This window comes from Triticum urartu, chromosome 5A, assembly GCF_056163025.1.
Source record: "Triticum urartu cultivar PI428250 chromosome 5A, HENAU_Tu73, whole genome shotgun sequence".
NCBI lineage: Eukaryota > Viridiplantae > Streptophyta > Magnoliopsida > Poales > Poaceae > Triticum > Triticum urartu.
The window spans coordinates 127,794,753-127,866,841 of record NC_141877.1 but is presented as its reverse complement, the minus strand read 5'-3'; the positions used below and the strand labels follow the sequence as shown (position 1 = coordinate 127,866,841).

General features: G+C 45.4%; 3 protein-coding genes, 1 non-coding gene and 1 pseudogene across 4 annotated transcripts; 3 read left to right on the top strand and 2 right to left on the bottom strand.

The window, feature by feature from the left end:
* The first annotated feature begins 21,361 nt into the window (after positions 1 to 21,361).
* On the top strand, positions 21,362 to 22,224 carry LOC147970555 (uncharacterized; annotated as a pseudogene).
* A 918-nt stretch (positions 22,225 to 23,142) lies between these two features.
* Positions 23,143 to 24,589, top strand: LOC125508143 (DNA-directed RNA polymerases II, IV and V subunit 9B). The gene is made up of 4 exons (XM_048672746.2): positions 23,143 to 23,461; positions 23,556 to 23,631; positions 24,016 to 24,174; positions 24,268 to 24,589. Exons 1-4 carry the CDS (start codon positions 23,433 to 23,435, stop codon positions 24,346 to 24,348), a joined length of 345 nt encoding a protein of 114 aa, XP_048528703.1. The 5' UTR covers positions 23,143 to 23,432; the 3' UTR covers positions 24,349 to 24,589.
* An 844-nt stretch (positions 24,590 to 25,433) lies between these two features.
* On the bottom strand, positions 25,434 to 32,319 carry LOC125508141 (Pseudouridine synthase family protein). The gene is made up of 2 exons (XM_048672744.2): positions 31,914 to 32,319; positions 25,434 to 26,404 (listed from the first exon to the last, which is right to left on the bottom strand). The coding sequence occupies exons 1-2, from the start codon at positions 32,269 to 32,271 to the stop codon at positions 25,722 to 25,724; spliced, it is 1,041 nt and encodes a 346-aa protein (XP_048528701.1). The 5' UTR covers positions 32,272 to 32,319; the 3' UTR covers positions 25,434 to 25,721.
* LOC125508142 (antigenic heat-stable protein) lies at positions 32,309 to 43,441 on the top strand. Its single transcript, XM_048672745.2, has 4 exons — positions 32,309 to 32,641; positions 33,198 to 33,313; positions 34,052 to 34,396; positions 42,982 to 43,441. Exons 1-3 carry the CDS (start codon positions 32,531 to 32,533, stop codon positions 34,386 to 34,388), a joined length of 564 nt encoding a protein of 187 aa, XP_048528702.2. The 5' UTR covers positions 32,309 to 32,530; the 3' UTR covers positions 34,389 to 34,396; positions 42,982 to 43,441.
* Positions 43,442 to 43,896: 455 nt separating this feature from the next.
* LOC125511702 (U6 spliceosomal RNA) lies at positions 43,897 to 43,999 on the bottom strand. The gene has a single exon (XR_007285064.1). It is a non-coding gene; the product is annotated as a U6 spliceosomal RNA (small nuclear RNA).
* Positions 44,000 to 72,089: the final 28,090 nt, after the last annotated feature.

Genomic DNA, 72,089 nt, shown 5'->3' with positions numbered 1-72,089 from the left:
AGGTGTGATCATGTTTTGCTTGTGAGGGAAGTTTAGTCAACGGGTCTGCCACATTCAGATCCGTAAGTATTTTGCAAATTTCTATGTCAACAATGCTCTACACAGAGCTACTCTAGCTAATTGCTCCTACTTTCAATATGTATCCATATTGAGATTTAGAGTCATCTGGATCAGTGTCAAAATTTGCATCGACGTAACCCTTTACGACGAACCTTTTTGTCACCTCCATAATCGAGAAACATATCCTTATTCCACTAAGGATAATTTTGACTAATGTCCAGTGATCTACTCCTAGATCACTATTGTACTACCTTGCCAAAAACAGTGTAGGGTATACAATAGATCTGGTACACAGCATGGCATATTTTATAGAACCTATGGCCAAGGCATAGGGAATGACTTTCATTCTCTTTCTATCTTCTGCCGTGGTCGGGCTTTGAGTCTTACTCAGTTTCACACCTTGTAACACATGCAAGTACTCTTTCTTTGACTGTTCCATTTTGAATTACTTCAAAATCTTGTCAAGGTATGTACTCATTGAAAAAACTTATCAAGCATCTTGATCTATCTCTATAGATCTTGATGCTCAATATGTAAGAAGCTTCACCGAGGTCTTTCTTTGAAAAACTTCTTTCAAACACTCCTTTATGCTTTGCAGAATAATTCTACATTATCTCCGATCAACAATATGTCATTCACATATACATGTCAGAAATGTTGTAGTGCTCCCACTCACTTTCTTGTAAATACAGGCTTCACCGCAAGTATGTATAAAACTATATGCTTTGATCAACTTATCAAAGTGTATATTCCAACTCCGAGATGCTTGCACCAGTCCATAGATGGATCGCTGGAGCTTGCATATTTTGTTAGCACCTTTAGGATTGACAAAACTTTCTTGTTGCATCATATACAACTCTTCTTTAATAAATCCATTAAGGAATGTAGTTTTGTTTATCCATGTGCCAGATTTCATAAAATGTGGCAATTGCTAACATGATTCGGACAGACTTAAGCATAGATACGAGTGAGAAACTCTCATTGTAGTCAACACCTTGAACTTGTCGAAAACCTTTTGCGACAATTCTAGCTTTGTAGATAGTAACACTACTATCAGCATCCGTCTTCCTCTTGAATATCCATTTAATCTCAATGGCTCGCCGATCTTTGGGCAAGTCAATCAAATTCCATACTTTGTTCTTATACATGGATCTCATCTCAGATTTCATGGCCTCAAGCCATTTCGCGGAATCTGGGCTCATCATCGCTTCCTCATAGTTCGTAGGTTCGTCATGGTCAAGTAACATGACCTCCAGAACAGGATTACCGTACCACTCTGGTGCGGATCTCACTCTGGTTTACCTACGAGGTTCGGTAGTAACTTGATCTGAAGTTACATGATCATCATCATTAGCTTCCTCACTAATTGGTGTAGTAGTCACATGAACAGATTTCTGTGATGAACTACTTTCCAATAAGGGAGTAGGTACAGTTACCTCATCAAGTTCTACTTTTCTCCCACTCACTTCTTTTGAGAGAAACTCTTTCTCTAGAAAGGATCCATTCTCAGCAATGAATATCTTGCCTTCGGATCTGTGATAGAAGGTGTACCCAACATTTTCTTTTTGGGTATCCTATGAAGACGCACTTTTCTGATTTGGGTTTGAGCTTATCAGTTTTCACATAAGCATTGCAACCTCAAACTTTAAGAAACGACAGCTTAGGTTTCTTGCCAAACCATAGTTCATACGGTGTCGTCTCAACGGATTTAAATGGTGCCCTATTTAATGTGAATGTAGCTATGTCTAATGCATAACCCCAAAACGATAGTGGTAAATTGGTAAGAGACATCATAGATCGCACCATATCTAATAAAGTACGGTTACGACATTCGGACACACCATTACACTGTGGTGTTCCAGGTGGCGTGAGTAGTGAAACTATTTCACATTATTTTAACTGAAGGCCAAACTCATAGCTCAAATATTTTACTTCTGCGATCATATCGTAGAAACTTTTATTTTGTTACGATGATTCTCCACTTCACTCTAAAATTCTTTGAACTTTTCAAATGTTTCAGACTCGTGTTTCATCAAGTAGATATACTCATAACTGCTCAAATCATCTATGAAGATCAGAAAATAATGATACCTGCCGTGAGCCTCAATATTCATCGGACCACATACATCAGTATGTATGGTTTCCAACAAATCTGTTGCTCGCTCCATTGTTCCGGAGAACGGAGTCTTAGTCATCTTGCCCATGAGGCATGGTTCGCAAGCATCAACTGATTCATAATCAAGTGATTCCAAAAGCCCATCAGTATGGATTTTCTTCATGCGCTTTACACCAATATGACCTAAACAGCAGTGCCACAAATAAGTTGCACTATCATTATTAACTTTGCATCTTTTGGCTTCAATATTATGAAAATGTGTATCACCATGATCGAGATCCAACAAACCATTTTCGTTGGGTGTATGACCATAGAAGGTTTTATTCATGTAAACAGAACAACAATTATTCTCTAACTTACATGAATAACCGTATTGCAATAAACATGATCCAATCATATTCATGCTCAACGCAAACACTAAATAACATTTATTTTAGGTTTAACACTAATCCCGAAAGTATAGGGAGTGTGCGATGATGATCATATCAATCTTGGAACCATTTCCAATACACATCGTCACTTCACCCTTAACTAGTCTTTGTTCATTCTGCAACTCCCGTTTCGAGTTACTATTCTTAGCAACTGAAATAGTATCAAATACTAAGGGGTTGCTATAAACTTTAGTAAAGTACACATCAATAACATGTATATCAAATATACCTATTTTCACTTTGCCATCCTTCTTATCCGCCAATTACTTGGGGTAGTTCCGCTTCCAATGACCAGTCCCTTGCAGTAGAAGCACTCAGTTTCAGGCTTAGGTCCAGACTTGGGTTTTTTCACTTGAGCAGCAACTTGTTTGCCGTTCTTCTTGAAGTTCCCCTTTCTTACCTTTGTCCCTGTACTTGAAACTAGTGGTTTTACCATCAACACTTGATGCTTTTCTTGATTTCTACCTTCGTCGATTTCAGCATCACAAAGAGCTTGGGAATCGTTTCCGTTATCCCTTGCATATTATAGTTCATCATGAAGTTCTACTAACTTGGTGATGGTGACTAGAGAATTCTGTCAATCACTATTTTATTTGGAAGATTAACTCCCACTTGATTCAAGCGATTATAGTACCCAGACAATCTGAGCACATGCTCACTGCTTGAGCTATTCTACTCCATCTTTTAGCTATAGAACTTGTTGGAGACTTCATATCTCTCAACTCGAGTATTTACTTGAAATATTAACTTCAACTCCTAGAACATCTCATATGGTCCATGACGTTCCAAACGTCTTTGAAGTCCCGATTCTAAGCCGTTTAAGCATGGTGCACTAAACTATCAAGTAGTCATCATATTGAGCTAGCCAAATGTTCATAACATCTGCATCTGCTCCTGCAATAGGTTTGTCACCTAGCGGTGCATCAAGGACATAATTCTTCTGTGCAGCAATGAGGATAAACCTCAGATCACGGATTCAATCCGCATCATTGCTACTAACATCTTTCAACTTAGTTTTCTCTAGGAACATATCAAAAATAAAACAGGGGAGCTAAATGCAAGCTATTGATCTACAACATAGATATGCTAATACTACCAGAACTAAGTTCATGATAAATTTAAGTTCAATTAATCATATTACTTAAGACATCCCTCTAATCTTCTAAGTGATCTCGTGATCCAAATCAACTAAACCATAACCGATCATCACGTGAAATGGAGTAGTTTTCAATGGTGAACATCACTATGTTGATCATATCTACTATATGATTCACGCTCGACCTTTCGGTCTCAGTGTTCCGAGGCCATATCTGCATATGCTAGGCTCGTCAAGTTTAACCTGAGTATTCTGCATGTGCAAAACCGGCTTGCACCCGTTGTAGATGGACGTAGAGCTTATCACACCCGATCATCACGTGGTGTCTGGGCACGACGAACTTTGGCAATGGTGCAGACTCAGGGAGAATACTTTTTATCTTGAAATTTAGTGAGAGATCATCTTATAATGCTACCATCAATCAAAGCAAGATAAGATGCATAAAAGATAAACATCACATGCAATCAATATAAGTGATATGATATGGCCATCATCATCTTGTGCTTGTGATCTCCATCTCCGAAGCACCATCATGATCACCATCGTCACCGGTGCGACACCTTGATCTCCATCGTAGCATCGTTGTCGTCTCGCCAAACTTATGCTTCCACGACTATCGCTACCGCTTAGTGATAAAGTAAAGCATTACAAGGCGATTGCATTACATACAATAAAGCGACAACCATATGGCTCCAGCCAGTTGTCGATAACTCGGTTACAAAACATGATCATCTCATACAATAAAATTTAGCATCATGTCTTGACCATATCACATCACAACATGCCCTACAAAAACAAGTTAGACGTCCTCTACTTTGTTGTTGCAAGTTTTACGTGGCTGCTACGGGCTAAGCAAGAACCGTTCTTACCTACGCATCAAAACCACAACGATAGTTTGTCAAGTTGGTGCTGTTTTAACCTTCCCAAGGACCGGGCGTAGCCACACTCGGTTCAACTAAAGTTGGAGAAACTGACACCCGCCAGCCACCTGTGTGCAAAGCACGTCGGTAGAACCAGTCTCGGGTAAGCGTACGCGTAATGTCGGTCCGGGCCGCTTCATCCAACAATACCGCCGAACCAAAGTATGACATGTTGGTAAGCAGTATGACTTATATCGCCCATAACTCACTTGTGTTCTACTCGTGCATATGACATCTACGCATAAAACCTGGCTCGGATGCCACTGTTGGAAAATGTAGTAATTACAAAAAAATTCCTACGCACACGCAAGATCATGGTGATGCACAGCAACGAGAGGGGAGAGTGTTGTCCACGTACCCTCGTAGACCGAAAGCGGAAGCGTTAGCACAACACGGTTGATGTAGTCGTACGTCTTCATGATCCGACCGATCAAGTACCGAACGCGCAGCACCTCCGAGTTCTGCACACGTTCAACTCGATGACGTCCCTCAAACTCCGATCCAGCCGAGTGTTGAGGGAGAGTTTCGTCAGCACGACGGCGTGGTGACGATGATGATGTTCTACCGATGCAGGGCTTCGCCTAAGCACTGGTATGATATGATTGAGGTGGATTATGGTGGAGGGGGACACCGCACACGGCTAAGAGATCAAGAGATCAATTGTTGTATCTTTGGGGTGCCCCCTGCCCCCATATATAAAGGAGTGGAGGAGGGGGAGGGCCGACCCTCTCTATGGCGCGCCCTAGGGGAGTCCTACTCCCACCGGGAGTAGGATTCCCCTTTTCCTAGTAGAACTAGGAGCCCTTCCATGTAGTAGGAGTAGGAGGGAAGGAAAGGGAAGGGAAAAGGAGAAGGAAGGAAGGGGGCGCCCCCCTCCCTAGTCCAATTCGGACCAGCCCATGGGGAGGGGTGCGACCACCCTTTGAGGCCTTTCTCTCCTTTCCCGTATGGCCCATTAAGGCCCAATACGAATTCCGGTAACTCCCCGGTACTCCCGAAAATACTCGAATCACTCGGAACCTTTCTGATGTCCGAATATAGTCGTCCAATATATTGATCTTTACGTCTTGACCATTTCGAGACTCCTCGTCATGTCCCCGATCTCATCTGGGGCTCTGAACTCCTTCGATACATCAAAATACATAAACTCATAATATAGCCGTCATCGAACTTTAAGCGTGTGGACCCTACGGGTTCGAGAACTATGTAGACATGATCGAGACACGTCTCCGGTCAATAACCAATAGCGGAACCTGGATGCTCATATTGGCTCCTACATATTCTACGAAGATCTTTATCGGTCAAACCGCATAACAACATACGTTGTTCCCTTTGTCATCGGTATGCTACTTGCGCGAGATTCGATCGTCGGTATCTCAATACCTAGTTCGATCTCGTTACCGGCAAGTCTCTTTACTCGTTCCATAATACATCATCCTGCAACTAACTCATCAGTTGCAATGCTTGCAAGGCTTAAGTGATGTGCATTACCGAGTGGGCCCAGAGATACCTCTCCGACAATCGGAGTGAAAAATCCTAATCTCGAAATACGCCAACCCAACAAGTACCTTCGGAGACACCTGTAGAGCACCTTTATAATCACCCAGTTACGTTGTGACGTTTGGTGGCACACAAAGTGTTCCTACGGTAAACGGGAGTTGCATAATCTCATAGTCGTAGGAACATGTATAAGTCATGAAGAAAGCAATAGCAACAAACTAAACAATCAAGTGCTAAGCTAACGGAATGGGTCAAGTCAATCACATCATTCTCCTAATGATGTGATCACGTTAATCAAATGACAACTCATATCTATGGTTAGGAAACATAACCATCTTTGATCAACGAGCTAGTCAAGTAGAGGCATACTAGTGACACTCTGTTTTTGTCTACGTATTCACACATGTATTATGTTTCCGGTTAATACAATTCTAGCATGAATAATAAACATTTATCATGATATAAGGAAATAAATAATAACTTTATTATTGCCTCTAGGGCATATTTCCTTCACCCACTTAGTTTCTTGTTGAGCTTTCATATACTTATAGCTCTAGTGCATCCGTTGCATGGCAATCCCTACTCACTCACATTGATATCTATTAATGGGCATCTCGATAGCCCGTTGATACGCCTAGTTGATGTGAGACTATCTTCTCCTTTTTGTCTTCTCCACAATCACCATTCTATTCCACCTATAGTGTTATATCCATGGCTCACGCTCATGTATTGCGTGAAGATTGAAAAAGTTTGAGAACATCAAAAGTATGAAACAATTGCTTGGCTTATCATCGGGGTTGTGCATGATTTAAATATTTTGGGTGGTGAAGATGGAGCATAGCCAGACTATATGATTTTGTAGGGATAGCTTTCTTTGGCCATGTTATTTTGAGAAGACATAATTACTTTGTTAGTATGCTTGAAGTATTATTATTTTTATGTCAATATTAAACTTTTGTCTTGAATCTTATGGATCTGAAATATTCTTGCCACAATAAAGAAGAATTACTTAGAGAAATATGTCAGGTAGCATTCCACATCAAAAATTCTGTTTTTATCATTTACCTACTCGAGGACGAGCAGGATTTAAGCTTGGGGATGCTGATACGTCTCCAACGTATCTACAATTTTTGATTGTTTCATGTCATTATATTATCAACCTTGGATGTTTTATATGCATTTATATGATATTTTATATGATTTTTGGGACTAACCTATTAACCCAGAGCCCAGTGCCAGTTTCTGTTTTTTCCTTGTTTTAGAATATCGCAGAAAAGGAAAATCAAACGGAGTCCAATTGACCTGAAACTTCATGGAACTTATTTTTGGATCAGAAGAAGCCCAGAAGACTTGGAGTCTATGTAAGGGAAGCTTCGAGGAGGCCACGAGGTAGGGGGGCGCGCCCACCCCCCTGGGCGTGCCCTCCACCCTCGTGGGCCCCTCGTGGCTCCCCTGACATACTCTTCCGCCTATATATCTCCATATACCCTAAAAACATTAGGGAGCATAATAGATCGGGAGTTCCGCCGCCAGAAGCCTCCGTAGCCACCGAAAGCCAATCTAGACCCATTCCAGCACCCTGCCGGAGGGGGCAATCCCTCTCCGGTGGCCATCTTCATCATCCCGGTGCTCTCCATGACGAGGAGGGAGTAGTTCTCCCTCGGGGATGAGGGTATGTACCAGTAGCTATGTGTTTGATCTCTCTCTCTCTCGTGTTCTTGAGGTGGTACGATCTTGATGTATCGCGAGCTTTGCTATTATATTTGGATCCTATGATGTTTCTTCCCCCCTGTACTCTCTTGTAATGAATTGAGTTTCCCCTTTGAAGTTATCTTATCAGATTGAGTCTTTAAAGATTTGAGAACACTTGATGTATGTCTTACCGTGCGTATCTGTGGTGACAATGGGATACCACGTGATTCACTTGATGTATGTTTTGGTGATCAACTTGCGGGTTCCGCCCTTGAACCTATGCATAGGGGTTGGCACATGTTTTCGTCGTGATTCTCCGGTAGAAACTTTGGGGCACTCTTTGAGGTTCTATGTGTTGGTTGAATAGATGAATCTGAGATTGTGTGACGCATATCATATAATCATACCCACGGATACTTGAGGTGACATTGGAGTATCTAGGTGACATTAGGGTTTTGGTTGATTTGTGTCTTAAGGTGTTATTCTAGTACGAACTCTAGGGCTGTTTGTGACACCTATAGGAATAGCCCAACGGATTGATTGGAAATAATAACTTTGAGGTGGTTTCGTACCCTACCATAATCTCTTCATTCGTTCTCCGCTATTAGTGACTTTGGAGTGACTCTTTGTTGCATGTTGAGGGATAGTTATGTGATCCAATTATGTTAGTATTGTTGAGGGAACTTGCACTAGTGAAAGTATGAACCCTAGGCCTTATTTCCTAGCATTGCAATACCGTTTATGCTCACTTTTACCATTAGTTACCTTGCTGTTTTTATATTTTCAGATTACAAATACCCATATCTACTATCCATATACCACTTGTATCACCATCTCTTCGCCGAACTAGTGCGCCTATACAATTTACCATTGTATTGGGTGTGTTGGGGACACAAGAGACTCTTTGTTATTTGGTTGCAGGTTTGCTTGAGAGAGACCATCTTCATCCTACGCCTCCTATGGATTGATAAACCTTAGGTCATCCACTTGAGGGAAATTTGCTACTGTCCTACAAATTTGAATATCCATGATACTAATGATGATTGCACTAGTTATGATGAAAATGTCTCCTATAAACATGTCAATTTTTTGTGGAGTGCATTGGGTTTGTAAGTACACACCAAATAGGGAAGATAGATATTGCAAGAGGCATAAGTACTTAGAAACTAAATTGTTGCAAGAAAGGCTAGATGTTTGTGCTGAAGATTTAAATTTTCTTGGACATACTTGTGATCTTTGTAATGAACGTGGTCATTTAACTATCCGATGCAAATTGTTTCATGATCTAATCGTGTACAAAAATTGTGATGACTTGATTCCCCTTGCACATTATAATGAACTAAGTTTGCTTATGGGCTACGAAGAAATGAAACGTATAACTAAGGATATTCCAAAATTTGCCCTTGATAGAGTTCTTCATTTTTATCTAGAGGAAATTTATACGTATTGTGCGGTGAATTGCATTGAAAATTCTTATATTGCCAATTACATAAAGAAAAGAAAACAAATAGAAGATGAAGAGAATACTAATGAAAGGGAAGAGACTTCCCAATATCCTCATATTATTTCTTATGATGAATCAGGTAACGAGGAGGAGCCTCCTATTCAACCAATCTCATTAATAAGGAGCTCCAAAAAGAGGATTGAACCCACACATGATGTAGTGAAGAAGAAGAGGAGAAAAAGGAAGAGAGGTAAAAAGATATCTCCCCCAAATAATGCTGCTCCTATTACTATTGTGCCTCATGAAAATATAATTGTGGAAGATAATGACACTTCTTATGATCTTGAAAATCTTTTTGGCACTTGCTTGGAAGAATATGGTAATTGCTATACTATTTGTGCTATCTATACTATTAATGATGAGAGTGATTATGCTTATGATATGAAAAGGCCCAAGCTTGGGGATGCTATGTTTGATGAAGATGATGTTTTTGAGAATATATTTGCTGCAATTGATGTTTGTCCCAAACTTGGGGATGCTACGCTTAATGAAGATGATATTTTTAGTCTCCCAAGTTTTGATATGCAAATTTATAATGATGATAACATGCCTCCTACCTATGATGATTATTGTGATGATACTTATGCTATAAAAAGCAGTGACCGTTGGATTGTTAACATCCAACGGGCGTCCTTCTTCTTCAACCTTTGATTTTTTTGCTCCAGCTATCCAAACCACCACGTGCTCCTGACTCCCGTGGCCGGCTGTGCTGCCGTGCAGGCCTCACCGCCCCCTACTACTCCCACCGCTGGCCAGGCCATCCCTCTACTCACCCACACCCCTGTTATTCTGCGGCGACGACAGCCTCACACCGCAGCCGAACCAGTCAACCCTCGTACTACCCTCCGCATGTTCCCACGCTCCGCGTCGTTCCCTACTTCACCGTCGTACACCGCCTGGTGATATCCGCACGGCATGGTCAACGAATGATAGCCATCGGAAGAGGACTGTACGCGGTGAGGCTGACAGATGGACCCACCAGCTACATCTTCGCACGCAAGGAAGTGCCTCCTTATTACGCGCAAAAAAAAGAATCCTCCCCCTGTCAGCTCGAACCCACCATCAATATCTTCTCACGCAAGGAAGTGCCTCCTCATCCTCCCTGACAGTCGGGACACACCCGGTCGAAGCGTATGTAGCATTATCATTCTAGCCGCAAACGTGTACGTACATACTGGTCCATCGGTCTTTCTGCCATGATCAATCGTGGCCCAGTAAGGAGCGGTAGCTGTTCAGGTAGTCCCGTCTATATCGTGTACACGTACGTACAACCACACTGCAAAAAGGTAAATATGGCCATGTACGTACATACAGGCGGGGTCTCGAACGCGTACAGCGATGATGTCATGTTCATCGGCAGCCAACCGACTGGGTCGGAACGGAGAAACAATGTCATGTTCATCGGGAGGCAACAGACTGGGTCGGACACGTCGTGTTCATCGGTAGCCAACCGGCTTGGACGAAATAGCCGAAACGGGGTCTGGCGTACCGCAAAACGGAGGAAACGGACTTGTGTTCGAGTGCCTACGGTCGAAACGGAATGCTGTTGATCGGGAGGGGTGTGGCGTACCACAAAACGGGGAAAACTGACTTGTGTTGGAGCGCCTACGATCGAAACGGGGTCTTGTTCATCGGGAGGGGTGTGGCGCACCGCAAAATGGGACTCCACGGGCTACTGTTCATCCATCATCTACTGCCTCGCTCCAGCCTCCACGGGCTACTGTCCATCCACATTCGACTTCCTCCAGCCTCCACCTGCTACTGTTAATCCATCGTCGACTTCCTCCAGCCTCCACCAGCTACTGTTCACGACAAGGTCCTGTTCATCCATCCTCCACTAGCTATTGTTCAACCAGCCCTCCGCACGAGGTCCTGTTCAACTAGCCCTCCACGGGGTCCTGTTCATCCACCCCAACCGGCTTGGATGTGTGGCGGTCTCCTCTCGATCGAGGTCATGTTCATCCAGCGGCAACGACCTCTACTACCACGGGGTCCTGTTCATCCAGCCTTCACTGGGAACTGTTCATCCAACCCCCAGCAACGCTCACTGTTCATCAAGAGGCAGCAGGTTCGATCGGCTTCAGTTAGCACCAGTAGCGAAGGAATGGCTCGACCGGGTTCAGTTAACAGCTAGGGATCGATCGATCGCTCGGGTTCAGTAATGCGTAGCCGGTGCAATCGCTCGGGTTCAGTAAGCGAACACCTCGCTCGGGTTCAATTAGAGCCCAATGCCTCGCACCCACGCACGTACGTGTATGAGATAAACGTGCAATCCCTCTGTGCATCGCTCGGCCTCGACCACCCAGCATAACCGGGAACTCCCTGAAATTTTCCTCGCCCTCACTTCTACCACGATTTTTTCCGTCATGGACGGCCCAAAGAATGTCATGCAGGTGCGTCTCTGGCCCGCCCAGGACGAAAAACCCATTTTTCTGTCATGATTTTTTGTCATAGAAATAGGAGCCCACCACATCTATGATGATACCAGGTTTTGTCACAATTATCGTCATAGAAGTGTCATAAGCATGCCAACTTTTTTCGTTCGACCCAAAATGTCACGGATGTCTTTTTTTTGTAGTGACTCTTGTGGTCATTATTAGAAGCGTTGTTGTGGCAACAGCAAAGCTTGACGCACCCGCTTGATACATCTTATGTATAATTTTTTTTATTGTTCCATACTATTATATTATCAATCTTGGATGCTTTATATGCTATTTTATATCATTTTTTGGACTAACCTATTAACCTATACTACAAAAAAACATTTCTGTGATGATACGTGTTTGTCACAATAGGTCGCGTTTTCTGTCATGCATGTACACATCCGTGACGATTTTATGACAGAATCAAGATAGTTATACCTATGCTGTCGTAGAAGTGTTCCATGACAATACTCAAATTATCATCACGAAAGTGTTCACTTCCATGACAATAAATGACGCGTCATGGAAGTGCTTTCGTCAAGGGTAACCAACACGTGGCATCCACCGTAACGGGTCGCGGTTAAGCTATCGGGTTCCAGTTTGGATCCGATTGAAGGAAATATGCCCTAGAGGCAATAATAAAGTTATTATTTATTTCCTTATATCATGATAAATGTTTATTATTCATGCTAGAATTGTATTAACCGGAAACATAGTACATGTGTGAATACATAGACAAACAGAGTGTCACTAGTATGCCTGAACTTGACTAGCTCGTTAATCAAAGATGGTTATGTTTCCTAACCATGGACAAAGAGTTGTTATTTGATTAACGGGATCACATCATTAGGTGAATGATCTGATTGACATGACCCATTCCATTAGCTTAGCACCCGATCGTTTAGTATGTTGCTATTGCTTTCTTCATGACTTATACATGTTTCTATGACTATGAGATTATGCAACTCCCGTTTGCCGGAGGAACACTTTGTGTGCTACCAAACGTCACAACGTAAATGGGTGATTATAAAGGTGCTCTACAGGTGTTTCCAAAGGTACATGTTGGGTTGGCGTATTTCGAGATTAGGATTTATCACTCCGAATGTCGGAGAGGTATCTCTGGGCCCTCTCGGTAATGCACATCACATAAGCCTTGCAAGCATTGCAACTAATGAGTTAGTTGCGAGATGATGTATTACGAAATGAGTAAAGAGACTTGCCGGTAACAAGATTGAACTAGGTATTGAGATACTGACGGTCGAATCTCGGGCAAGTAACATACCGATGACAAAGGGAACAACGTATGTTGTTATGCGGTCTGACCGATAAAGATCTTCGTAGAATATGTGGGAGCCAATATGAGCATCCAGGTTCCGCTATTGGTTATTGACTGGAGACGTGTCTCGGTCATGTCTACATTATTCTCGAACCCGTAGGGTCCGCACGCTTAAGGTTTTGATGACAGTTATATTATGAGTTTATGCATTTTGATGTACCGAAGTTTGTTCGGAGTCCCGGATGTGATCACGGACATGACGAGGAGTCTCGAAATGGTCGAGACATAAAGATTGATATATTGGAAGCCTATATTTGGATATCGGAAGTGTTCCGGGTGAAATCGGGATTTTACCGGAGTACCGGGAGGTTACCGGAACCCCTCGGGAGGTATATGGGCCTTAGTGGGCCTTAGTGGAAGAGAGGAGAGGTGGCCGGGGCTGGGCCGCATGCTCCTCCCCCCCTAGTCCGAATAGGACAAGGAGAGGGGGGCGGCGCCCCCCCCTCCTTCTCTCTCTCCTCTTTCCCACTTCACGAATCCTATTCCAACAAGGAAAGGGGGAATCCTACTCCCGGTGGGAGTAGGACTCCTCCTGGCGCGCCCTCTCCTGGCCGGCCGCACCCCCCCTTTGATCCTTTATATACGGAGGCAGGGACACCCCATAGACACAAGTTGATCCACGTGATCATATTCTTAGCCGTGTGCGGTGCCCCCTTCCACCATAGTCCTCGATAATATTGTAGCGGTACTTAGGCGAAGCCCTGCGACGGTAGTACATCAAGATCGTCACCACGCCGTCGTGCTGACGGAACTCTTCCCCGACACTTTGCTGGATCGGAGTCCGGGGATCGTCATCGAGCTTAACGTGTGCTAAAACTCGAAGGTGCCGTAGTTTCGGTGCTTGATCGGTCGGGCCGTGAAGACGTACGACTACATCAACCGCGTTGTGCTAACGCTTCCGCTGTCGGTCTACAAGGGTACGTAGATCACACTCTCCCCTCTCGTTGCTATGCATCACCATGATCTTGCGTGTGCGTAGGAAATTTTTTGAAATTACTACGTTCCCCAACAGTGCTATCAGAGCCTCGGTTTTATATGTTGATGTTATATGCACGAGTAGAACACAAGTGAGTTGTGTGCGATATAAGTCATACTGCTTACCAGCATGTCATACTTTGGTTCGGCGGTATTGTTGGATGAAGCGGCCCGGACCGACATTACGCGTACGCTTACGCGAGACCGGTTCTCCCGACGTGCTTTGCACATAGGTGGCTTGCGGGTGACAGTTTCTCCAACTTTAGTTGAACCGAGTGTGGCTACGCCCAGTCCTTGCGAAGGTTAAAACAGCACCAACTTGACAAACTATCATTGTGGTTTTGATGCGTAGGTAAGATTGGTTCTTGCTTAAGCCCGTAGCAGCCACGTAAAACTTGCAACAACAAAGTAGAGGACGTCTAACTTGTTTTTGCAGGGCATGTTGTGATGTGATATGGTCAAGACATGATGCTAAATTTTATTGTATGAGATGATCATGTTTTGTAACCGAGTTATCGGCAACTGGCAGGAGCCATATGGTTGTCGCTTTATTGTATGCAATGCAATCGCGCTGTAATGCTTTACTTTATCACTAAGTGGTAGCGATAGTCGTGGAAGCATAAGATTGGCGAGACGACAACGATGCTATGATGGAGATCAAGGTGTCGCGCCGGTGACGATGGTGATCATGACGGTGCTTCGAAGATGGAGATCACAAGCACAAGATGATGGTGGCCATATCATATCACTTATATTGATTGCATGTGATGTTTATCTTTTATGCATCTTATCTTGCTTTGATTGACGGTAGCATTATAAGATGATCTCTCACTAATTATCAAGAAGTGTTCTCCCTGAGTATGCACCGTTGTGAAAGTTCTTCGTGCTGAGACACCACGTGATGATCGGGTGTGATAGGCTCTATGTTCAAATACAACGGGTGCAAAACAGTTGCACACGCAGAATACTCAGGTTATACTTGACGAGCCAAGCATATACAGATATGGCCTCGGAACACGGAGACCGAAAGGTCGAGCGTGAATCATATAGCAGATATGATCAACATAGCGATGTTCACCAATGAAACTACTCCATCTCACGTGATGATCGGACATGGTTTAGTTGATTTGGATCACGTAATCACTTAGAGGATTAGAGGGATGTCTATCTAAGTGGGAGTTCTTCAGTAATATGATTAATTGAACTTAAATTTATCATGAACTTAGTCCTGGTAGTATTTTGCAAATTATGTTGTAGATCAATAGCTCGCGTTGTTGCTTCCATGTGTTTATTTTGATATGTTCCTAGAGAAAATTGTGTTGAAATATGTTAGTAGCAATGATGCGGATTGGATCCGTGATCTGAGGTTTATCCTCATTGCTGCACAGAAGAATTATGTCCTTGATGCACCGCTAGGTGACGGACCTATTGCAGGAGCAGATGCAGACGTTATGAACGTTTGGCTAGCTCAATATGATGACTACTTGATAGTTTAGTGCACCATGCTTAATGGCTTAGAATCGGGACTTCAAAGACGTTTTGAACGTCATGGAGCATATGAGATGTTCCAGGAGTTGAAGTTAATATTTCAAGCAAATACCCGAGTTGAGAGATATGAAGTCTCCAACAAGTTCTATAGCTAAAAGATGGAGGAGAATCGCTCAACTAGTGAGCATGTGCTCAGATTGTCTGAGTACTACGATCGCTTGAATCAAGTGGGAGTTAATCTTCCAGATAAGATAGTGATTGACAGAATTCTCTAGTCACCATCACCAAGTTAGTAGAACTTCGTGATGAACTATGATATGCAAGGGATAACAGAAACGATTCCCAAGCTCTTCGTAATGTGGAAATTGACGAAGGTAGAAATCGAGAAAAACATCAAGTGTTGATGGTAGACAAGACCACTAGTTTCAAGAAAAGGGCAGAGGGAAGAAGGGGAACTTCAAGAAGAACAGCAAGCAAGTTGCTGCTCAAGTGAAGAAGCCCAAGTCTGGTCCTAAGCCTGAGACTAAGTGTTTCTACTGCAAAGGGACTGGTCACTGGAAGTGGAACTACCCCAAGTGATTGGCAGATAAGAAGGATGGCAAAGTGAACATAAGTATATTTGATATACATGTTATTGATGTGTACTTTACTAGTGTTTATAGCAACCCCTCAGTATTTGATACTAGTTCAGTTGCTAAGATTAGTAACTCGAAACGAGAGTTGCAGAATAAACAGAGACTAGTTAAGGGTGAAGTGACGATGTGTGTTGGAAGTGGTTCCAAGATTGATATGATCATCATCGCACACTCCCTATACTTTCGGGATTAGTGTTGAACCTGAATAAGTGTTATTTGGTGTTTGCGTTGAGCATGAATATGATTTGATCATGTTTATTGTAATACGGTTATTCATTTAAGTAAGAGAATAAATTGTTGTTCTGTTTACATGAATAAAACCTTATATGGTTACACACCCAATGAAAATAGTTCATTGGATCTCGATCGTAGTGATACACATAATCATAATATTGAAACCAAAAGATGCAAAGTTAATAATGATAGTGCAACTTATTTGTGGCACTGCCGTTTAGGTCATATTGGTGTAAAGCGCATGAAGAAACTCCATGCTAATGGGTTTTTGGAATCACTTGATTATGAATCAGATTCATAATGCGAACCATGCCTCATGGGCAAGATGATTAAAACGCCGTTCTCCGGAACTATGGAGCGAGCAACTGACTTATTGGAAATAATACATACTGATGTATGAGATCCGATGAGTGTTAAGGCTCGTGGCGGGTATCATTATTTTCTGACCTTCACAGATGATTTGAGCAGATATGGGTATATCTACTTAATGAAACACAAGTCTGAAATATTTGAAAAGTTCAAAGAATTTCAGAGTGAAGTGGAGAATCATCGTAACAAGAAAATAAAAGTTTCTATGATATGATCGCAGAGGTAAAATATTGGAGTTACGAGTCTGGCCTTCAGTTAAAACAATGTGAAATAGTTTCACTACTCATGCCACCTGGAACACCACAGCATAATGGTGTGTCCGAACATCATAACCGTACTTTATTAGATATGGTGCGATCTATGATGTCTCTTACCGATCTACCACTATCGTTTTGGGGTTATGCATTAAAGACAGCTGCATTCACGTTTAAAAGGGCACCATCTAAGTCCGTTGAGACGACACAATCTGAACTGTGGTTTGGCAAGAAACCAAAGTTGTCATTTCTTAAAGTTTTGGATTGTGATGCTTATATGAAAAAGTTTCATCCTGATAAGCTCAAACCCAAATCGGAGAAATATGTCTTCATAGGATACCCAAATGAGACTATTAGGTACACCTTCTATCACAGATCCGAAGGCAAGACATTCGTTGCTAAGAATGGATCCTTTCTAGAGAAGGAGTTTCTCTTGAAAGAAGTGAGTGGGAGGAAAGTAGAACTTGATAAGGTAATTGTACCTTCTCCCTTATTGAAAAGTAGTTCATCACAAGAAATTTGTTCCTGTGACTACTACACCAATTAGTGAGGAAGACTAATGATGATGATCATGTAACTTCAGATCAAGTTAATACCGAATCTCGTAGGTAAACCAGAGTGAGATCTGCACCAAAGTGGTACGGTAATCCTGTTCTGGAAGTCATGTTACTAGACCATGACGAACTTGCAAACTATGAGGAAGTGATGATGAGCCTGGATTCCGCGAAATGGCTTGAGGCCATGAAATCTGAGATGAGATCCATGTATGAGAACAAAGTATGGACTTTGATTGACTTGCCCAATGATCGGCGAGCCATTGAGATTAAATGGATCTTCAAGAGGAAGACAGACTCTGATAGTAGTGTTACTATCTACAAAGCTAGAATTGTCGCAAAAAGGTTTTCGACAAGTTCAAGGTGATTGACTATGATGAGAGTTTCTCACTCGTATCTATGCTTAAGTCTATCCGAATCATGTTAGCAATTGCCGCATTTTATGAATCTAGCAAATGGATGTCAAAACTGCATTCCTGAATGGATTTCTGGAAGAAGAGTTGTATATGATGCAGCCGGAAGGTTTTGTCGATCCAAAAGGAGCTAACAAAGTGTGCAAGCTCCAGCGATCCATTTATGGACTGGTGCAAGCCTCTCGGAGTTGGAATAAACGCTTTGATAGTATGATCAAAGCATATAGTTTTATACAGACTTGCGGTGAAGCCTGTATTTACAAGAAAGTGAGTGGGAGCACTACAGCATTTCTGATAATTATATGTGAATGACATATTGTTGATCGGAAATAATGTAGAATTATTCTGCAAAGCATAAAAGAGTATTTTTAAAGAAGTTTTTCAAAGAAAGACCTCGGTGAAGCTGCTTACATATTAAGCATCAAAATCTATAGAGATAGATCAAGACGCTTGATAAGTTTTTTCAATGAGTACATACCTTGACAATATTTTGAAGTAGTTCAAAAATGGAACAGTCAAAGAAAGAGTTCTTGGCTGTGTTACAAGGTATGAAATTGAGTAAGACTCAAAGCCCGACCATGGCAGAAGATAGAAAGAGAATGAAAGTCATTCCCTATGCCTCAGCCATAGGTTCTATAAAGTATGCCATGATGTGTACCAGATCTATTGTATACCCTACACTGTGTTAAGCAAGGGAGTACAATAGTGATCTAAGAGTAGATCACTGGACATTGGTCAAAATTATCCTTAGTGGAATAAGGAAATATTTCTCGATTATGGAGGTGACAAAAGGTTCGTCGTAAAAAGTTACGTCGATGCAAGTTTTGACACAGATCTGGATGACTCTAAGTCTCGATCTAGATACATATTGAAAGTGGGAGCAATTATCTAGAGTAGCTCCGTGCAAGCATTGTAGACATAGAATTCGCAAAATACTTACGGATCTGTATGTGACAGACCCGTTGACTAAAATTATCTCACAAGCAAAACATGATCACACCTTAGTACTCTTTGGGTGTTAATCACATAAATGATGTGAACTAGATTATTGACTCTAGTAAACCCTTTGGGTATAGGTCACATGACGATGTGAACTATGGGTGTTAATCACATGGTGATGTGAACTCTTAGTGTTAAATCACATGGCGATGTGAACTAGATTATTGACTCTAGTGCAAGTGGGAGACTGAAGGAAATATGCCCTAGAGGCAATAATAAAGTTATTATTTATTTCCTTATATCATGATAAATGTTTATTATTCATGCTAGAATTGTATTAACCGGAAACATAATACATGTGTGAATACATAGACAAACAGAGTGTCACTAGTATGCCTCTACTTGACTAGCTCGTTAATCAAAGATGGTTATGTTTCCTAACCATGGACAAAGAGTTGTTATTTGATTAACGGGATCACATCATTAGGTGAATGATCTGATTGACATGACCCATTCCATTAGCTTAGCACCCGATCGTTTAGTATGTTGCTATTGCTTTCTTCATGACTTATACATGTTCCTATGACTATGAGATTATGCAACTCCCGTTTACCGGAGGAACACTTTGTGTGCTACCAAACGTCACAACGTAACTGGGTGATTATAAAGGTGCTCTACAGGTGTCTCCAAAGGTACATGTTGGGTTGGCGTATTTCGAGATTAGGATTTGTCGCTCCGATTGTCGGAGAGGTATCTCTGGGCCCTCTCGGTAATACACATCACTTAAGCCTTGCAAGCAATGCAACTAATAAGTTAGTTGCAAGATGATGTATTACGGAATGAGTAAAGAGACTTGCCGGTAACGAGATTGAACTAGGTATTGAGATGCCAACGATCGAATCTCGGGCAAGTAACATACCGATGACAAAGGGAACAACGTATGTTGTTATGCGGTCTGATCGATAAAGATCTTCATAGAATATGTAGGAGCCAATATGAGCATCCAGGTTTCGCTATTGGTTATTGACCGGAGACGTGTCTCGGTCATGTCTACATTGTTCTCGAACCCGTAGGGTCCACACGCTTAACGTTACGATGACAGTTTCATTATGAGTTTATATATTTTGATGTACCGAAGGTTGTTCGGAGTCCCGGATGTGATCACGGACTTGACGAGGAGTCTCGAAATGGTCGAGACATAAAGATCGATATATTGGACGACTATATTTAGACACCGGAAAGGTTCCGGGTAAGATTGGGACAATACCGGATCACCGAGAGGTTATCGGAACCCCCCGGGAGGTATATGGGCCTTAGTGGAAGAGAGGAGAGGTGGCCAGGGCTGGGCCGCGCGCCCCTCCCCCCCTAGTCTGAATAGGACAAGGAGAGGGGGGCGGCGCCCCCCTTCCTTCTCTCTCTCCTCTTTCCCACTTCACGAATCCTATTCCAACAAGGAAAGGGGGAATCCTACTCCCGGTGGGAGTAGGACTCCTCCTGGCGCGCCCTCTCCTGGCCGGCCGCACCCCCCCTTTGATCCTTTATATACGGAGGCAGGGACACCCCATAGACACAAGTTGATCCACGTGATCATATTCTTAGCCGTGTGCGGTGCCCCCTTCCACCATAGTCCTCGATAATATTGTAGCGGTGCTTAGGCGAAGCCCTGTGACGGTAGTACATCAAGATCGTCATCACGCCGTCGTGCTGACGGAACTCTTCCCCGACACTTTGCTGGATCGGAGTCCGGAGATCGTCATCGAGCTGAACGTGTGCTAAAACTCGGAGGTGCCGTAGTTTCGGTGCTTGATCGGTCGGGCCATGAAGACGTACGACTACATCAACCGCGTTGTGCTAACGCTTCCTCTGTCGGTCTACAAGGGTACGTAGATCACACTCTCCCCTCTCGTTGCTATGCATCACCATGATCTTGCGTGTGCGTAGGAATTTTTTTGAAATTACTACGTTCCCCAACACCGATAATCCGTTTAAAGCCCAGACCAATGTGGATTTTCCACGTGTAAAATTGTCACTGGCCAGAGGAACCACGTGTCAGCTCGATGTCACAACATATGTCATTCATCAAATGGACGAGACGGGCGTCCCTATGATGCCGCTTGCTGCCAAGGCATCGATCCCGGCCCCCGCTCATCCGTTAGTGGGGGGTGTGGCGGAGGCGAGCGGGGTATGGCAGGAGGTGTTACCCCGGCGTGGTCCGCATCGCCCGACGTCGCCAGCCCCAATAATGGCTCCTCGTCACATCCCTACTTGGATGCACGGTAGATGTTGCATATGCCTCACACTTGGGCACCGTGCGGCTAGCTGCAGAGATCTTCTTTGGTACTCCCATTTCTTGGAGAACGGTCATCTCGTGTGTGAATGCCGCAAACCATGGCATCCTCTAAGCTCTTTGACATGCCTTGTCATGCCGCTAGTCCTCGGTACTGTTCATCGTCCTGCTCCAGCTTCATGTGAAGGTCCGATAAAATTTTCACTCCCCTCCAAGGCGCTTTGCCATGGGTCTTTGGGGGTCTGTCGTCTCTACTACCTTTGGTCGGCAGCTTCATCCAATGTGATGTTGTAGTCCTCTCTGGCTGATCAGACAATGTTGTTGCAGGGATTGGCTAGCGTGGGTTGGGAGTTTTCTGGAGTAGGCGGAAGCTACTATGAGCAGTCTCTCCCTTGCGTCGGCTATGTCGCAGACCACTCTGGTGTCAGGCCCTCCTAGTGTGGCCGATGTTAGCTCCACAGAGGAAGAGGGGAAATAGCTATATGGATGTTTCTCCCCTCGTGTTGGGGACAACCCATCGTCATTGCCGACAATGTCTCCTGTGTTGCCTGCCACTGAGGGAGAGTCCATCGTCGTGTTCAAGGCTCCGGTGCTACAGGTCATGCCTGAGTTACGGGAGCTTTGTCTGAACCCTCCCTGCCTCACCTTTGTCCGCGGAGCATTTGGAGGTGAACTCACCGGTAACCTCATGTGAGGGACATGTTTCGCTTATGTGATGTGCGCATCTGAAGGTGTCTGAGTCCATCGGGTCGGTGGTTCATGTGGTCGATGATGTTGTGTTGGTGGTTCCCGTGGTTGATGATGTCGTGTCGGTGGATCCTCTAGTTGTGTATGTCGATGCGGCCAGTATGTTGATGTTGGCTCATAGGAGCCTCTTGGTTGACTACATCGACACAAAGAAATTCAATGGGTTTTATGATTTCCCTGAGAAATGGGTGGCTGATCAGCCTGGATCTGGCAAGACAAGAAGAGTTGCAACATTCGAAAGGTGTCCATGATTTCATGATGGAGGGTACCCAGTTTTTGCAGTTGTTTGGTGTGCTCGTCGGGAGTTTCATTGTGTTGTGCAAGTGTCGTGCATTGCGGTTGTTGTTTTGTTTGAAGGGCCGTTTGAGTGGTGTTGGTGTTTTGTAATTTGTGAGTAGTCCGTGCGAGTTATCTGTAACGGTTTTCGTTCGATTTTCTGTATATTAACTTTTTTCTTCTTAATTAATTGCCTCTGTTTCAATACATTCTAACAATTGCAGACTAAGGTATAGCCTAGTGGTGGGAAGGGGTTGATGTCTTCCCACCCACCCAGGTTTAAGGCATGGTACTTGCAATTTGAATTTGTTGCACCAATTATACTTTAGGGGCCTCTCTTACAGTTTTTCTGTCAAAAAATACATTATAATAAATAAATAGCATTGTGTATGGCCCCGCTCATGCACAGGCAACCACAGCCATCTCGTAAGAGGGAGAAGAACTTTCTTGAGGCGGTTGGTTAACTTGTTTCTGAAATTTCTAAGGGATTGACAAATCTTTGACGAGCCGCCTTTCTAGGCATCCACACCACACGCTTTGGTTTCAAACCTTGTGGATCCTTCCATTCCGTGTGCACGCAGACGCACTGCCTCTCCTGGCCAGCCCGGACGGACCCTTCCAGCTCGCTGGAAACGGGAATTCTTCTCCGTTTCCTCCAGCTGGTACAGCTCTGGAAAGACCGAGCAAAGTTTTGGTTTCTTGGCCTTTAGCCAGCTGCAGCAGGTGTACAAAACCAGCAAAATTTAGCCAAAAAACAAATTGGCCAGGAAGCGCGCCGTTGGCTTTCTCTATCATCATGAAATCTCTGCCTCTCCATGCGTTGTGTGCGGTGTCCCCACAGACAGGCGGCATCGCAAAAGCATGAGAAACAAACAAAGCAGTGCGGCATCGGAAAAGGACATTCTCCCCCGGCACGCTGTGTTTGACTTCACTCCAGCTCCAGCTCCACCCCAGCCAGTCCCCGAAGAGTGAAAGGCCGTCTTCGTCTCGACTTGCTTCCCCTCCGAGAGACCGACCTGCCCCCATCCAATCCATCCACTTTCCTGCAAAGGGTTAGGGGAGAGGCAGGGATTCGGCTCCGCTCCACGCCAAGAGTAGCAAGGATCTCTGATTCTGATTTGAGAGCGGCAAGCATCGAATCAGCCGACAGGAGGAGGTCTCGTTCACCGACCCAGCAGCAGCCATGAGTGCCATGAAGTTTTGCCGTGAATGGTAAGCCCAAGCTGCTTTCCTCGTTGTTGCCTTGTTTGGGCCATGGATTTGACCGGCAGATCCGTTCCATTCTCTCTTTTTTGGGGGGCCGCAGCAACAACATCTTGTATCCCAAGGAGGACAGGGACCAGAAGGTGCTCCTCTTCGCCTGCAGGAACTGCGACCACCAGGTCACCACCACTTCTTCTTCTTCTTCCCCACTCTGTTCATCCAAAGATTTCCCTATTTCTTCACCTCATACTACCTCGTCCCTACAAGTTACTTCATACTGTAAGCCTCGGCAACAAGAGGAAAACTGAAGAAAAGAGCATAGCCATTCCAGTAAAAGAGGAAAGACTGAATTAATGTGGCATGTAAAATTGTACAGTCTGTCGGTAGAGTAAGGGCTGCTGTGCTGTTATCAGTCTCAGGAAAAAACTGAGCTTGAGCACATTGAACTGAAAGAGAAGTGCATAGCATAGGCTGTCAACTTGTGACAAAAGTAGAGCTTGTTCCGTGCATTGCCAATTGCTGCCAGGTTCTTGTTTTGACCTTGAAATGCTATGAAACTGCAGGAGGTCGCAGACAACAACTGTGTCTACCGGAACGTGGTGCACCACAGCGCTGGAGAGTTCACCCAGGTGCTCCAGGACGTCGCAGGTGACCCAACCCTTCCCCGCACCAAGGAAGTCCGCTGCGCCGTCTGTGGCCATGGCGAAGCTGTCTTCTTCCAGGTAAAATAGGTTCAAGCCCAACGCAAACTGTTGACATTATTCAGAGGTTTATTCCTGAACAAAACCTCACCTTGATTTGGTTGTGTTCTATAGGCCACCGCCAGAGGGGAGGAGGGGATGACGCTCTTCTTCGTCTGCTGCAACCCGAGCTGCGGCCATCGATGGAGAGAATGATGTGTCCATCAGCCAAACGATGATGAATTCCTCTGATGCAACAGTCTGAGAGAGATGTTTTTTCTTTCTTCCCAAGAGATATTTTCCCCAGTAGCATGAATTGGCTGTATGTTTCAGATGTATTGAGGCGGCATATCATTTTCATAACTCAATGAGGAAAAAACAACCGAGCCCACCGGGGTAAAAATATCCCTGTGGTCCATTGCATTAATCAAAGGATGCTATGAGGACATTTTTCTCTTGGTGGTTTGTTCCCTTCTGCACTTCTGCAGTAGCTTGAGCAGTAAATTTCAAGAAAACATGTTTCCTTTTTCAAATAAAAAAACGAAGAAAGGAACATGTTCTGAATATTTTCATTCATGCCAGCAAACGATGAGCTGAGGAACTTCAAGTATGTTTTATTTACATCGGCTGTTGTGTTTTAGTTCATCATGGCACTCTTATGTAAATAGTTTTCCAGTGATGACTGAATCAGCTATGTACTAGAACCAATGTTACAACAACTATGAACAGACAGGAAGTGTTGATTCAGCTATGTACTAGAACCAATGTTACAACTATGAACAGACAGGAAGTGCAGATATCCACCAGAAAGGTAATGATCATTTTAACATCTCCAGGAGGAAAACAATCGAGCACACAAGAGTGAATATCCCTGTGTTCCACTACGTTTATCAGAGAGCGGGATGTGGACATTTTAACAGGTGACATGTTTCCTTCAGCAGTTTATCTAGGAAATGTGTTCTCTGTAAAAGAATACCTATGTATAGAAAAAAAAACTGTTTGGATGGATACATTTCTGAAACTTCACACGGGAGTAGATTGGGTACCCAAATTTGATATCTCAAGCTTCTAGATTTCTTAATATTCATATAAGGGGGTGGAGCACCCAGGAGCTCCTGTGTATTTCCCTCTACTCTAGTTCCTTTTCTAGTATCTCCAGATCTGGATGCTAAAAGTTTGGTGCAACAGAACAGACTCTGTTGTTCAAGAACTGAATATCCCACGGTACAATGTGCATGGTTACAACTGCAGTACTGAAAATACTGCTACAACAACCATATGGATGCTACACAGCAAAAAAGTTAATTTCATGGATACAGTTGCCATACCCCCAAAGTGAAAATCTGTGCTACAACAATAATCCAGTACTTAGCCTATTCAACAAGTACATATGTCCAAGATTCTTCACTACGAAAGCCATTGGCGAGCTGCAAACAATTGTCAGAATTCTTCTTTTCATGGTTACCGATGAATGCTGCTCTCCTTGAGGACCTCCAAGAGGTGCTTCTGGCAGTTCAATGCTGGTCTTGCTTGAAAGTTTCAGCAAAACTGACTGGAGGGCCATGCATCACAATAAGGTCAAGGGAATTTCATCCCATTGTTGAAATAATTTCACTTGCCCATGAAGGGAGAGGTGCTCGGAATGTGACAGGCAATCCAGTTACCGGATGCACAAATGATAAGCTTTCTGCATGCAACGCATGACCATCACAGTCCACACCGTTCCACTCGATCACTCCTCCGTACTTCACATCACCTCTGATAGGAAACCCAAGATATTGACAGTGCAGACGAATCTGGTGTGTTCGTCCACTTTGAGGATAGGCTCTAACAAAAATCATGTGGTTCTTCACATCAACATTTGAAGTTTGGTCAGCTGCTTTCTCTTGTACTGTAATCGACTCTATATCATCAATGTCAACATTAGATGGTTCTCTGTACTGTCCTTCACCATCTGTCCCTAGCACTTCGAATTTTGTGCTCATGTCCCTTACAGAGGAACCCCCTGGTAGTGTTCGGCCAACGTCAGACATAGCGTACACACGCCAAGCGCCGTGTTTTGATCGCCCATGACCAGAACATATCTTAATCTTTTCCCACGCTGGTGGGTAACCTATGCAAAGAGCTAGATATGTTTTCTTCACTTTGTGCTCAGTAAAGGCCTTCACAAGCTTCGCTGCAACTTTGTTGCATTTGGTGATGACCATGAGACCACTGGTATCACGATCTAGCCTGTTCGCGAGGTGAAGGTTAGGTTTACTTGAAGGATCCCCTGCAGGTCATAGAAAGAATTTTCTTCAGTTACAAATAGGGGATAGCAAGTCAGAAATAATAGGAACTTTTTTTGAGCGAAAAACTGTAGGGGAGGCCCCAACAGTAACATTTTATCGAGACCAGAAGTATTTACAAGACGATATGTGCGTATGGTATATAAGGAGGAAGGCAGTAAAAATGGGGAGGGGCATAGCCCAGATCGTCAAACCAGCATTTAAGGGGGGATTCACACACTCCTTCACTCTGTACAAAAGAAGGAAATGTCTCTTTTGAATATGCAAGACCAAACACCTAAACTATGATTACATCTTCAAAGATCTTAGAGTTTATCTGCTTCCAAATGTTCCAGGCAGTTACAACAAAGACCTCCATGAAGAAAGGCTTGTTGAAGGATGAACTGGCTATAATGAGCATGATTTCCACCGCAAGTTCCAGAAATCTCTGTTGAAGCAACAGTTCGATAAGAGGCGATCCGTGGTCTCAAGCTGGCCAATACTGCAGAGAATCCAGTTTACTTTGTTGTTAATCTGGATATTTCGTCTTTGAAGCATCTCTTTAGTATCAAGTCTACCATTCAGAAGTAGCCAAGCAAATGCTTTCAGATTAGAAGAACACTTAGAATTCCAGATCAAGTTTGAGGAAACTGGGACCTGAATATGGTCAAAGGAAAGCTTATATATTTAGGAAGCATTATTCATTGAAAGCTCCATGTTGGCTCCTGTATTATTTGGATGGTGAACTCAGTACTCAGGTCACGATCTTAAATTGTGATTTGTGAAGGCTATTTTAACAGCACTGTAATATTATAAATTCTAACAATATATCAGAATTAAAATATAGAATGATTGCTTGAAGTCAAAATATACACATCACAATAAGTAATGTCCATCTTACTCCTAACCTGGCTTAAGTTGCTATCAGAAGCTTGCTCAAAAGAAATATTGCTGTCAGGACTTGCTAACTTGTGGGGGAACAAATTTGATCATCTCACAATAATTCTTTGAAGATACCATGGTGTCACTACTATTTCGCAAGAATATTAGAAGGCGCAGTTACACATAAACTTTCCAAAACATGCGAAAATGTGGTCCATCTATCCAATGTACATTTGGTAGAAAAATGGTAAATTTAATCCTACACATATTAGATTGTGCTGACTTTCTTACTTCACAATAGTTTATCGTCACATCCATAGTGCATTTCAGTCTCTGAAAGTAAAATGAGACATATCAATTCCTACTTCCAAACTAAGTCCATCTGGGAATATCATGAGAAAAGACACTAACCAACAAAATCCACTTACAGATAAGTTAACTCATCGGTATCCCGTATCTCTACAAATGTGATGAACCAGATCATAATATCCGGAGATATGCTCTTAGGGTCGATAATTAAAGCAGACTTTCCGCTCTCACACTGTGAATTTCTAATCATGTTTGCTCCAATATCTGAACATATGGCATTTTTGGTAGCTTGCATTAGGTCCAACCAGGCCCGCACGATGCAGTTTTGGCCCGTTTGGTTGCCTGCCTTGCACCTAATCTCGGCCCGCACGATGTTTGAAGCACCTCCGGGCCTGGCTGAGTAGGAACGCTCGAATCGGTCGTTTTCTCACGGCCATGCCCGAGCGACACAACTCGAGGCACGTGGGTGTCGGAGGCTGCACACGAGAAGCCACGTTCAAGACGTCGCATTGTTTCCTGATGCACCGCCATAACTACCCTCATCCTTCTCTCATCACTCACTCTCCACTCTAACACAGGCGGCGGCGAGCGCAAGATCTGGACGGCGAGCAGCGGAGTGAAGAACTGGATGACGAGCACTGGCGTTGATCACCGGCTTCACGCTCGGAAATGGCGGTAAGCCCTTTGTCCTTGATGTAATCGATTTATACCATGCCCGCATTCAATTTACGCATCGCGCACTAGGCATCCAATCTACCTATCGGGTTCGATTTGGTACTCGACCGAGGAATATCCGACTAAGGATTTGAGCAGTTCGAACGCGATTGAGTACAATTTTCACGCGGGGGGGGGGGGGGGGGGGGGGGGAGGCACGTTGAACTTACATCCTTTTGAAACCATCACAACAAGCAGTACATCCTACCCACGGCGAGCCTAGGGGCGCCAGTAGCCTTGAGGCTTGTAATGGTCCACCTCCATGGGTAGTGTACGGTTGCCTGGCTCTGGCGCCCTGACCAGGACCTCCACCGCTCCATCATTGTCAGCGTCCTCAGGCTCGACCGCAGCATCCACCATTTTCTCCTCCTTGTCGTCCTCTAGAACGAGATGGTCGCTGGTACAACCGCGACGACCGATTGGTCACGAGGAGCCCTGACAAGCCTGTACTTGGCCCATCTGGCTCTCTGACCAGGATCGGCCGACTTGGCCTCATCCATCACCCACCACAGTATGTCCACTGACATAGCGCCTTTGGCTGGGCCAGGTATTAGCGTCTTCAACTCCTCCTTCGTCGCCTTGAACAACACAGTGTCTGCCTCTTTATGCATGTTGTCAATGCTCTTTAACTGAGAGCACACCTACATGGTCTTCACGAATTTGGTGCGTTCACCGAGCGAGAACCCAACGAGGAATGCCCTCCATGATTCCATCCAATGACGTTGGGGATGGGGTTCATGGCGGTAAAGCGGTGGTGGCACACACACACACACACACACAGAGAGAGAGAGAGAGAGTTGTGGAAGAGGAGACATTAGAAGACAACGAGAGAGAGATGGTTGGAAGAGGTAGTGGAATGTGGTGGTAGATAAATACAGGCTTTGGAGTAGGTAGGTGGGATGAATGAGTGTTGATCTTTGGTTAACAACTATGGTAATTGTGGTCAAACATTTCTGCATACCTCCATTGATCTTGCTCATGTGTGTGTTGCATTTTGCCCCTCCATTGACCTCCATTCATCATGTTCATAATGCAGATCGACCAGGCTGCTTCGGGGAACTCCAAGGGCAAGGAGGTGGTTGTGGCCGACAAGAAGGCCAAGGCGGTGGTGGAGCTCGGCAGCGCCCCCAAGCGGTCGAAGAACTACGGCCATTTCCATGCGAATGTTAGCCCAACCCACTTCTACAAGGTCATCCTTGCACCCAAGCTGGAGTGTCTGCCGATGCCACTAGGATTCACCAAGCACTTCACCGCTGTCCCAGAGGAATTCAAGCTGAAGACGAGCACTGGCTGCTCCTGGAGGGTGACAATCCGGATGATCAACGGCAGGCTCACCCTTGATAAGGGTTGGCGCCCTTTGTTCACCAGATCAGGTTTGGGTACCTCGTCACCTTCAAGCTGGCGACTCCCAACACCCTAAAGGTGATCATCTGCAACGACGACGGTGTCAAGGTGATTATCAAGTGCAAGAAGCTCGAGGAGGCCTTTGCCATGGATGCCTAGAAGTTATCTCTGCACCTAAGACTTCTGCTTCGGATGTTTTAGACTATGCTGAGAGTGTTTATTAGCGGTTAACTGTGTGTCTAAGACTCGGGTTTAAGGCTATATGGTATTCCTATTTATCTATGTCACGCTTGTGAGTGTGCTGGTAACCTCACCACGAAAGAAGGTTACCAGACAACATGTGTTGCATCTAACCAAACACCACACACTCTGCATCTGCCCAGAACAAACGTGCAACCAAACACCGAGCGTGTGTATCTTCGCAGCCAGGCTGGGGAGGATGCAGGCTACCAACGATGTGCATAACATGGTTCTTAGCCTATATTCACTCGCCAGACCCAACTCGGTCACATATGCAAGGGGGCAAAAACCAAACGCACCGTTAAAGAAGCAATCATTTGGCATTAGTACTAAATATCTCAGACTGCCCATAGTGGGAGCAACTTCAGCAGTAACATAAGGTCCAACTCAGCAAATTTGCTTATGTGGCAAAGATTTAATAAGGAGAGAGATGATTTGAGTAACATAGCTATAGCTAGTTACTCACACTACGAGTAACATCTTAGGGTGTGTTTGGTTTCGATCACCAACTAGAATGGCATGGGTCGGACCCGTGACTAGGCCTCGTTACTGCGTTTGGTACATAGCTGGAGCGGGAATCAAGTTGTTCCCACCGAGGGAATATTCGGCTGATATGCGGAACCCGCCGATACCTCCAAATAGGAGGAATCACACGGAACCGGTCGCGTCTCCTCTCTCAAGCCGCCTCCGCCTCGTCTCTCCCCTCCCTCCCGTTGCTCTCTCACAGCCACAACGTTCCCATCTAGGCGGCGGAATGGGTAGCAACCGGTGGTTGCTGGCGTCGGCCACACCCTAGAATCCTAGATGGCGGCCTGACCTGCAGGGAGGCGGCTGCAAATTTGTGGCGTTGACCAGATCTTCCGGGGAGCGGCGGCGGCCTGATCTGCTTGTGGGAGGCGGCAACCTGATGTGCTGGTCGGCGACGGCGGCCTGACTCGCCGGTGAGTAGGCGGCCGATTTGTTGGGGGCGGCAGAGGAGCAGTGGCAGATCGCTAATGGCAGCAACCTGGCCTAATGGTACATCCACACGCAGGGATATGGGAAGAGGAGCCTGGTGTGGTATTGTTCAACGAACATCCGATCTGAAGCTTTACTCAGGAGACTAGTGGCTGCAGAGGAGCAGTGGCAGATCGCTAATGGCAACCAGTCAATGAGTTCATGAGCTCTTAAATCTTAATCATAGTTTGACCGTGGCTTTAGGACTTAGAGTTACATCCTTGTCATAATGTGCATTGTTATCTTCTTTTTCTTTTTTCATATATTTTTATTCTTCTTTGTAAATTGATTCTTCTTTTGCTTGTACAAATGTGTTTTTTAGCCACAGGGTCATCTTGAAGAAATGCTTTGGTGCAAGAGGAAATAGTTGCAGATAGCTTTGATGTCATATTTATAATGCTTTGCGAATGTACCTTGCCAAAGTGAACCAAATCCATTACGTTCCATCTCTTCAACCAAACACTGAAATGTAACCATTCCATTCCATGTATTGCCTCCAACTAAACACAGGAATGGAACCGACCCATTCCAGTGGAATGGAACTATTCCATTCCATTCCACTTCATTCCGCAACCAAACACACCCTTACATACCAAGACAAGATGAGTCTACAAGCTAATAAATGAAGTGTTGCATGACACCACACATATGTTATTCCCCACTATAAAGGTACAGTACTAGTAACATAGACTAGTACTCCCTCCGTTCTGAATTACTTGTCTTAGATTTGTCTAGATACGGATGTATCTAGCACTAAAATTAAGTCTAGATACATCTGTATCCAGAAAAATCCAAGACAAGTAATTTAGAACGGAGGGAGTACATGCATTACTAGTCTAAGTTAATCCCCATTATGGGTAGTCTCATGGGTACAAAGCTGCAGTGGTACACAAAGCAGAAAGCAACCAAACCTGCGTTTCATCAGCATGAACAGCTCTTGAAATTACTAGGCCGCGAGCATCTGAGTATTTTGTTGTGTCCTTGCGAACTAATGGCGCGATCTGTCTAGAGCTGTTTGAAGTACAGTACCTGAGGAGGCGGTGGAGCAAGGGAGGGCGGAGAGGAGGGCCTCGCAGTAGACGCCGGCGGGCTTGTCCACCACGGCGAGCCACTCGTCCTCGAACACGACGGCGGCGGAGGAGTAGGCACCGGAGCGGGCGGAGGCCGTCAAGGCGCGCCGTAGCTCCACGTCCTTGGAGACGGCCGGGTAGGGCGGGGACACTGGGCACGGGTAATCCCCGGTCGCGGCCGCTGACATCACTGCGTCCTGGACGCTTGCTCCCGCAGCGGCGACGGCGAGGAGGCGCGCGGGTGGCGGTGTCAGGGCTCGCGACGGGGAGGCGGCGCGAGGCGAGAGCAGAGGGAGGAGGAGGGGCAGTTTCGTCATTTGGGTCCGCAGAGGAGACCGATTCCAATTAAAGACACGATACTTTTCTTTTCCTTCTTCGCTTCCCCTCTGGCCGCCCTCTCCCCCGCGGAAGAAACCCAACCCTAGCCTCCGCCGTGCGTCTCCGGCGACCCTTCAGCAGCACCGCCGGGCGGCCTCGCGGGCTCTCCTGGAGCGGTTCCGCTGCAAATCTGAAGCGCGAGCGTTGAGGAGGAGGAGGTGTTGGTCGGCGATTTACTGATTTGGGGGGCGGAGGAGGATGGGGTCGTCGTCGAAGGTGGTGCGGCCGGAGGAGGTGCTGGAGTCGCTGAAGAACGACGGCACCGTCGACGCGCTCCGCATGAAGATCATGGCCCAGCTCAAGGCCGACGTATGCTTCCAGCTCGCTTCTCCCCCACATCCTTCCTCTTTCCAATCCTCTTCTCGCTCCTGCTTGTGACTTTGCTCTCAGTGGCTCGCCAGCGCCGCAGCGGCGAGGTCCCCTGTAGTTTGGTTTCTGATGGCAAAGCGGCGGCTAGAACAGAGAACAATAGAGTCGTCACCATGGCCATAGCTATGGATTTTTTTTTCTTCGGAGCATTTTGTACTGCTGGTGTGCGTGAAAAATAAAAGGAACAGAAGCTTTAGCTGTTAATTCTGCATTTTGCCACTGCCCAGCGCCTATCTCGCCATAGCACGCTTTCTTTTCATTAAAAAAAATCATTTCTCACTCGGAAGCATATTATGGTTGCAATGTCTTTTTTCCCTCATCATTAGGGAATTTTAGCGTGGCAGGATAAATTCTGAACAATGGAATTTTAGCAATGTTATAGACATGTGTTTCTCATCACAGTTTCCTTGCATTGCTTTTACCGAGATTGGCTTGATCAATGGAATGGTTTAGTTGGCTTATTGGCATTAAATCTTCTCATATCGGATTTCTATAGGAGGACATGAAGAAAAATACTATGATGATGGTGGAACAAAGCAAAGTTCTGAAGACTCCTGGAGCTGAGAAAAAGACCAAGAGGGAGCTGTTTGATGCTCTTAGACAAGAATTGGAGTAAGTACTATTGGTTTGTGTATAATTTACTGACGCAATGTGGCATAGAGCAAACATGATATGCTCAGTAATAAATTTACAACATATTGTTTGGTTTGAATTTGTTTTTTAGCATATACACAGCTTTCTATGTACAGTATTCCTTCTGGATGCTAAGTAGAAAGAAAGAGATAACTATTATGTGAATTTGACTTTGACTTTTTGAGCGCACACAATACTCCATGAAGACACATTTCCTTATCATATTTTTGCTAACCACTCTTTGTTCTGAAAGTACTGCGGTCATCTAGCTCCCGATAATATGATGTAATAGTAGTGAAATAAGGTTCAGAAAGTGCTCAGTGTAAATTCCTAGTTTTATCATTGCCTAGTGCCTATATTGCCTATGAGTGCCGCCTACTTAATTGAGTGCATAGGGTCAAGGCTCCCAGTTCTGTCATCGCCTAGCGCGTAGGCACACTTAAGCACACACGTGGTTTTCTTAACTTTGGAATATACGGGTTAATATTTGGTATTCTGGCACTGCTGGAAGTTTAACTTGCACGTTGTGCATTTGGTTTGGACACAGTTGTAACTTTGCATCTCAGACGATTCGTGCCTTTGGTACTTTACTGTACTTTACCAGCGTTTTGAGTTTTTTTTAGAACTTGGATAGTTTTGTTTTATATTGTCGCCTGAAGCAGAAGAAATAATATATCTAACCTGTAAAGCAGTGCTAACTCATTTGTTCGAATGCAGAACTCCGGTTCTTGAGAAAGTCTCAAAGGCAGTTTGGGAGCTGATACTCGACAATGGTGGACTAGGGAAAGAGATCACCGAGACAGTTGAGAAAGTCTTCTGCCGGCTCAGCGGAATTGATGTGATGCCACCTCCAGCTTCAACATCCGGTGCTCCTCAAGAGAAACAGACAAACATGGCTGTAGAGGAGGATCAGAAGGATATGGAAATGGATGCCTCTGAACCATCGTCTTCCTCAAGGAAGAGGCCTTTCAGTGACATCAGTGTGAAAGGAGCAGGTGCTATACCAAACGGTGGCGCTACATACCAGCATGACGATCATGAGGACGGGAACTAGGAGATCTGGTATAGTTCTTTCTTTTGTTGTGTTTTTCAGTTATTGCAGGGTAAATTAGCTGTTGTGTTTTCATGGCCAAAAAAGTGTTGAGGTATTGGATATTAATATAGTTCCACAATCTAGGGTTGTATGATTTATGCCCGTGGCTTCTTTGTTTATACTACTACTAGTGAAAAGTTATGTAAGTGGCTGCTATAGGGTGTTTCCACTTTAGAGCCTTAGAGAGGATCTAACTGTGTGTCCTGAATGTAGAACAAATTGGTTGACTACTTCCTGAGAATGAACTTACTCTTGGGTACTTGACACTAAAATATTTGAATTTCATTCTTTGCTTCTTTTGAATTTCTAAGGCGACAGTAAAATATTAAATTGCTATTTACAATTTTGTCAGACCATTGAATTGCTATTTAGTAAGTACTCCGATCTAAATGCTCTTATATTTCTTTACGGAGGGAGTACAATTTTGTGAGACTGCTAAGAGCGGAGCCAGGACTAGGCCGAGCGCCTATGTTGGCCTTTCCTCAGAAAATAGTTGTTTTTCTTGTTTAATCTACATCTCTATACAAATATAGAAGTTCGAATTGTGATGAGATACTCTAGATCTAAACAATTTAGTTTCGTAACTTGGTCTCTTTGTTACTGCCTCTAGATAGAATTCTTGAGTTCATTTTGTATACCTTAAAGTTGTAGGTTTCTTGCTTAAATAATCTGTAGACTTTACTATGTGTTTGTTCTTGGTGAAATAAAATCGTTCAGGTCATGACATGCATGTTACTGTATTTATTATCTGAAATGGTCAAACGATGTTATGAAGTTTCAAACAAGATTCAGTCAGTGATCTATGTGTGGACTTGTAGATTCTTTGTGTTGCAATATGTTTGATTTACTAAATGGAGTACTGAAGTTCTTTAATAATAGCTTTTCCGGGAAATACACTTGTGTTCCTGGTTGTATATGCACCCTATATGGGGATTTTTTTAAAATATTTTACTAAAAAGTCAAAATAGGTAAGAACTATTTTGACAAAACACTTGACTTATTTTTGCACTAGTATATAGATTTTCACAAAAAAACAAAAGTTGACCTCACAGCAAAAAAAACAAAATTTATTTACTATTACAGGTCACTATTCACACTATTTTAGCCAAAAATTGTGTTTTTTGAAAAGAAGTCAAAGGGATATTTTTCCTTTTGTGGTTTTTTTCTCATGAGTACAATAGAAGGTCAAGTTTATTTCAAAAATATTTTCAGGAATTTTTGACTTTTTGTTGAATTACTAGTTTTTTTCCCATATAGGGTGTAGATGTCCCCATAGAGCACAAATCCTCCTAGCTTTTCCTTCCTAATTCACATTGTCTACTACCAAGACAAATTAAGCGGCGAGTTATTTCAAAGTAGAAAAAAAAACTCTTTAGCAAAGTAGAATTCTTGTATCATTTGTTTCGGTTGTTTTTTTCCGAGAAAACTTTCAATCTATTCATCTTCAATCATGGTAGTACAATGGACACCAGAAATAATAAAAATTAAATCCAAATCCGGAGACCACGTATCGATGATTACAAGCACTGAAGCGAGCCGAAGGCGCGTTGACGTCATTGCCCCTTCATCCTTGGAGCCGGGCAAAACTTGTTGCAGTAGACAGTCGGGAAGTCATCGTGCTAAGACCTCATAGGACCAGCGCAGCAGAACAGCAACCGCTGCGGATGAAGAGTAGCATAGATCGTAAAGATCCAACCTAAAAACACATGAACGTAGATGAACTATGACCAAATTCGAGCAAATTCACCAAGGATAGATTCATCGAAGACACATCTCTACACGCCTATCGATGATGCTAGACACATCATCGAGACGAGGCGCTAGACGGAGAGAACATTATATCATCTTCAGGGAGCTGTCGACATCTCATCTTCCCGAATAGGACACAAATCCTAACAAAACCTGAAGAAACAACTAAAAACAGAACTCTCCCGCCAGCAAAGGCCGAGATCCACCGCGCTGCCATGACCCTAAGGCCACCGGAGATGAGGCGGACCGACGGCGGCGCCGAGAGGAGGCAGGGAAACCCTAGACTTTTCCTTTTCGTGATCTATTTGTTTCGGTTGTTTCATCTTCATTATTCCCTGAAATGTGTCCCGAAACATGCTAGTCTTATCCTGTCAACGGTGGCTCTCGTCCTAAGTGGCACGCTCAACTTTGCAAGTCCAGGTGTATTCTTTAAGGACATGTATAATGGTGTTATATTAAGAGTGCCACATGGATAAATGTTGAGGGGGAGGAAAGAGAAATTATAAGAAAACGCTCTCATTTAGGGGATGATCTCTAAGGGCATGTACAATGGTACTATCTTAGGAGTGTTATTTAGGATAAATGATGAGGTGAAGAAGAGAAAATTCATAAGAAAAGGCTTGTCTTCTCTTATTTAAGAGAAGACAAAAGATGATCTCTTAGCACAATATGTCTCACCATATTTTTAGAAATAGCTAGTTATTAAAAAAATATGCTAAGAGATAATCCATTGTATACATTTTTCTCTGTCATCTCTAAATTACATGCAAGACTTAAGATAGGACTATCTTATCAATCATTGTACATGTCCTTAGCACAATATGTCTCACCATGTTTTAGGAATAGTAGTTATTGAAGATAAGGCTAAGAGATAACCCTATTATAATTTTTTTTTGTCATCTCTAAATTGCATACAAGGCTTAAGATAAGATTGTCTTATCAATCATTGTACATGCCTAACTCCGTCCAAATCGCATGAAGAAAATCTCAACGTTGGAAGTCCAGGGTATCCTCTAACTCAATGTAAATCACGTGAAGAAAATCAAATCTACTGTTCATGGATGAATAGGATAAAATGTGTGGTGCCTAGCTACACTAGAACAGAACCTACATTTCACATGGATATTTGGAGTGGTGATGTAGGAATTAGTCTAAATAAAGGTTGAGCTCGGATAGTCCACGTATATTATGAAAGGTACAGTAGGTGGTTCGTATCAAGCACATTTGCGAAAGGTTTTATTGGGGATTCCAGCCTACAACTTTTGATGGCATGAGAGTATAATGAATGCGCATGTATACATCTGACCAAAGGAAGCATAACCACTCCATTAAGTTAGTCATGTCCAAGCACCTTAAACTTTCCAAAATATATAAGAAAAATAAATCACATACAAAATTTATACAGTGCGGTAGACGTCAGCAGGGGAGCGCCGCGGGGTCCACCTCCGGCAGCAAGTGGGAGGACTGCTCCCCAGCCTACTGCGCCGCGTCAAGCCCCGCCGCCCGTGGCCATGCCTCCACCGACCGCTCCGCCTGCTCCACCTGCACCACCCACCCAGATCCTCGACGAGAGATACAGAGACATGATATGTTTCACATGTGGAGGGGACCTAGGCATTATGTTAACTGCATAGAGAAGAAAATCTGCTTTATCTGTGGTCTAGAGGGGCACAATGTCAACAACTGTTCAACTTGGGCGCAGCCACACCCTGTTGCAACCTTTTTTGGCAGCTCTGCTCTTGGTTTAGGATTCTATCATATTGATGCACCCTGTGGGCCGTGAAGCGAATTGGCTGAATTTCAGGAACTATGGTGAGGTCCATGTGGTTAAAGGAGAGATCAACCAGGTAGATCTGATTAAAAATCTTTCTGAGATCTTCTGCAAGCTTAGACAGTGGCCATGGCAAGTCAGAACACTCTTAGAGAAAAAGTTCTTGGTTAGATTCCCTCCTTGGAAGAATGTTGAAGAACTAATTGAATTCCCTGCCTTTAATCTACCAATTACTGGTGTTTCAGTCTCTGTTGAGAAATGGACTGGTGCAATAGACCCTTTCTCTGAATTGACTGAAGCTTGGGTTGTTGTTGAAGGCCTGTCGTCAAAATGGTGCACGTGGAAGGTATTCTCTCAGATTGCCTCATGCTTTGGGATCCTGGTAGATGTGGACTGGAATGGGCTGATGAAGAGCTTTTATGAGAAAGTCGAAATCAAGATTGCGCGCAGGAGTCCTGAGAAAATTCCTTTTGAACGGAGTATGGAAATGAGGAAAAAGCTATACATTCTATCTTTCACTGTTGAAGGTTTTGAACAAGTGGGTGCCGATGATCCTAATGGTGATAATGGACCTACTGATATAGATGTGGATGGCTTGGAAAATGATCTTGATGTGGGTGATACTGACAAGGACCGCTTGGAAGATGGTGAGGATGGTTTTGATGAACTGGATCTAGCTAACAGAGCTAGCACCTCTGAAAACCCACCTGCTAGTAAAGGTAAGGAGTGCACCACCTTTCATCCTCCTACATTGGTGGAAGCTTGCTATACTCCTTGCAAAAAACATGAGGACAATGTGGAGAAAAAAAGCTGTGAGACTGCTGTCATCCTCCCCTTTGCTGAAGCTATCAAACTTCTAGATGGGCCTGAGATGAACACACATGCTCCTCAAGTTGAAGCTGATTTTGCTGACACTATTGGCAGCCTTGCAACTTCTGCCCAGAAAACATACTACTCTGACCTACTGAGAGATTTTGATAGCTCTGGTTCAAATACTGCCACTGAAGCTGGAGATACTGATAGTGAAATGGAGACCTTAAATGAGCCAGTCATGAACTGTCTGAAGATGCTGGAGTTGAGGAAGGTGAGAAATGATACTGCTGGTAACAATATCCCTCCCCCTCCCTCCAGAAGAACATCTCTGGTAAATGGGGGCCAATTCCCTCTCAAAGGCCTTCAACCAGAGTGCAGAGGAACCAGAATATAATGGAAACAGCTGAAGCATACAAAGGCCTTCAACCAAAGTCCTTTAATAATGCTTCTGTTGATAATTTAGAGGCTTATGCCTCTGCTGTTTGGTCACTCTGATCTAGAAAGGAAAAATATTATAAGTAACCCGGTGAGAGATGAAACTGGAAAATGCCTTGAGTTTGCTTCTCAAAACCCTGAAATATCATTGCCTGATGAGTTAAGTGATATTTGGTGTGAGGGTAGTGGAGTTTGTACTCCTGAAAAAGGCAGACCTGACTCCAACAACCCAGGGGGCACTGCTGGCTCTGTTGGTAGTCTGGTAACTGCTCCTAGACATGGGCTTTTTAGCCTTTCACACCCATTTAAAATTCCAGATAGGTCTCTTTTGGAACATTAGGGGTATGGGGCAAAAAGGAAAATTGCAATGCCTGTCTGATATAGTTAATAAATACAAACCAAACTTTGTTGGTTTCCAAGAAACTAAAAAGAGAGAATATTTCTAAATCCTTCTTAAAGATACTAGCTGGGTCTACTGATTATATTCGGCATTCTTCGCCTGTTGTTGGTTCTGTCGGTGGGATCCTTTTAGGGGTCAACTCCTGCTCCTTTAGTGTATTGGTGTTATGTACAAAAAATATTGCTTGATTCTTACCTTGAAAAATAAGATTGATTGGTTTTGTTGGCATCTAGTAGTAGTATGTGGTATAGCTTATGCTGTGGACAAGGTAGATTTTATCTCTGAACTACATGAAGTATGTGATGGGTTGTCCTATCCTGTCTTACTGGGGAGTGATTTTAACTTGGTCAGAGAAGCCAAGGAGAAATCATCTGGTAATGTTAATAGCTCTTGGGCCTTCCTATTTAATGACTAGATTAATAAATGGGGTCTCATGGAAATCAAGCTGGCAAATAGGGTTTATACCTGGGGTAATAATCAAGACAATCCTATTTTTGCTACCATTAACATAGTGCTTTCCTCTACTGATTGGGATGGTCACTTCCCATTAACCACTCTTTGTGCCCTTCCTAGAGTGGTGAGTGACCATGCCCCCCTCCTTTGAGACACTTGAACTGGGGGGGAGTAAAATGAACAAACCTTTCAAATTTGAAAAATGGTTGCTGAGACAGCCTAGGTTTTCTGACTTAGTCAAATAAGTTTGGGCTACCCCTCCCCCCTATAAAACTGCCATTGAGACATGGCAGTTTAAAACCAAATTGTTCAGACAAAAAGCTAAAGGATGGAGCATTGACCTGGAGGCTGCTATGAAGAGAGAGAAAAACCTCCTGCAAGAATTTGATATCCTTGATGTTTTTGCTGAACAAAACGGAGTCTCTACCGAGGATATCCTCAGAACAAATGACATTAAAAAGAGTTGGAGGAAATTTGAAAAAAAAGACTGCTATGTGGCAGAGATCAAGAGACCGGAAAATACTAGAAGGTGATAGAAACACTGCCTATTTTCATGCAGTGGCTAACCAGCATAGACGGAAAAACCACTTGTCTGTACTAGAGGGCCCTGATGGCCCGGTCCACTCCACAAAAGATATGTTAGAGGTTGCTACCAACTTTTATAAGGATCTCTTTGGTTTTGAACCAAAACCTAATATCCACCTGGGTGATCATTTTTGGTTTGTAGAAGAACTTGTTACAGATGCTGAGAATGACATTCTTGAAAAACCCTTTACACAGGATGAAATTAAAGAAGCCATTATGGGTTCCTATGCCAATGGTGCCTCTGGCCCTGATGGCTTGTCCTTTCTTTTTTATCAAACCTTCTGGGAGGTGATAAAAATGATTTCATGGCACTGGTTAGGGATTTTGAATGTGGTACATTAGATATACAAAGACTTAATTACTCTACTGTTACTCTTATCCCAAAAGAAGCAAATGCTAGACATATGAAAAAAATTTAGACCCATTTGCTTCAGCAATTGCTCGATCAAGATCTCCAGTAAAGCTTTGTGTAAGAGAGTATCCCCTATTGGGGATAGACTACTATCTCCATGTCAATCTGCTTTTGTTAGGGGCAGATTTATTTTGGAAAGTGTTGTTACTGCTCATGAGGCCATCCATGAGCTTCATAGGTCAAATAAGTCTGGGGTGGTCCTCAAGTTGGATTATGAGAAAGCGTACGATAGGGTAAATTGGGACTTTTTGATTGAGATGTTAACATCCAGGGGTTTGGTCCTAAATGGATAAAATGGATTCTATCCATTATCCAGAATAGTTCTTTCTCTGTTAAGATTAATGATGTGATTGGCCCATATTTTGTGGGTGGTAAAGGTTTGAAACAGGGAGATCCTAGCTCCCCCGTACTCTTCAATTTAGTTGCAAATGTCTTCTCCGAAATTTTAGCCAAGGCTGTTAGGGAGAAATTATCTCGAGGATTATTCCCCACATTATTACCAATAGCTTGACTAGTTTACAATACGTAGATGACACTATTCTTTTTCTAGATCCTGACATTGATCATGCTACAAACCTCAGATGGTTACTAGCTTGCTTTGAGAACCTTTCTGGGTTGAAAATTAATTATGACAAATGTGAGCTGGTTCCCATTAATGTTGATGAAGCTAGTGCAAAAATACTCTCACATATCTTCTGTTGCAAAATTGGGAGTTTCCCTCTTAAATACCTAGGGTTCCCATTACACTATCTAAAATTGAGAAGAGAGGGCCTCCAACCCATTATTGACAAGATTATTAAAAGAATTTGTGGGTGGAGAGGCAGACTGCTTAGCTATGAGGATAAGTTGGTGCTGTTACAGACTTGTATTGCTAGTATTCCAATGTACCTTTATGTCTGTTATTAAATTCCCTAAATGGGATATTAAGGCAATTACTTCACAAATGGCTCACTTCTTTTGGGGAATGTGGGTGATGATCATAAATATCATCTAGCAAATTGGGGATTTGTATCCCAGAAAAAAATCCTTTGGCGGCTTAGGTGTGGTAAACCTACGGGAGTTCAATATGGCCTTGTTAGCCTCCTGGTCTAAACGATTCTTCTTGGGTGGTGACAAAGATTGGAAAACACTAGTTAAACATAAGTACAACACTAACAAGCCCAACCTACTCTGGTCTAATTCTAATACTGGCTCCCCCTTCTGGAAAGGAGTCACACATGGGCCCTGGCTGGAGCTAGACCTTTCTATAAATGGAAACTTGGAAATGGCCAAAGTATTAGCTTTTGACATGATACTTGGGCTGGTGACTTGAGTTTGAAAACCCAATTTTGGGATCTATATAGTATGTGCCAACAACAAGAGAGTACTGTAGCTCAGGTGTGGGATGGTGTGGTTCTCAAACTTACTTTTAAGCGATGCGTTGATATGCAATTCCTGAACAGGTGGCATGAATTGCTTCAACTCCTATCTACTAATAAGCTTGTGATGGAGAGGATCATCCTGTCTAGATACTAGAAGCGTCTGGGATTTACTCTGTTAAGTCCTTTTATAATATGATCAATTGGGGGAGGGGGGTTCTACCCCCATTTGGAAAATTTTAGTACCACATAGATACCTGGTCTTCATATGGCTAGCCTACCATAACAAGATTCTTACTAGAGATAACCTAGCCAAGAGATGTCATGTGGATGATAAAACCTGCTTGTTTTGCTGTGAAAACGAGTCTGTGAACCATTTGTTTTTCGATTGTGTAGTTGCAAAAGAAACCTAGAAAAACATTGTTGAATCCTTTAACTTTAGATATCCACATTGCATGAAAACCCTGTCTGATCCGTGGGGTGCTAATAACAAGAAGACTATTGTTTCTATTGTTAACATTGCTTGTGTTGCTACCATTTGGAGCATTTGGACTATGCGTAACGATATGTGTTTTCAGGGCGTGTCGTGGACAAGCATTCGGGTGATCCTGGGGAGAGCGTGTGCTCAATTGCATCAGTGGAAAACCTTATGCGTCGGGGATCAATCGGTGCTACTGTGGCGCTGTCTCCTGCACATTGCATGGGAGGAGGCACCAAGGCTGGTGCGAATAAGGGACTAGATGGACTCATGCTCAAGGCGCACACTGGATGATCTCTCCCTCCTGCGTGAGGATGTCATTCTGTAATAGGATAGACCTTACTTAGATCCCTTGCTGCACGCTGGATGTGTTGCCGAACCAATTGCACTTAGTAGTTGTAGTTTGCATATAGTCTGGCCTGCTACTTTGGTGAGGCTCGAGTGCTACCATTATATTTCGGTTTGCTGTTCTCCGTTTTATGCAATAAAATGGAGGGGGAAACCCCTTTTGTTTCAAAAAAATTATACAGTGACAATCAATCGGACATCATTCACAGATATTTGCACACCATGTGATTTGTGGGAATGTAAAAGAGAAGTTTTAGGAAAATATAAAATATAGAATGCACATTTAAAAAGAGAAGATTGTAAAATGTAAAAATGGATATAAGTCATTGCACAATAAAAAAATGTTCAGACGTTTAGTAAAAAGCAAGGTTAACCATCCCCCAACATAGAAGGCCAAGGACTTGATTGGAAAAGAAGAGGTAGTGAAAGAATCTGTTTGTAAAGGTACAACTGCACAAAAGAAAAGCCTAGGGCATATACGCAAGATACCAGGGAGTAGCCTACAATATATATATCAAAAATGACGCCAGAGACTTTATTACAAGAAAAATGGACTAGTGGAAGGACCTACTTGTAAAGAAAAGCGACAATGGAAAAGCACAACTACCCAAGTGGGAGGCACCCGGGGCCTATCTGCAAGAAACCAAGGGCCAGCGTGCAAAATCTCAAAAAAATGGACCATTTCTCAATTTGTGCGTGTCATCCTTGCGCAGGGGCCATGCTAATCTTCTCTGTATCGTTCCAATTTTATCAGATGTCCCCGAAGGGACAACAAGGTTGGAACGCTGAACCTTATAAACCGGTTGAAATGACTCTCACTTGGTGAGGTGGTACTAAACAAGGGGTGCTCTGCTGCGTTCCACAGCCACCAGGAACTGTGGAGTCGCACCAAACGGTAAGTGGGCCGCTGCGTGAAAGCTGGACCTTCAGCCTGTCAACCCAATATCTTTTTTGCGAGGAGTCGGTGAAGGAAATATGCCCTAGCGGCAATAATAAAGTTGTTATTTTATATTTCCTTATATCATGATAAATATTTATTATTCATGCTAGAATGGTATTAACCGGAAACTTGATACATGTGTGGATACATTGACAAAACACTGTGTCCCTAGTAAGCCTCTACTAGACTAGCTCGTTAATCAAAGATAGTTAAGTTTCCTAACCATAGACATGTGTTGTCCTTTGATGAACGGGATCACATCATTAGGAGAATGATGTGATGGACAAGACCCACCCGTTAGCTTAGCATATTGATCGTTCAGTGTTATTGCTATTGCTTTCTTCATGTCAAATACATATTCCTTCGACTATGAGATTATGCAACTCCCGGATGCCGGAGGAATACCTTGTGTGCTATCAAATGTCACAACGTAATTGGGTGATTATAAAGATGCTCTACAGGTATCTCCGAAGGTGTTTGTTGGGTTGGCATAGATCGAGAGTAGGATTTGTCACTCCGAGTATCGGAGAGGTATCTCCGGGCCCTCTCGGTAATGCACATCATAAGAAGCCTTGCAAGCAAAGTGACTAATGAGTTAGTTACAAGATGATGTATTATGGAACAAGTAAAGAGACTTGCCGGTAACGAGATTAAACTAGGTATGTGGATACCGACGATAGAATCTCGGGCAAGTAACATACCAATGGACAGAGGGAATAATGTATGTTGTCATAATGGTTCGACCGATAAAGATCTTCGTAGAATATGTAGGAGCTAATATGAGCATCCAGGTTTCGCTATTGGTTATTGACCGGAGAAGTGTCTCGCTCATGTCTACATAGTTTCTCGAACCCATAGGGTCCGCACACTTAACGTTTGATGACGATATAGTATTATATGAGTTTTGTGATTTGGTGACCGAATGTTGTGCGGAGTCCCGGATGAGATCACGGACATGACGAGGAGTCTCGAAATGGTCGAGAGGTAAAGATTTATATATAGGACGATGGTATTCGGACACCGGAAGTGTTCCGGAGGGTATCAGGTACTTATCGGGTCACCGGAAGGTGTTTCGGGTACCCTCGACAATCCTATGGGCCATATGGGCCTTGTGAAGGAACACACCAGCCCACAAGGGGCTCATGTACCCTATAAGGCTATAGTAGGAGGAGGAGAAGGAAAGGGGGAAGGGAAAGGAAAGCGTGGATTAGGATTCACACTTCCTTCCCTCACCCCCCTCTTTCCTCCCCCTTCATGCATACATGGAAAGGGGGGCGCAGGGCAAGGCAGGGCCCCTAGGGGGCGACGGCCAACCCTAGGGCGCCCCTGGCTGCCTCTCCTCCCTCTCCCACCTATATATATATGGGGAGGGGGCGCCTAGAACACACACCAAAAATTGTTAGCCGTGTGCGGCGCCACCCTCCATAGTTTACGCCTCCGGTCATATCTTCGTAGTGCTTAGGCGAAGCCCTGCGCGGATCACTTCGCCATCACCGTCACCACGCTTTCATGTTGACGAAACTCATTTTCTTCCTCGACACCTTTGCTGGATCAAGAGGACGAGGGACGTCATCGAGCTGAACGTGTGCAGAACTCGGAGGTGTTGTACGTTCGGTGCTTGGTCGGTCGGATCTAGAAGAAGTTCGACTACATCAACCGCGTTGTCAAACGCTTCCGGTTTCGATCTACAAGGGTACGTGGACACACTCTCCCCCTCTCGTTGCTATCCATCTCCAAGGTAGATCTTGCGTGAGCGTAGGAATTTTTTTGAAATTGCATGCTATGTTTCCCAACAGTGGTATCTGAGCCAGGTATATGTGTAGATGATATGCACGAGTAGAACACAAAGAGTTGTGGGCGGTGATCATCATACTGCTTACCACCAATGTCTTATTTTGATTCGGCGGTATTGTTGGATGAAGCGGCCCGGACCAACCTTACATGACCACGTTCATGAGACCGGTTCTACCGACAGACATGCAACTAGTTTTGCATAAAGGTGGCTGGCGGGTGTCTGTTTCTCCAACTTTAGTTGAATCAAATTTGACTGTGTCCGGTCCTTGTTGAAGGTTAAAAAAGCAAACTTGATAAATCATCGTTGTGGTTTTGATGCGTAGGTAAGAACGGTTCTTGCTAGAAGCCCATAGCAGCCATGTAAATCTTGCAACAACAAAGTAGAGGACGTCTAACTTGTTTTTGCAGGGCATGTTGTGATGTGATATGGTCAAGACATGATGTGATATACGTTATTGTATGAGATGATCATGTTTTGTAAAAGTTACTGGCAACCGGCAGGAGCCTTATGGTTGTCTCTTTATTGTATGAAATGCAAACTGAAGGAAATATGCACATCATGTATCTCTGGGCCCTCTCGGTAATGCACATCATGATAAGCCTTGCAAGCGATGTAACTAATGAGTTAGTTGCGGGATGATGCATTATGGAACGAGTAAAGAGACTTGCTGGTAACGAGATTGAACTAGGTATGAAGATACCGACGATCGATTCTCGGGCAAGTAACATACCGATGACAAAGGGAATGACGTATGTTGTCATTACGGTTTGACCGATAAAGATCTTTGTAGAATATGTAGGAACCAATATGAGCATCCGGGTTCCGCTGTTGGTTATTGAACAGAGATATGTCTCGGTCATGTCTACATAGTTCTCGAACCCGTAGAGTCCGCACGCTTAATGTTCAATGACGATTTGTATTATGAGTTATGTGATTTGGTGACCGAATGTTGTTCAGAGTCTCGGATGAGATCACAGACATGACGGGGAGTCTCTAAATGGTCGAGAGGTAAAGCTTGATATATTGGATGATAGTATTCGGACACCCGAAGTGTTTCGGAATGTATCGGGTACATATCGGAGTACCGGGGGGGGGGGGGGGGGGTTACCAGAACCCCCTGGGGGAAGATATGGGCCATAGGAGGGAGGCAAGCCACCCCACAAGGGGTGGCTCCCACTACAAAAAAGACACATCTGTGACATTTTGGGCCGAACGAAATTTTTTTCTGTCATACATATGACACTTCTATGACGATAATTGTGACAAAACCCGGTATCATCATAGATGTGGTGGGCTCCTACTTCTATGACAAAAAATCATGACAGAAAATGGGCTTTTCGTCCTGGGCGGGCCGGAGACGCAGCTGCATGACATTCTTTGGGCCGTCCATGACAGAAAAAACCGTGGTAGAAGCGAGGGGAGGAAAATTTCGGGGAGTTCCCGATTACGGTGGGAGGTCGGGGGCCGAGCAATGCGCATTTCTCTTGTACACGTACGCGCATGTGTGCGAGGCGTTGGCTCTAACTGAACCCGAGTGAGGCGTTGGGCTCTAACTGAACCCAAGCGATTGCACTGCAGGCTACGCGTTACTGAACCCGAGCGATCGATCAATGGCTGTTAACTGAACCCGATCGAGCGATTCCTTCACTACTGCTGCTAACTGAAGCCGATCGATGCTGCCTCTGGATGAACAGTGAGCGTTGCGGGGGGGGGGGGGTTGGATGAACAGGACCCCGTGGTGTTGCCTCTGGATGAACAGGACCCCGATCGATCGAGCCGGTTGGGGCTGGATGAACAGGACCCCGTGGAGGGCTGGATGAACAGGACCACCCCGTGGAGGGTAGGATGAACAGTAGATGGTGGAGGGCAGGATGAACAGTAGCCCGTGGAGGGGTGGTTGAACAGGACCCCGTGGAGAGGGGTGGTTGAACAGTAGCCGGTGGAGTAGCGCGCGGTGGATAATGGATGAACAGGAGCCCGTGGATGAACAGTCGCAGGTGGAGGCTGGAGGAGGTCGACGGTGGATGAACAGTAGCTCGTGGAGTCTAGAGGGGGTCGACGGTGGAGATGAACAGTATCTCGTGGAGTCCCGTTTTGTGGTACGCCACACCCCTCCCTATGAACAGGACCCCCATTTCGACCGTAACGCTCCAACACAAGTCTGTTTCGTCCGTTTTGCGGTACGCCACACCCCTCCCGATCAACAGGACCCCCGTTTCGACCGTAGGAGGTCCGTTTCCTCCGTTTTGCGGTACGCCAGACCCCTCCGGATGAACAGGATCCCGTTTCGAACGTGGCCGGTCGAACACAAGGCCGTATCCTCCGTTCTGCGGTACGCCAGGCCTCGTTTCCATCGCATGTTCCGTCCAAGCCCTCCCGATGAACACGACGCATTCCGTTGCCTCCCCATGAACACGACGCATTCCGTTGCCTCCCCATGAACATGACGACGATGCTGTTTCTCCGTTCCGACCCAGCCATGTACACGAGCCCTGGCCGTACGTATGCGCGAGTAGACGTTCGAGACCCCGCCCGTATGTACCCATACGTGGCCGTATTTTCTTTCTTGCACCCTGGCCGCTGTACGTACGTGTACATGCTACATGCGCGCCTCTACTATGACACGTGCGCGCCTCTACATCAACCAGTACATATGTACGTACACGTTCGCGACCAGAATGACAACGCTACGTACGCTTCAACCAGGTGGGTCCCGACTGTCAGGCACTTCCTTGCCTGCGAAGATGTAGCTGGTGGGTCCCAGCAGTCAGGGGGCGAATCGTTTTTTTGCCCGACGCACTTCCTTGCGTGCGAAGATGTAGCTGGTGGGTCCCAGCAGTCAGGGGAAATGTTTTTTTCGTGAAATACAGTGGCCCGTCCAATGGGTCCCAGCTGTCAGGTGGAGAAATCATTATTTTCCGCGTAATAAGGAGGCACTTCCTTGCTGCGGCCGTGGACCCAGCTGTCAGCCTCTCCACGTACAATCCATGTCCGATCGAAGTCGTTCCTTGACCACGTTGACCACGCCGCGCCGAGAGCACTAGGGCGGTGGACGACGGCGAGGCCTACGAAGGGGACGACACAGAGGCAGGGAAGACTCGGCAGTTGTTTCCCACGTGGAGGGGAGTACGACTGTATGAGGGTTTACTGGTTCGTCTGCCATCGCCGAAGAATAATAGCAGGTGTGGGTGAGTAGAGGGATGGCTAGGCCAGCGATGGGAGTACGGTCGGGCGGTGAGGCCTGCGCGGCAGCACAGCCGGCCGCGAGGAGGAGGGAGCACTCAGTCCCGCCGGCGCTTGTTTGAGCGGCTGGAGCAGGAAGAGCAGAGATTGAAGAAGCACAATAGCCGTTGGATGGACATCCAACAGTTAGTGCTTGTGCGTCAACCTTTTTTTAGGAAAGCCTCAAATCTGTGGAAAACAGTATAAATCCCATCTGCCATTATTTCTAATAATTTACAGCCCATTTGCTAATTCTTAAGGTTTTTTTTGGAGCCCATATTCTTTTTGTTAGCATTACAGCCCATATTGTGGCAACGGTTAAAAAATTATACGAAATTTTGCATATTTCGGTGCGGTCCGAACTGTTTTTAATCCCGAAATTTCGACTCACATTCAAACTAATTTTAAAAATAAATATATATATCAATATAAAATCCAACAAATTCTCCACGCATAAAAATTAATGTAATTTAAAATCTTGAAATGAAAAAAAAGATATTTGAAACTAATTGCCGGTATGATGTGTTTTAAAAATGTACAGCCCATTTCTCATTACTGATGGGCCATTTTCTCGGCCAGCCGAATGAAAGCTCTCCTCGTCTTGAAAGATTTGCAGCCTAACAGGCCTGACAAAGCGACTTACTTGGCAAATCACAAAAAAACTGTGTTGTGGCCGTGGACCCAGCTGTCAGCCTCTCCACGTACAGTACTTTTCCGATGGAAGTCGTTCCTTGACCATGTTGACCACGCCGCGCGGAGAGCACCACGATGGTGGACGACGGCGAGGCCTAGGAAGGGGACGACGCGGCAGTGGAAGCCCGCGCGGAGAGAACTACGAGGGTTCACTGGTTCGGCTGCGGTGTGAGGCTGCCGCCGCCGCAGGGCCTGGCCAGCGGTGGTAATAGTAGGGGGCGGTGAGGCCTCTGCGGCAGCACAGCCGACCACGGGAGGCAGGAGCATGCGGCACGACCGGCTCTGCTTTGGGCGGCTGGAGCAAGAAGACTAGAGGTTGAAGAAGCACTACGGCCGTTGGATGGACCTCATATGGTCACTGTAGCTAGAATCGTTCATGTTGACTAAGTTGACAAAGCCCTTCGTCCCCGTCAATTTAGTAGGCCCACAAGTCAGCCTCCCAGCAAGGTGGGTCCCAGCTAGCCGGGGAAGTATTCATTTTTTTGTGCGTAATAAGGAGGCACTTCCGGTGGGTCCGAGCTGACAGCGGGGGGAACGTTTTTCTCGCAAAATACGGTGGCCCGTCCGGTGGGTCCCAGCAGTCAGGGGGAAACAATTTTTTTCGCAAAATACTGGTGGCCCGTCTGGTGGGTCCTTGCTGTCAGGTGGAGGAATAATTATTTTCCGCGTAATAAGGAGGCACTTCCTTGCTGCCGCCGTGGACCCAGCTGTCAGCCTCTCCACGTACAGTCCACGTCCGATGAAAGTCGTTCCTTCCACGTTGACCGCGCCACGCCGAGAGCACCAGGGCGGTGGACGACGGCGAGGCCTAGGAAGGGGACGACGCGGAGCCGGTGAAGACGCGGCAGTGGATGCCCACGTGGAGAGGAGTATGAGGGTTCACTCGTTTGGCTGCGGTGTGAGGCTGCTGTCGCCGTAGGGCTTGGCCAGTGGTGGGAATAGTAGGGGGCGGTGAGGCCTCCACGGCAGCACAGCCGGCCACGGGAGGCAGGAGCAGGCGGCACGACCGGCGCTGCTTTGGGCGGCTGGAGCAAGAAGACCAGAGGTTGAAGAAGCACTACAGCCGTTGGATGGACATTGTACGGTCACTGCAGCTAGAATCGTTTATATTGACTAAGTTGACAAAGCCCTTGGTACGTTAACTTAGTAGGCCCACAGGTCAGCTTCCGAAATGGTGCGTCCCAGATGTCAGGGGGAGGAATCATTTTTGGACGGGTGAAGCTAGAATATCCGAGATTGAAGAAGAGGCACGGCATCCGTTGGATGGACATCCAACGGCCATTGCTGCTAGAACCGTGTGTTGACTATAAGTTGACAAAGCTTTGCATACGCGTCAACTCTATTTTTTAGGGGACGTGTCAACTTAGTAAGGCCAGAAGTGTGTGGCAAAGAACTTATAGCCCATTTGAGATTTGTAAGAATGTGTAACCCATTTTTGAATTCTAATGGAATTTACTAGAGCCCATTTACAGTTTGTTAAAAGTACAGCCCATTTCAACCAACCGTTCAAAATAAAATTTAATAAAATTTCCCACATTTTAATGGGATCCAAAATATTTTTATCCCGAAATTTCTAGTCAGATTGAATACAATTTCAATATAAATTTATATTACGTAAAAATCTAACAAAACATTGCGCTCGCAACAATTAATGAAATTAAAATTTTCAATATCCAAAAATAATATTTTATAAAGTAATCACGTATTTGGTGCATTTTTTATAATTACTGCCCAGTTTTTATAATTACATCCCATTTATTATTTCTTAAAACCCATTTTCTTGTTAAGCCTAATGCATCCCTCCTAGGAAAAATTTGCAGCCCAGCGGGGCGGAGAATAACAAATTGACCTTGCCTGGGTATTCCTAAAAAAAGTATAGTTGGGCTAGCCATTTTCAGTTTGAAAAAAAATTAATATCTGGGCTGGATATCTGGCCTGGGCTAGACGGGCCACAGCCCGCCCAGTTAATACCTGCAGCGATGTTTTCGTTGTTGTTCACAGGAGAAAATTAATATCTGGGCTAAACATCAAAAAACTCTGCAGTGCTCACACCTTAAAAACACAAATACTGCTTGAGCTGCTTGGTCCCAGCTGTCGGTCGCTTCTTGTGCAATTCTCTCGTTTATTGACTAGTACTACATAGGTTGACAATGGTGTGGGATCGTGATGTCAGGAAACCAGGGGGAAGCAAAATAAATAACTCCAGCGAGCGCTTCTACCTCTGCCTCGTTGTCTCCCGTGGAAACCCCTTTCCTCCCTTTTTTTGCTCGGGCAAGGACCAATGCATGCAACACGTCCATGCGGTTATTAGGCAAGAAATAAAAGCGTTTTGCATGCTATGAATTACGATGGTCTGCATGGGTAGCTAATAAGGCATCTTCTTAACTGCTGTGATTAAATGTTGTGTTTAGAAAAGAGAAATATTCTTCTTTTCCACCAATCTGCTTACACCTAGGTCGTGATGCACCTTATAATACGACTTATTCACCTAGACGGAGGGAGTATAGTTTTATACATACATACATACATATATATATATATATATATATATATATATATATAATAAGAAGGCACTTGCGTACGTGAGGCTATGGACCTGGTGGGTCCCTATTGTCATCCTCTCCAAGTAAAGTCATCTCCTCGCCCGCGCGCGCTTTCCGCCCGAAACAGTCAGCGCCGCCGGCCCCGCTTCCCGGTGCAGGCGATTGCTCCGCCTTCAAACGACACAAGTGCCGTCCGTCCATCTGCTGCCCACATTAATGATACGCGGTTGCCGAGGCGGCTACTCCGGCGCCACACGTCCGTCCCTCCGCCCGCCCACCATTGCTATATAAACTGCTGCGCCGGCCATAGCCGCAGTCATCCGCATCCGTTCCCTTTCTCCTGTCCACACCACTACTGCCCACCATGGCTTCCTCGCGCTCCAGCGCTCTTCGGGACGGGCGGACGACGGACCACAAGGAGATGGCAGCCATTGCTGCCGACCGGCTGGCCGGCAGGCAGCCGGAGGACGACGATGTCCCAATGGAGAACATGGTAGTCGACGATCCTGTGACGCCCCCGATTTGACCGTACACTAATCATACACGCAAACGTGTACGATCAAGATCAGGGACCCACGGGAAGATATCACAACACAACTCTACAAATAAAAATAAGTCATACAAGCATCATATTACAAGCCAGGGGCCTCGAGGGCTCGAATACAAGAGCTCGATCATAGACGAGTCAGCGGAAGCAACAATATCTGAGTACAGACATAAGTTAAACAAGTTTGCCTTAAGAAGGCTAGCACAAACTGGGATACAGATCGAAAAAGGCACAGGCCTCTTGCCTGGGATCCTCCTAACTACTCCTGGTCGTCGTCAGCGGGCAACACGTAGTAGTAGGCACCTCCGGTGTAGTAGGAGTCGTCGTCGACGATGACGTCTGGATCCTGGGCTCCAACATCTGGTTGCGACAACTAGGTAGAAGGGATAGGGGGAAAAGAGGAAAAAAGCAACCGTGAGTACTCATCCAAAGTACTCGCAAGCAAGGAGTTACACTACATATGCATGGGTAAATGTGTAAAGGGCCATATCGGTGGACTGAACTGCAGAAAGCCAGAATAAGAGGGGGATAGCTAATCCTGTCGAAGACTACGCTTCTGGCCACCTCCATCTTGCAGAATGTAGAAGAGAGTAGACTGAAGTCCTCCAAGTAGCATCGCATAGCATAACCCTAACCAATGATCCTCCCCTCGTCGCCCTGTGAGAGAGCGATCATCGGTTGTATCTGGCACTTGGAAGGGTGTGTTTTATTAAGCATTCGGTTCTAGTTGTCATAAGGTCAAGGTACAACTCCAAGTTGTCTTGTTACCGAAGATCACGGCTATTCAAATAGTTTTACTTCCCTGCAGGGGTGCACCACATAACCCAACACGCTCGATCCCATTTGGCCGGACACACTTTTCTGGGTCATGCCCGGCCTCGGAAGATCAACACGTCGCAGCCCTACCTAGGCACAAGAGAGAGGTCAGCACGCCGGTCTAAATCCTATGGCGCAGGAGTCTGGGCCCATCGCCCTTTGCACACCTGCACGTTGCGAACACGACCGGAAGCAGAACTAGCCCCCTTAATACAAGAGCAGGCTTACGGTCCAATCCGGCGCGCGCCACTCAGTCGCTGACGTCACGAAGGCTTCGGCTGATACCACGACGTCGAGTGCCCATAACTGTCCCCGCGTAGATGGTTAGTGCATATAGGCCAGTAGCCAGACTCAGATCAAATACCAAGATCTCGTTAAACGTGTTATCTAGAAATAACCACGAACGCCGACCAGGGCCAGGCCTACCTCTCTCCTAGGTGGTCTCAACCTGCCCTGTCGCTTCGCCACAAAGATCCACTCGCGGGTACTCCTACGAGCCGACCCGTCTTTTAGTCATCACATGTATCATGTATAAAGTATATAGTATATACCCGTGATCACCTCCCGAGTGATCACGGCCCGATAGTATAGCATGGCAGACGGACAAGAATGTAGGGCCACTGATGATAAACTAGCATCCTATACTAACCATTAGGATTGCAGGTAAAGGTAACAACAGTAGTAGCAAGGATAGGCTATGCATCAGGATAGGATTAATGGAAAGCAGTAACATGCTACACTACTCTAATGCAAACAGTATAGAGAGTAGAGTAGGCGATGTCTGGTGATCAAGGGGGGCTTGCCTGGTTGCTTTGGCAAGAAGAAGGGGTCGTCGTCGATGTAGTCGATCACAGGGGTATCAACAACGGTCTCGGAGCTTACCAAAAAGAAGTAACGGAGGGGGAACACAATAAATAATAGATCAATGAAATGCAACACAAAGCAAGAAGCGGCAATACGTTGTGCAAGGAGTGACCTAACGCAGGGACAGGTGATACCGGCGAACGGGGAAAACATCCGGGAAAGTATTCCCGATGTTCCGCGTTTCCGGACAGACGGACCGGTGGGGGAAAGTTGCGTGTTTGCTATACTAGGGATGTGTGACGGACGAACGGGTTGTGTATTCAAATTTGTCTCGTTGTTCTTAGCAACTTTCATGTACAAAATTTTTCCATCCGAGATACGGTTTATTTTATATGATTTTTCAAAGTTTATAGTATTTTTTAATGATTTTCTGGAATATTTTTATTTAATCTAATCCGAATTTGACCAAGTCAATTTGACTAGTCAAAAGGGAGGATGTGGCCCACATGTCATTGACACATAATTTAATTGATGGATAAACTAAAATGGAGGGGTTAAATTAACATAGGGGGCCACATGTCATAGGCTAGCAATTATCCAAAGTACTAATTAGTCTAACTGCTCATTAGCTACTAACCTAAATAGGGCCGGTCACATCCAGAGACGCAGCCGGCCACACACACGCTGCGCACACACACACACATCACACAAGCACACAGGGCCGGCCAGAGGCACACAGCCGGCCACACACGGCGCACACACACAATGCTAGGGAGTAACTCTATTCCTTTTAACACAAGATAGCATTTTGTGATTTTTGTAAAATTTAATCCACGCATCAAAAGTATTTGGTCCAGTGGGATAAAATGGAGTTTGTCATGTATACTTTCTACTTATATTATTTTCACTCATGTTTACAACTGTTTAACCACAATTTAGGGGCTGCCCAGGGGGTTACTCGATGTAATATTCGCAAAGCTAGCTAGCAGCTACAGTAGCTATCATCAGTTAGCAGTAGACAAGTAGCAAGCGGCAGCAGCATTGGGAAACCAGAAGCAGTAGTCGCCGGTAGTATCAGGCACGCACGACGGCGCGTGCGCAAGCGCAAGGCACGGCCAGCACGGGGAGCAGCGAGCCGCGCCGGGCGCCGGCGTCGCCCGCGCGGACGGCGTAGTGGCAGCAGGGCAGAGCAACTACAGCAGGCAGAGCATGGGCCGCGGGCGTCGCGACAACTACAGCAGCAGTAGAGCAGGTCACAGCGGGAGGCACCGGCCGGCGGAGCAGCGCACGAGCGGTGCTAGCAGGGGCGGCCACGGTTGCAGTCGTGTAGCAGTGGCGCGGCGATAGCTGAAGTGACAGTGATGCAAAGAAAGAAGACGCTCGATGCCGGCGATGCGATGGCTCTCGGCTTGTTCCAGTGGGCGAGGAAGACGAACAAGACGTTGACGGAGCTTCTGGACACGGCGGTGCGACGCGGGGTGGCCGTTGGCTACGTAGGCGGCGAACCCATGGCGACGGCGGCGACGGTCTCCTCCAGATCGAGAAGATGGGCGAGAGGGGGGGAGAAGTGAGAGAGGCAGGGGCAGTGGGTGGCTAGGGTTTGCCGAGAGAGGGGCGCCGAGATGCTCTTATCCAGCACGCAGGGCCAACGGATGGGCGCCTCGTGTCCACGGCGCAGCCATGGCGGTAGGGGATGGGCGCCACGCCTTGATTGATGAACAGGGGAAGGGGACCAGGTGTTTTTGGGTTGGGCCTGCACTATTGCCAGCAGGCCCAAGTGTGCATAGTGTAGGCTTTCTAGTTTTACTCCTTTCTGTTTTTCTTTCTATTAGTTTCTGTTTTCAATTAAGTTTCCTTTTATTTATTTATTATTAGCTTTGTAAAATATAAACCTAGCCCAAAAATTAGTATTACTATTTAGGCTACCGCCATAATTAATTTGGCACAATAATAAAACATGTTTGTATTTGTTTATTATTTAAAGGCATTTAATAATTGGTTAAGTCACTTCTTTAGTCCCAAAAGAGCATTTAAATACTTTTACAAAAATGTTGGGTCAGCACCATAATTGGATATGGAAGATTTGCCACACTTTGAACATTTTATTTTGCAGGTTTGAGAAATTTGAATCTTGGACTTTAATTTGAATTTGAAATTTGGACCGGATTCGAATCAACCCGAGTTTAACAACAGTAATCGCGATGACCTGGCGCCATTAACATAAGATTACTGTAGTTTAATTATCCGGGCGTCACAATTCTCCTCCACAACAAGAAATCTCGTCCCGAGATTTAGGAGCGGTTACAAGGTGGGAAGGGATCTAGTTACGAAATTCTAACGATTCTTCTCGGTCATAGTTGCTCTTCTCGAAGAGGTCGATCCATGACATTGATGTGTCTTCATTCCTCTGATTCATTTCATCATGATGAAGTTGTCGTCCTTCCTTAGGGGAACTCCATCGTACTAATGAATAGGTAAGGGGCAGCTCTACAACGATAGGATGCTATAAGGGTTAACCATCGGGGGTTATCCCATGAATGAACACAGGGGTATCTCTCGAGTTGGTCAAATGAAACACATCGAGAGCCAAGCAAGAAGGTATAGTAAGAAGTATCAAGCGGATAAGCAATCGTTTGATGCCTAATTAGAAGGTGAAAGGGTTTCAGGGCACGAGAATAAGTATTGCGCCTGATACCAGAGTAGATCACTAGGAAGGTGGCTCGCGAATTACATATCAAGTCAAGCGCGAGGAATATCTTTGGCAACAGGGTGTACAGGAGAGTCAGGTTTCGATCCTGGGACATGTGGGTTATGGGCCCACCATGTGGGTTAAAGATAGAAAGAGTGGTGTCATCTTGCATGGTTATGATAACCATGCAGGTCAGACCATAACCTGTCGATTATGTCGGCAACAGCGTCGGTACCAAGGGCAGGGGACAAAGAGAACCATTTTCCTGCTCGTTGAACGAGGCAGACCAATAGGCAAGGTTCTCGTCCATCGGTGGTTATCAGAATGTCATCAACAAAAGCAACAGGGTCTTACTGACAGAATTGTACACGGAGGTGTTAACATAAGCAGGGAATTAATACTGCTTAGATCATAATGATCACCAGAAAGGTCAAACAAACCAATGGAAAGGAAAACGTGATCATCAGGTTAAACAGAACAATGGAAAGGAAAAATGTGATCTTCAGATTAAACCGAACAATGGAAAGGAAAACATGTTTAAACACATATTTCAGGGGTATACCCTTCCCAACAACAAGCAGGGTATGATATCCAAGACCGGATAGAAGGTAGAAAACCACTTAGGTAAGGGGAGAGGAATTTCATGACTTTACACATACAACGGTGTTCGGATAATTGAGCAGGAAACATTTAGCATTAGCTTCAATGTTCTTGTTGAAAATTGGAATACCATAGACATGCTTCGAGATAGCATTGGCATGGTCTTCAATCAAAGGTCACACTCTGGATACACGAAGGGATTCATCATTAAGCCAAGGAGAGGATGAGGAGGTGGCTGATGGACTCAGCAATAATTCAACGAGGTATCCAAAAGATGGATTTCCACCGTTATGTGAACAAGGAGATAACATTTGTCGGATCAAATGATATAATGATGTATGCTCAAGGAAAAACATACACAATAAAACACTAGTTGGAAAGGGTTCCCAAAGTATGGCCTTAGGTAGCATGATCAATGTCAGAAAGGTGATCCAACAACCAATAGTCTAAGAATGAAATATCGACCATTAACTTGAAAGCAATAGGGTTGCTAGAAGTTTAGAATTTACACATCAAAGACCATTTGTCGGTATTCCGGTTAGAAACAACACGGAGACCAAGAAAGAATGGTGATGGTGAGAAGCATCAATATACCAAAAATTCTTAAGAGGTGGAGCAATCCTCACGACATTCTTGACATAAAAGATGGTAATACTCCAAGGTAAGGAAGAATAATTGCTGGATAGCAGGGATCTCTAGGTATAACACAAAACACGAACAAGTTTGTGTTGAACGGAAGGCAATAAAGGGGTCGATGATAACACCAATCATTGAGGTTAAGGATGTTATTTCTAGTCATGAATTCAATTGATATCTTGGAAGACCTCAGAAAGTTGATGATGATCACGACACATTTGTCGAGAGGTTTCAAGAAGATGTAACCGATCGGCGATGACATCAAGTCAACGGAATGATGAAGCGAAAAGTTATTGAAACCATGGGTACGACCCAAACTCGAAATCGATCTTGTTGTTCAAGGTGAAATGATACGACGAGGAAGATCGGCATAAGGTTATCTCATCATCAAAAATTGTGCTCCGGGAAGAAGGACCAGGTAGCACAGTTAAAATTTAGCACAAAATGATATAGTCGATCAGACTAGGAATGACGTGATGGAGTATTAAACTTCTCAACCACAAAGTACTAGGAGTACTGAATCACAGGGGTGATTCGATTCACTAATCAGTGTTCTCGGTTGACGACAACCCATAACCCGTGGAGTGACTATGACGGGGAAAGGTGCTACTTCATCAGGAATGCATAAGATATAGTGCAATCGGTTGATATCCTCGAGATACCAGGGGGGTATACTCGAAGGTAGACCAAAATAAAGGTTGGACTTGGGCATTGGTCCGTAGAAGACAAATACTTAAACTTGGCCGAGAAATGGGGTCAAGGAAGAACAATATGGTCGGAACCATAGCTGCAAGGGATCCAATTTAATGACACCGAAAGAATTACCCAAATGATTAAATATTTTGCGAGAAGCTTCCATGATAAGTTCCACATCGGGTCCATGGGCATGAACACAAAGTTCAAGGTCGACTCCCACTTCTGTAATGCATAACCTTTCATTCACTTCTCGTTTACGAAGAAGTTGTAGTGTTGAAATTTTATCTGGCGAAGCACCAGAAGAGTATGACTCGTGAAAAATTTCGGGTTCACACATATTAGAAAAGGCATAGGTTCAACCCATCGGGGCCTCTTTGGAACATAAACCACAAACTTCAGGAGTGAATAACTTCCAGCTCGAAGGCAGAGCATGGTTGAGAAAGCAGAGGATACAATTTACCAAAGGCATTATGTATCCGAGGAAAGGCTCACAAGGTTATTGAATATAAAGGACGTTGTCGGATAAAATCCAACAAAGGATCTGGTGGTCCATAAGGGATCTGATGTGAGCATCGGTACTCAACCAGAAGAAGAAAGAATGCAATGAGATCGGATGATAGAAACACCTGACTTAATTCAAAGCTCAATTGCAAAGGAAGTATGAATTCCAAAACAAGGGATCATAAGCAATGCTCTGATTAGGGATGGATAAGTTGAATAGAATTAGGGGTACATTCGACGACAACTTGATTGGTCGAGGACCAGTTCATGTTAAAAATGATGTCTGAGCCGGAAGGATGAATCCTAGGATCCGATTGAGGATTGCGAGCATTCGCAACATATCAAATCAAGTGACTCGAAATGATAGTGACAGAGGATGTCAACAGAGGTTACTAGAAGTATGGAATTAACCATAATGCAGGAAGGCAAGGAATTCAAGAGGGCTGCTGAGGTTTTCCAAAAAAATCGAATGGTATTTCGAGGACTTTTGTGAAACACATGAACAACTAGGGATGACCGGATACTCAGCAAGTGCGAGGAATTATCCGTAGGGGTATTTATATGGCAAGGAACTGCAAGGCAGTAGGCACAAAGTATACTCGAAATAATAGAGACAATTTCGGGGTATCTTGTAATAACAAGATCAACGGGAAATGATTGTACGAATGGCAAGTGTACGTGGTTATACATACGGGTAGAGATGATAGGGAATTGCAAAAGCAACAGGCACCAAGTCACGAGGGAACATCGGAGAGTAACTTCGAAATCTTCTGGTGCAGCCGGCGATCATCTGGATGGAAGGGGCTCTCCGGGAGAAAGTGGTGACGAGAACCTAGAGTTATAATTTGTAAGATCATTTAACCCGAATAAAAGAGAGGGTGCAGAATCCCAGAGTATAGACGAGGAATAAAAGATCCTAATACCACCCAATGGCGACGTGGGCCCATGGGCCGCACAGCCAAGTTAGTAAAACAATTTCCATCGACTAGACTTAAGTTCGGCCAAGGAGTGTGGAAGGGGGATTCCTACAGGCAGTCGGCTCTGATACCAACTTGTGACGCCCCCGATTTGACCGTACACTAATCATACACGCAAACGTGTACGATCAAGATCAGGGACCCACGGGAAGATATCACAACACAACTCTACAAATAAAAATAAGTCATACAAGCATCATATTACAAGCCAGGGGCCTTGAGGGCTCGAATACAAGAGCTCGATCATAGACGAGTCAGCGGAAGCAACAATATCTGAGTACAGACATAAGTTAAACAAGTTTGCCTTAAGAAGGCTAGCACAAACTGGGATACAGATCGAAAGAGGCGCAGGCCTCCTGCCTGGGATCCTCCTAACTACTCCTGGTCGTCGTCAGCGGGCAGCACGTAGTAGTAGGCACCTCCAGTGTAGTAGGAGTCGTCGTCGACGGTGGCGTCTGGATCCCGGGCTCCAACAACTGATTGCGACAACCAGGTAGAAGGGATAGGGGGAAAAGAGGGAGAAAGCAACCGTGAGTACTCATCCAAAGTACTCGCAAACAAGGAGCTACACTACATATACATGGGTAAATGTGTAAAGGGCCATATCGGTGGACTAAACTGCAGAAAGCCAGAATGAGAGGGGGATAGCTAATCCTGTCGAAAACTACGCTTCTGGCCACCTCCATCTTGCAGCATATAGAAGAGAGTAGACTGAAGTCCTCCAAGTAGCATCACATAGCATAACCCTAACCGATGATCCTCCCCTCATCGCCTTGTGAGAGAGCGATCACCGGTTGTATCTGGCACTTGGAAGGGTGTGTTTTATTAACTATCCGGTTCTAGTTGTCATAAGGTCAAGGTACAACTCCAAGTCGTCCTGTTACCGAAGATCATGGCTATTCGAATAGTTTAACTTCCCTGCAGGGGTGCACCACATAACCCAACACGCTCGATCCCATTTGGCCGGACACACTTTTCTGGGTCATGCCCGGCCTCGGAAGATCAACACGTCGCAGCCCTACCTAGGCACAACAGAGAGGTCAGCACGCCGGTCTAAATCCTATGGCGCAGGGGTCTGGGCCCATCGCCCTTTGCACACCTGCACGTTGCAAACGCGGCCAGAAGCAGAACTAGCCCCCTTAATACAAGAGCAGGCTTACGATCCAATCTGGCGCGCGCCACTCAGTCGCTGACGTCACGAAGGCTACGGCTGATACCACGACATCGAGTGCCCATAACTGTCCCCGCGTAGATGGTTAGTGCGTATAGGCCAGTAGCCAGACTCAGATCAAATACCAAGATCTCGTTAAACGTGTTATCTTGAAATAACCGCGAACGCCGACCAGGGCCAGGCCCACCTCTCTCCTAGGTGGTCTTAACCTGCCCTGTCGCTTCGCCACAAAGATCCACTCGCGGGTACTCCTACGAGCCGACCCGTCTTTTAGTCATCACATGTATCATGTATAAAGTATATAGTATATACCCGTGATCACCTCCCGAGTGATCACGGCCCGATAGTATAGCATGGCAGACGGCCAAGAATGTAGGGCCACTGATGATAAACTAGCATCCTATACTAACCATTAGGATTGCAGGTAAAGGTAACAACAGTAGTAGCAAGGACAGGCTATGCATCAGGATAGGATTAACGGAAAGCAGTAACATGATACACTACTCTAATGCAAGCAGTATAGAGAGTAGAGTAGGCGATATCTGGTGATCAGGGGGGGGGGGGCTTTCCTGGTTGCTTTGGCAAGAAGAAGGGGTCGTCGTCGATGTAGTCGATCACAGGGGCATCGACAACGGTCTCGGAGCTTACCGGAAAGAAGTAACGGAGGGGGAACACAATAAATAACAGAGCAACCAAATGCAACACAAAGCAAGAAGCGGCAATACGTTGTGCAAGGAGTGACCTAACACAGGGACAGGTGATACCGGTGAACGGGGAAAACATACGGGAAAGTATTCCCGATGTTCCGCGTTTCCGGACAGACGGACCGGTGGGGGAAAGTTGTGTGTTTGCTATACTAGGGATGTGTGACGGATGAACGGGTTGTGTATTCAGATTCGTCTCGTTGTTCTGAGCAACTTTCATGTACAAAATATTTCCATCCAAGATACGGTTTATTTTATATGATTTTTCAAAGTTTATAGTATTTTTTTATGATTTTCTGAAATATTTTTATTTAATCTAATCCGAATTTGACCAAGTCAATTTGACTAGTCAAAAGGGAGGATGTGGCCCACATTCATTGACACATAATTTAATTGATGGATAAACTAAAATGGAGGGGTTAAATTAACATAGGGGGCCACATGTCATAGGCTAGCAATTATCCAAAGTACTAATTAGTCTAACTACTCATTAGCTACTAACCTAAATAGGGCCGGTCACATCCAGAGACGCAGCCGGCCACACACACGCTGCACATACACACACACATCACACAAGCACACATGGCCGGCCAGAGGCACACAGCCGGCCACACACGGCGCACACACAGAATGCTAGGGAGTAACTCTATTCCTTTTAACACAAGATAGCATTTTGTGATTTTTGTAGGATTTAATCCACACATCAAAAGTATTTGGTCCAGTGGGATAAAATGGAGTTTGTCATGTATACTTTCTACTTATATTATTTTCACTCATGTTTACAACTGTTTAACCACAGTTTAGGGGCTGCCCAAGGGGTTACTCGATGTAATATTCGCAAAGCTAGCTAGCAGCTACAGTAGCTATCATCAGTTAGCAGTAGACAAGTAGCAAGCGGCAGCAGCATTGTGAAACCAGAAGCAGTAGTCGCCGGTAGTATCAGGCACGCACGACGGCGCGTGCGCAAGCGCAAGGCACGGCCAGCACGGGGAGCAGCGAGCAGCGCCAGGCGCCGGCGTCGCCCGCGCGGACGGCGTAGTGGCAGCAGGGCAGAGCAACTACAGCAGGCAAAGCATGGGCCGCGGGCGTCGCGACAACTACAGCAGCAGTAGAGCAGGTCACAGCGGGAGGCACCGGCCGGCGGAGCAGCGCACGAGCGGTGCTAGCAGGGGGCGGCCGCGGTTGCAGTCGTGTAGCAGTGGCGCGGCGATAGCAGAAGCAGCAGCGCCAAGGCAGCAGCAGTAGCTCAGATATATACATGTATGCTCGAGATCGGGCACGACGATGAAGGTGACCTACGGCATCCAAATCAAAGGAAAAAAGGGGGTCCGAGGGAGGAGCTCACCGAGGAGGCGCACGAAGGCCCGGTGAGTGACTAGAAGCAGCAGTTTGCTCGTATTGGCGCGACGAAGCTACGGTGATGCAAAGAAAGAAGACGCTCGATGCCGTCAATGCGATGGCTCTCGGCTTGTTCCAGTGGGCGAGGAAGACGAAGAAGACGTCGACGGAGCTTCTGGACACGGCGGTGCGACGCGGAGTGGCCGGTGGCTACGTAGGCGGCGAACCCATGGCGACGACGGCGACGGTCTCCTCCAGATCGAGAAGATGGGCGAGAGGGGGGACAAGTGGGAGAGGCAGGGGCAGTGGGTGGCTAGGGTTTGCCGAGGGAGGGGCGCCGAGATGCTCTTATCCAGCACGCAGGGCCGACGGATGGGCGCCTCGTGTCCACGGCGCAGCCATGGCGGTAGGGGATGGGCGCCACGCCTTGATCGATGAACAGGGGAAGGGGACCGGGTGTTTTTGGGTTGGGCCTGCACTATTGCCAGCAGGCCCAAGTGTGCATAGTGTAGGCTTTCTGGTTTTGCTTCTTTCTGTTTTTCTTTCTATTAGTTTCTGTTTTCAATTAAGTTTCCTTTCATTTATTTATTATTAGCTTTGTAAAATATAAACCTAGCCCAAAAATTAGTATTACTATTTAGGCTACTGCCATAATTAATTTGGCACAATAATAAAATATGTTTGTATTTGTTTATTATTTAAAGGCATTTAATAATTGGTTTAGTCACTTCTTTAGTCACAAAAGAGCATTTAAATACTTTTACAAAAATGTTGGGTCAGCACCATAATTGGATATGGAAGATTTGCCACACTTTGAACATTTTATTTTGCAGGTTTGAGAAATTTGAATCTTGGACTTTAATTTGAATTTGAAATTTGGACCGGATTCGAATCAACCCGAGTTTAACAACAGTAATCGCGATGACCTGGCGCCATTAACATAAGATTATTGTAGTTTAATTATCCGGGCGTCACAGATCCGGTGCCAACCCCCTCCTCCACGCCATCCTCGCCGGTGCATTGCACCATGACCATCGGCAAGGCCCGTGCCCAATATATGGACAGTGTGAGGCAGATGCGTCAGGAGCAGTTCCGGGAGGCGCAGGCCGATGCCGCGTACAACCACCATCTCCTCCAGGAGCATCTGCAGGCGGAGGAGCAGATCGCCGCGGAGCGGGCGGAGCAGGAGGCGCTGCTCGACTCGTACTGCTCCGCCCGCAAGGGCTGCCTCGAGCGCTGGCATGAGCGCATGCGGGTGGCGGAGGCTGCGGCCGCCTACAAAGAGGCTAGCAAAGAGGGCGATGAAGCGGGCAAGGCGCTATTTGGCAAGACCGAGGACGAGGCAGAGGACAATGCCGGCTCCGACGAGTCCCCGCTCCGCTGGCGTCGACGAGGCCCTGCTCTGCCGAGGCCTCGTGGCGCCAACAACGAGGCAGAGGACACCGCCGGCTCTGCCGAGGCCCCGCCCCGCCAACAACGAGGCAGAGGACATCGCCGGCTCAGCCGAGGCCCCACCCTGCCGGCAACGCAAGGGAGGATTTCCACCGCTCCGGTGAGGCGCCGCCCGCCGGCAACAAGGCAGAGGACATCGCCGGCTCCGCCGAGGCCCCGCCCCGCTGCCAACGAGGCCACGCCACACAGAAAACGAGGAAGAGTAGAACACGGTAGGTCGCCGCCACTCGGGTCCAAGTAAGGCCACCGCTGCTACCCTCCTGTTGAAGCCAAGCTAGGCGGGTTGACCATTGACGGCCGGTTAGCTTCTTGGCGGCGACGTGGAGTCGGGGAGTTCTGCTGGAGAGTAACGCTGCTTCTACTTAACTGCTGGTGCAGTTGGCTGACTGACACGTGGGCCCAACAGGCCACATGTCAGTTATGCAACTGCACATGCAGTTAAGTCACTGAAGCTTCTGTTCGGCTCAGTGGGACATAGGTGGGTAGCTTCGGTTAATTAATTATACCTCCAGTGCACCCCTTTTAAATTGAAGAATGTATGAAATGTAATGAAATCTAGCATGTTTATATGAAATCCGACCGTGTATGAATGAATTTATTTCGATTAGTTCGAATTCCTGTATCACTGGCATTGGATGAACATGCAAAACAATATGTACTAGCATTATTCCCAGGGTGATCACCTTGTTTGCAGCAGTTTCACATGTACTCCCTCCGGTCCTTTCTAGTCTGCATACAAGTTTTGTCTGCAGTCAAAGTATCTCTACTTTGACCAATCTTATACAAAAAGTATGCACTTTCACAATGTGCGAAGTAAAAAGGAACATAAGGAGTACAAAGAGTTTGAGCAGGTTTTTAGCGTTTCTGTACATTGCAATAAAACACACAGGCCTGGCAATTCATAGAGAACATTCAAAACAATCGATGATTATGCATCTCAACGACTCACATGTCAGAGGCAATATTTACTTCACAACTAAAGAATAAAGAAAAAAATGAACGACGTTGCTGACAGCAAGGGCGTCCCATTCGAAAATATCAAAAACATGTCTTGCTAAAATCAATGAGCAAAATTTGACAAGGTTGTCCCATTCCAAAATATCAAATGCCTACGATTGTGGAATGGGCAGGGTTTGCCATCAGTTCAGACATTGACATGGCACCTCGTGCTAAATAAACCAGCTGTTCTTTTTATGCAGTTCCACTAAAATCAACCAAATTTGCGCGTAGCTTGTATGATTTCGCCCTTATATGTTGCAACGCCTTGAACTTATCGGCACCTCCTTTCTTGTGGTGGAAATGAATGATTCGATGTATTCATGAACATTTTGTGCAGTTCCCATTGAAATCAAGCTGAGCACCCCTGTTTGCACAAATACAAAAAAGTGATTAGTATAGAGCAAACTGTACTATGAATTGACAGTTTCAACAGGCACATACATGGTCCATGTAGAGCACACTTTTAGAAAAATGGAACTCACCAGAAAGAATCCTAGAACAACATTGTACTCGCGCATCATAGCAAAAAAATGGAGATTTTGTCAGTCCTTCTGAGCTGAAGTTAGTTTGGTCTTGTGGGGAGTAATGTAACCATCCTTCAACTGCTCCTTCTGATGATAAGATAGACAAGGCTTCTTCATCCTGGCATAATCGGAACTAGTCACTTCACGTACTCCATATTCTTCTTCAGAGGAAGATGATCCTGTTGTGCAAAGACAAGAGAACTACTAAATTCTAGCATCACTGTTTGCTCGAAAAAAAGGAAAGGAATTATTTAAAACAACACAGATGAAGCACTTCTCAAGGACAATACCACTTTTTCATGACAGCACCGGGAGTTGATTTTTGTTTTTCTTCCCCTTGTTCTTCCCCTTCATCACTTGGTTCAATAACAAACAAGCTTCGCCTTCAATGTAAGATTTGGCATATCAATTAGGGAGCACAAGTATAGTACTAAACTTAATTTTTTGATGAAAGTGGCAAAATACAGGCCAGCAGTTGTGAAATATCCTTATCTTACCTTAATGGGATACTACGGTGCACATACAGATTGGAAGTCTTGTCTCCATTTGTGCAGTTCACTAAAATCAAGCAACATTATCGTACAAGTAGCACAACATATGAATGCACACTGCAGAATCATGTGAAAGAAGGCTAGTACTGACCTCTCATGATGCGGAATTCAAACAACTCACAAGAAGAAGATCTGAACCAAATTCGCCTTAACGGATAGGAAGTAAGATCTCCTCTTGTGCAGTTCCACTAAGATCAAGCAATCAAGCAACGTTGTCGGTGTGACATTTTGCAAAAGTGTTTTGTGCAGTGCAACGAAGGTCACAATGGCAACAAGGTGAAGCAGATAATCCTGTTTACACAGAGGTGCAAAGGAAACAATTAGTGGTCAATAACGGTGGATGACACAGAAGCCAAAAAAAGAAGCATATACCTTATCTAAATGGGAAAGAAAGCAAGACAGTAGCATTTCTCAAACGGTGGCATTGATTAATATTAACATAGAGATTATATTAACAATAAAATTCGTTAAACATGTAATTTGCTTTTAACTGTGGCATTGCATCAATTTTGCAGTGGCATTATTAGAGGGTGTTTGTTTACAGGGACATTTTGGTGTAGGGACTAAAAAAACTCCGTGTCAGTCCGTGTTGGTCACAGTTTTGTTATCAGACACCTTTCCCTATGTGAGCGCAGCAAATCTAGTCCTGCTCAAACTCTACAGCCTTGTCCCTTCCTTTCCTTTTTGAACTAGTACTTTCACCCCTTCCTTTCCTTTTTGAACCACGTCCTAGATTTATGCGATACAACTTTCCCCACTACTTTCCCCCATTCGTTTCCTCTTTGAACCACATCCTAGATTAATGCTATACAACTTTCCCCCTTCATTTCCTCTTTGAACCACGTCCGAGATTCATGCTATATACAACTTTTCCCACTCCTTTCCTCTTTGAACCGCGTCCTAGATTCATGGTATACATGCAACTAGAGCAGTGCATGTTGAGTAAGTAAATTATACCTTAAGGTTCTTGGGGCGTGGTTCGGCGGGCGATGGGACGGCGGCGAAGAAGAAGGGGTCGGAGGCCCTCCCGCGCCGCCGCTAGGTGGAAAGTGAACAACTGCGCCGGTAGTCCCTCACCGACGGCGACAGCGTTAAGCCTCCTTCCCTTCCCGGCGGACGGATCTTGCCGGCTCTTTGAGCAGCAGTGAGGGGAGAGAGAGGCCAACAAAGTCTTGTTTAGATCTGGGGAGGGCGAGAGAGTGTGAAGAGAGCAACTACAAGCGCTGAGGCTCCAGCGGGAGAGGGCGAGAGAGTGTGAAGAGAGCAACTACAAGCGCCGACGCTCCAGCGTGTATATATATACTGGAGAGAGAGAGTGTGAAGCGTGCAAACCCTAGAAAACATTTTGACCAGTCAAAGAATCCTCCTGGCACAAATTATGCTCAAGTGTAGTTATCGAACCCGAGACCTCAAGTTTGATGAGCGAACAGGCTAACCAGCTACACAACCCTCCCGTTATGTTCAACGAGAGGGAAATAACCTTTTATACATTCCTGAATCCTTATTATAACATGCACACAAATTTTGGGCACTTGTATTCGACTTAAGTCAGTGTGCCACCATATCTCGTATACTTACTACTCCCTTCGTCTAGGTGTAATAAGTCACGTTAGAAGGTGCAACGGGACCAAGGTGCGTGCGTGTGCGCGCGTGTGTGTGTGCGTGTGTGTTTAACACCATGTGTGTGTTAGAGAGAGCGACAGATCGACCTACTCCTACAGAGAGATGTTGTGTAGTGTACGATTTTAGCCGCGAGAGTCGGTTCATCCTCTTGTTTCCGGGCGTGTCCGGTAGGGACATGCGGACAGCTGCCACGGCCGCTCCTGACCAGCCTGGCCCACCCAAAGCCCCTCCATCGCCCGCGCGCGCTTCCCGCCCGAAACGGTCAGCGCCGCTCCAAAGAATCGGTGCCGCATTCATGCCCGGGCAGAGCGGACGCGACCTCTCACTGGCGCAAGAGTGATGGTTGCTTCGTCCGTCCAACTTACTGCTGGGTCTATGTGATTTGACGGCTCATTGGTCTTTATTACTGAGGTCGTAGGACTGCTGGATGTCCCACGCTTTCGGCGAAAGGAGGTATACCTACTAGATTACAATTTTCTCCATTCTTACAACGGAGGCGTGCAAGAGCAGTGAAAACACGCAGGCTCAGTGATCCGCATGTGGTTCATGGTGAAATCTCTACAAAGACTTATATTTAGGAATGGAGGAAGTACTAGTATAGTACATACTGTAATTTATCAGCGAGATAAATTTGTACAATGCTATACAGCTTCCACCTTCTGTTACATGTATCTTGCGTCCAAGGTTTCCTGTTGCAACATTTCATCAAATACAAAGGAGACTAACATGCATGCTATTGCATCTCAATGATTGACAGATCATAGCAAATATGTACTCCCTCCGTTCCAAAATAAGTTTCTCAACTTTGTGCAAACTTTGGTACGAAGTTGTACTACTACTAAAGTTGACACTTATTTTGGAACAGTGGCAGCTAAAGAAAAAAATGATCCATGCAGTCCCTAGCCCTTGAACCGTGAACCCTGACCAGGCTTCAATTTGCTGGCAAGTTTGAGCTTCCTAATAAATGAAGTTTGCAACCTTTTGACCATCGGATCATTTTGTGCAGTTTCACCAAAATCGAGATGAGCATCCCTGTGGCAAAGAAATTGAACAAGCGTGATTAGAATAAGATTACTGGGACTAGTTGATGAGACATAAACTCATCACAAATACAGTACGTAGAAGCCAGTAGAGGTATGTGCGGGGCAAAGAAGTAGAGAAATATCAACAGGGAGTGATGTGGGCAGCTGGAGCAGTGGTGCAAGCCGACTATAAAGGGAGTTGTACCTGAGGGACGTAGCTCAACCTTGAGGAGGGCGGCGGGAGGCGGCAACTGCCCACGTCGCGGCAGTGAGCAAGGGACGAAGGCAACCTCACCGGCTTTGTGAGAGAGAACGGCGGGGACCCCTGATCGAGACGTGCCGACAGTGGTTTTTCGCCGTCGGCGACGGCCACCACATCTACACTAAGCATCCACCCCTTCCCCAAGTGGACGTGATCCGCCGGGATGTTAGAGATGTGGCCACAGTCGTTTTGTGCGAGAGAGTGTGAAGAGAGCAACCCCAACAAGCAACCGTGTAGGCTGGCCCGTCCCGACTATGTATATAGTGGAGCGGTTTCCTTTTCTCTCCATATGAACCTATCATATTGCGTACGTGCCACTAAAGAAAAAAAACTTTATTTATAAATTACGCGGCACCTACTACTCGTTCTCCTATAACCTTGCGCTTGGCATCTCCAAAATATTAACCTTGCGATTGGCTCTTCGCCTCTTTGGGAAGTTGAGCAATAATGGTAGTGCAGTATGTATCGTTCTGGCTATATGAGACCGAATGAATTGCTGCACGTCCACCACGTGGGCGAGGGTCGAGGGGCGAGGGAGAGTGCTACATACGGAGCAAAATGAGTGAATATACACTCTAAAATACATCTATATACATCAGTGTTTGGAGTATGTACTAGTAGTTCATATTGAAATCTACTAAAGGACATATATATTCCAAACAATATGATAGTATAATCTCTATAACCAAGGTAGTAGGGACGAGGAGTAAATGGAGGGAGTAGTAAAATTTTCTCCTCGGGCTGCGAGCCACCGCGCGCGTGGGCGAGGGAGCGGGCGTAAGGCGTGGTAAGCAAGCTTCACCTTATCCTGCGAGCCACCGCGCCCGTGGGCGGGGGAGACAGCGTACTAAGCAAGCTTCTCCTCGTTTTGCGAGTTGACGGGACACATCAAAAGTACTCTAGTGTATAGAGCCTTGCCTCTAAGGTATGCCCCACATGGTTTGCCTCTTTTTTTAACATAACACGTCAAGTCGCAATTTGTTTGCTCACCCGTGGTAGACAATCCTCCCTCCACCAAGTGGACAACTAGTACACATGCCAAATTACCACGTGGGCTGCCTTTTTCGTACAGAAATGAGCTCCACCGTGTACCCGCGCGGGTGTGGTTGGGAAAGAGACGGGAGTACGTGCGCCATGCATGCACCTCTTCTCTTCGTGCACGTCCCCCACCTACGTGGGGTGTGTGTGAGAGATACAAACCGTGTTCATGAGTGTTTTTTGTTTTGGGGTGGGGGTGGGGTGGGGGTTGATTTCGTGAATTATTTGTGGGAATATGTGTCGATGACATCTCAAACAAAATTTTGCATGCAATGTGTGTGAAATGGAGGCCTATCCATATCATACATAGAGGGTCGGGCAATCCACGAGAAGAGAGGGAGGGGTCATAGCTATTGATAGAGTCAAAGAGAGGATCAAGTGGGTGGGTGCGAGATCGATGAAGAGAGCCATCGAAATTGTTTTTGTGTACAAGTCAAAGATATAGGGCGACTAGCCTACCGGAACGTTAGAGGGCACACGTCAAGTTTGTGTGTGGCAGGGAGACATGACTAGAGCGCTCGATGTATCGGTGTGTGTGGGGGGGAGGGGGTGGTGGGAGGGGTAGGCAGAGGCCTAACTATAGAGGTAGAACGACTCGTATATGTGTTGAGAAGGAGAGACCCAGCTATGTCTTAAGGGAGATAGGTCGACATCCATACATAACTGAAGGACGGGAAATATGATGGGACAGAGAGAGAGAGGAGGGAGAGAGGGAGG

Coding starts and splice junctions, on each gene's coding strand:
- LOC125508143 (XM_048672746.2), top strand. CDS start 23,433: ATGAGTGCCATGAAGTTTTGCCGTGAATG. Junction 23,462..23,555: donor ATGAAGTTTTGCCGTGAATG/GTAAGCCCAAGC, acceptor GGGGGGCCGCAG/CAACAACATCTTGTATCCCA. Junction 23,632..24,015: donor GCAGGAACTGCGACCACCAG/GTCACCACCACT, acceptor ATGAAACTGCAG/GAGGTCGCAGACAACAACTG.
- LOC125508141 (XM_048672744.2), bottom strand. CDS start 32,271: ATGACGAAACTGCCCCTCCTCCTCCCTCTGCTCTCGCCTCGCGCCGCC. Junction 26,405..31,913: donor TTGCTCCACCGCCTCCTCAG/GTACTGTACTTC, acceptor TATGACCTGCAG/GGGATCCTTCAAGTAAACCT.
- LOC125508142 (XM_048672745.2), top strand. CDS start 32,531: ATGGGGTCGTCGTCGAAGGTGGTGCGGCCGGAGGAGGTGCTGGAGTCG. Junction 32,642..33,197: donor TGGCCCAGCTCAAGGCCGAC/GTATGCTTCCAG, acceptor GGATTTCTATAG/GAGGACATGAAGAAAAATAC. Junction 33,314..34,051: donor GCTCTTAGACAAGAATTGGA/GTAAGTACTATT, acceptor GTTCGAATGCAG/AACTCCGGTTCTTGAGAAAG.